This window comes from Sceloporus occidentalis, unplaced genomic scaffold (assembly GCF_023333645.1).
Source record: "Sceloporus occidentalis isolate IW3139 unplaced genomic scaffold, rSceOcc1.0.p SCAF_5, whole genome shotgun sequence".
In the NCBI taxonomy this organism is placed as follows: Eukaryota; Metazoa; Chordata; class Lepidosauria; order Squamata; family Phrynosomatidae; genus Sceloporus; species Sceloporus occidentalis.
Genome location: NW_028316985.1, coordinates 80,566,540 through 80,638,628, shown reverse-complemented (window position 1 = coordinate 80,638,628; position 72,089 = coordinate 80,566,540). Strand labels below are relative to the sequence as shown.

At 40.8% G+C, this 72,089-nt stretch overlaps 1 pseudogene; it reads left to right on the top strand.

Annotated features, from left to right (window-relative positions):
• The first annotated feature begins 27,186 nt into the window (after positions 1-27,186).
• LOC149312369 (lysosomal alpha-glucosidase-like) lies at positions 27,187-64,288 on the top strand (annotated as a pseudogene).
• The last annotated feature ends 7,801 nt before the right edge of the window (positions 64,289-72,089 follow it).

The window sequence follows — 72,089 nt, the reverse complement described above, 5'->3', positions numbered from 1 at the left end:
GGGAGGGCAAAGACCAGTGGCAAAGTGTGTTGCACAGCTTACCCAGTAACCCAGAAATTGGCCTGCTTCCCTCAGATGTGGTCCAGGATGCTACATCATTGACACTGTTGATGTGGGAATCAGATGTCAGTCCAGTTAGTGAACATGTAGGAAAAGGGAAGAGGAGTGTGTGCAATCTTCCAGATACCCAAATGTCTTGGGATGGTCCCCCTTTTGGAAAATCATAGGAGATAAGCGGTATCCATAGAAGGTCATTGGATGGTGGCTCTCACAAAGAGATGTCTGCCCCCTTCCTCTGCTTTTCCTCCACTGACTTTGTACAATGGCTTTGTACAATTTTCAGCAGGAATTTGATGTATGGAGTGGGGAATTCCTTTGTGGCTAATGCTTGCTCTGCTTATGCTTTATTTTTATTTTCTTTGATGCACCTGTCTGTTTTTAACTGCTTTTATTTTGTTATTGCTGCTTGTTTAACTTAGCTTTTGATGTCCTGGGTATGGCAAATGCAATGGTAGACAGGATCAAGATATTATCTATGTATCTTTTGGTGTAGTTGTTTATCTCTGTCTGCTTATCTGTCTGTCTCCTAAATCAAAATTGAATATAACAAAATACCTGTTATAGTACTTTGTTCTTGTCTCTTTTAAAAAATGTTAACTTTTTGTTTTGTTTAGTTTCCTCTGCCTTCCATTGACTTGACCTAGCTTGGTCTTTTAGTACAGAGTCCTTTATCATTGTAAAGTCTAAAAATGAGTAGAAGGCATATTGTAATAAAGTACATCTCACAAACGCAATGATGATACACGATGTCTTCAACCAAGCATATGTGCTTATTGTTAGTGACATTCTAAATGTCACCATGTGGTGTGCATTTTTGTATATATAAAGAAACTGGTGAATGACCTCACTAAGCATGATAAGAAATGACAGGAAGATCAAGGCATTTCTTTTCTCAAAATTTTGCATATCTTCTTTGTCTGTAATATATATATATATACATTTACAATGCATCTTTTTTACTATCTCTTTAATCCTAAAGTGTCCTCATTTAAATAAATTACTGTAAAAGACTGTAGATTTTATGAGGCTTAATGAAATTCATTTCAAATCAAAGAAAGTGAATGGCATCTGTGCTTTCTCTGCTTTTCATATAGGTGGAACACTATTCTTGCAAAGCTATTTTCTGACCAGGATTTTCAAATTGCCACTAACGTCCTATTATGTGTATGGTTTTGGGGAGCATCAGCACTCATTCTTTAAGCACAATATGAACCATGTAACCTGTGGGATCTGTTCTAGGTCTAGTCTCCAAAGGTAAGCCATTTAATTTTTCATTTTTTTACTTTCTCCTAGGTTTATCTTTATCTTCTCATAGACTTTTATTTTTATTTATTTTATCTTATCTCCTAAGCTTATCTACATCATTTTTACTAGTGATGTGTGGCCATTTTGGCTGAATCCTAGACCAAATTGGGCTGATTTGGCCCAATTTGATCCAAGTCCAGAGCAGATCAAATGGACCTAATTCGGTTTTGAAGAAACTTGGCAGTGTCCCTTCAACATGAGGATATGGGGAAGTCCAAGGTGGTAGGAAGCATCTGTGGAATGAGGGCAGCTAGGCTTTCCTCTTTGATATCTCTTGCCTAATGTCCCCTATGGCACAGTGTAGTGTATTAGTTCTGCATGCAGATCTGTGCTAAAACTGGCCATTCAACACCTCTTGGACTTACCATTGAGGCATTTCAGCCCCTCCTCGCAGACACTCTGTTGCTAATGGATAAAGAGGAAGAATCAGAAAAATGTCTGGCTAAGTACCAATAGTCATAGAATCATAGAATCATAGAATCGTAGAGTTGGAAGAGACCACTAGGGCCATCCAGTCCAACCCCCTGCCATGCAGGAAATCCAAATCAAAGCATCCCTGACAGATGGTCATCCAGCCTCTGTTTAAAGACCTCCAAGGAAGGAGACTCTATCACCTTCCGAGGAAGTGCATTCCACTGCCGAACAGCCCTTACTGTCAGGAAGTTCCTCCTAATGTTCAGGTGGAATCTCTTTTCCTGTAGCTTGCATCCATTGTTCCGGGTCCTGTTCTCTGGAGCAGCAGAAAACAAGCTTGCTCCCTCCTCAATATGACATCCTTTCAAATATTTAAACAGGGCTATCATATCACCTCTTAACCTTCTTTTCTCCAGGCTAAACATCCCCAGCTCCCTAAGTCGTTCCTCACAGGGCATGGTCTCCAGACCCTTCACCATTTTTGTCGCCCTCCTTTGGACACGCTCCAGTTTCTCAATGTCCTTTTTGAATTGTGGCGCCCAGAACTGGACACAATATTCTAGGTGGGGTCTGACCAAAGCAGAATACAGTGGCACTATTACTTCTCTTGATCTAGACACTATACTTCTATTGATGCAGCCTAAAATAGCATTGGCCTTTTTAGCTGCCGCATCACACTGTTCACTCATGTTCAACTTGTGGTCTACTTGGACTCCTAGATCCCTTTCACACGTAGTTTCATTCAGCCAGGTGTCACCCATCAGGTGCAGAATGATTGTATCATCCACTGAGAGCTGCCACAGCCCTCTGGAGCTCTTGCTGGGTGATGCAGTCAGTTTGCATCTGACTATGCGAACATAGCCAGATATTCATCTGATCTTCTTTGCCCTTCACCAGCCATGGAATGTCCTTAGGGCAGTGGTTCCCAACCTGTGGGTCGGGACCCCTTTGGGGGTCGAACGACCCTTTCACAGAGGTTGCCTAAGACCATCGGAAAACACATATTTGCATGTAGCAATGAAAATAATTGTATGGTTGGGGGTCACCACAATATGAGGAACTATATGAAAGGGTTGCGGCATTACTAAGGTTGAGAACCACTGCCTTAGTGGGAGCTACAGAGGTGAAACAATTACTCTGGGTGGAGGATTTGGTTGTTGTAGAGACAGGAAGAAAATACCAACCTCTGCAATGACAAAAAGGGTGATTTAAGGCCTGAACAGACTGGCCAGAAAAGCCAGCTTCTGGGTGGCTTGAAGGTGTAGCATTTTTTCAACACACACACACACTCAAGACACCTGGAAGCGACCCTGGCCGATCAGATGGGATCAGCTTCAAGCTGCTTCAGGGGTGTGGCATCTTGATGACACATGTCCCTGAAGAGCCAGGAAGCCTCCTGGGGTTGCACCAGGGCTGCCCAAAATGGCCACCCAAAAACCAGATCTTTTTCACTTCTATTTGGGCCAGCAATGGAGGGTGCTTGGTGGGTGTCTGCCCCAGTCCCGAAGCATCTTCAGCATCTTAGTATTCCTTCCTGCAAATAAAGGCCTAAATGAACAACAGAACTGGAAAGATTTCATTAAAAATATGTTACAACTACACCCTAATAGGCATCAGATTCTGTCTGATCTTAGAATCTAAACAGGGTCAGTCCTGCCCAGTACTTGGATGAGAGACCAGCAATGAATATGAGGCGCTACAGGCTGCATTTCAGAAAAAGAAACTGGCAAAACCACATCTGAGTATTCCTTGCCTGAGAATGTCCTATGAAATTTGCAGTCTCCATAAGCTCACAAGTGACTTGAAGGCACATACACACAAACTAAAGTGAGGATAGTCCAAGGCATTGTACTCCCATCACAATGTATGGATGAGACACCTAAACAGTAAAAAAAAAAAAAAAAGCCAAAGAAAGAAAATCCTCACTTGAAATGTAGTGCTGGAGAAGAGTGTTGATGATACTGTGGATGGCCAACAAGACAAATGGGTGCTAGGATAGATCAAACCCAAACTATCCTGGAAGCCAGAAGACTAAACTGAGTCTGTCTTACTTTGGCTACATCATGAGGAAAAATGAATCATTAGAAAAGGTAATGATGCTAGGAAAGGTGGAGGGAGAGGACGTTCACACGCCAGATGGCTAGTCCTGATCAGGGAAGACACAGGCCTGGTCCTGTAGAATATGAGCAGAGAAGTTGCTAACAGCGGATCTTGGAGATGTCTCATCCACATGAGTCAAAGCCGTCTCAAGAACAATTAACAACAACAAGCAACACAGAGAAACAATATGTTAAAAATATTCAATAATAATTTTAAAATAATTTATTTCAATTGTTAAGTACCAACAGTGTTTAATGTTGGAGTAGAAACTGATGTTCTGTGTTAATATGTTCCTTTTGTGGATATTTTTGTGCAGGGTTGACCCCTTTTGGCTATTTTTAGTCATTTACATGAATGTTTTTAAGATTAAAACAAATGCATCAATGTAACACATTTGTACTATGAATTCCTGATTGGTTTAGCATGAATTAATTGATTGCCTCATCCAATGTTACTATACTAGGTTCAATGCTAGTATTTACAAGTTCTGATAGTATTTACAAGTTCTATGGGGAATGTGCTGAAATTACATTTGCTGCCTGTAAATAGGCTTCTTTGTTTGAGATCTGATAGAAAGCAGTAGAATGAGCTCCACATAATCATTTGTTTTTGATATTCCAGATGTATGCAAATCTATATGGCATCCATCCCTTTTACATGTGCATAGAGAGTGATCCAAACACTCATGGTGTCCTCTTCCTCAATTCAAGTGCACAAGGTAATCAAAACTTGGCCATTAATTGTAAAGAATTAAAATAATTGTTTTTGATGCTAATTGAAAAGAAATAATTGTACATATATCAACTACATTTATCCAAAGCTGTGATACAGTTCATATCAAACAACCATATCAATGTAAGCAGCTATGCTAGCAGTCACATGGCATACTCTTCCTTCCTGGAACTGAGTTAAATTTAACTGAGTAGTTCATAACTAACTGCTGAGTGAATGCACTTAAGTCACAACCTTAGAACATTTTTGAACATTAGAAAACATATTGTGTAATTGTATATAGATCTTGGTGGGGGGATTATTCACGAGTGTGGAGGAGTAAACTGCATGAAAGCATTTCTTACTTCTAAATGGCCCCTGCCATCCAGAGCCTACCTCTACTGAACCCATGCAGGCTAGCTTGGCTTTGGCTACATGGCTCACACAACTGTGTCTTTCAATACTTTACTGCTATACCCACCTCCCAATCTGTTTATTTAGGTGACAACCTCTACCTAATGGATGTGGTAGTCTATATATGAAAGAGTGTTGTATGTGCACTGTGGCTCACCTGGAGTGTGCTATTGTAAGCTCTTCGATCATATTATAAAACATTGTTCATTTATCACACTGTATGTAATTTTAAAATATATGGCTAGATACAATCTAAGTCAATCATGTGTTAGTCCAATTCTAACAAACTGGACAAGGTGGCTAACTAATCTGAATTCTGGTCCTAGCCCTTTGAACCTTTCTGATTACATATAAACATTTAATGATTACAAAAGCACTTCCAACCTATATTCATAAACATTGCAAGAAAGCCACAAGATAGCCACCTTGAATCCCACCTTGAAAGGCAGGACATAAATCCAATAAATAACATAGCTTTATTTGCAAATAAACAGATCCAGAATTGAAGCTCCAGTCCTATACATACTTAGGGATATAAATCTTCACTAATTTTGTTTAACCACTAATTCTACCCATTTCCTCCCTGCTGCTAGAAAGTGTTTTATAAAGCACACAGTTCTTCAAGCCTATGTGCAATTTGAGAATTATTTTGTGCACAATTCACATGTGCACATAAAATGTTGCACATAAAATATTTTGCACATAAAATTGCATTTTCTGTGAAGGAAGCAGCATTTTCTGTGCAGAAAAACCTCTTTCCTATCCAGAAAAATTCTGTTTTCTGTGCAAATCAACCAGATGCAAATATTGTTGTGTAAATATATAAGCAGAATAACTCTTGAACTGTGAAGGTTCCAATCAGGCCAAATTTTTTCTTGTTGGGGTTTCTCGACACTCAGGTAACATGTTTTATTTTGGTTTTTTAAATCATTTTCTGAAAACCTTTTGTGTATTCTTTTGATTCTATACATACACAGGGAGTAAATTTCATTGGATGGTGTGACGGTTATTTCTCTGTAGTTATGTTTGCACCATCATAGCATAATCTTATTAACACCTTGTAGGATTGGATGTATTTGTCAGATTAATCTAACTTGTGTTTGCCACGTTAAAAAAAATATTTCATTATAGAGAAAAGCATCAGAGCTAAAATTGTATCATGGAATTCCAAAAATATCATTCTCGGATTCCCAGAAACTGTAATAAGCTTTTCATTAAGCCTTGCCTCTTGTAATAGTTAAGTGAAACAAGATGTGTCTGTTTCATCATCAGTATGTCTGACTGTTAAAAATAGATGCTTGTGATGGGGAAAAAATGAAGTTGATTTTTTTTTAATCCCCAGGGATCTGTACAATTGAAATAAGCCAATTTAAATTTATCCTGCATTCTGTTGATGAAGACTAACTTTGCCTGTTGTCATGGTCACCTTATTGTGTTAATCTCATTCTGTAGTTTTTGAAAAGAAGAATATTTCTTAAAGTAATGAAATGCACTTCTTATCTATGCAGAGGCTACCAGCAAAACACATTTTGTAATAAGATATATGTTCATGCATTGCTAACAATGTGCTAGGAAGGGGAGAAAAAGAACCACTGACCAGGCCGGGGGAGGGGGGAATCTGTGAGTTGTAGTCCAAAAAAGTAACTTTTCCAAACTCTGTTTCAGAATTACCAGTTCCACCTTATCATTTCACAATCCATAGCTCTCTTGCTTCCATTCACAATGGTTTCAGGGTGTGCCAGTTTTAGGAGTATATCACATTGCTAAAAAAAAAGCGATTTACCACCACTGAATTCAATTCTAATTCGAGATACATCCAGGAGTTATTGCATGAATTTTGGCACTGATTCCACTAGCCAAGTGCAGCCCGGCTAACCTCTGGCTTGAATCTGAGCTCAGCCAGCTGATTTGTAAAGCCGGGAGCTTCCCAGTTTTGAAAAAAGGCTGGCTGAGCTTGGATTTTATCCGGAAGTTAGCTGGGCTGCACATGGCTGGCAGCATTGGTGGCAAAATGCATGTGATAACATCTGGATGTATCCTGAATTAGAATTGAATTCGGCAGTGGTAAGTTGCTTTTTTTTTTAGCAATGCGACAAACTCATTAGTTTCAAGGAGTGTCTGCTTCAAGTTTGTTTGCTTGTTGAATTTATATCCCACCTTTCTCCCAAGATGTGATCAAGGCGGCCCAGAAAGTTAGTGGAATGTTAGTTCTGGCAGTGATAATATTTCACTCTTGCTTGACGGATTGTGTGGGTGTAGTTACATGAAAAGCTCAGATGCCCTACTTAGCCATTATGTGCGAAAGAGTCAAGGGGAGGGGATGGCCCCGAGGCAATTTATGCCAAATGCCACATGTCTTTTCTCTTTCTTCAGATGTCATTTTGAATTCAAAACCATCTCTGACCATTGGAGGAATTCTCGATTTCTATGGCCTGTTACAGACTGCCAAAATAAAGCTGCTTCAGGTCTCTTTGGAGGTATGCTGTTTAAATGATGCATACACCCTAAGAATCCAGAAGCTGCACCAAAGCTGCACTCCAGTGCTTAGGAATGGAGTGTGGCTTTGGCACAACCTCCGGACTCTTAGGACCCATGCATCATTTAAATAGCATACCTCCAAAGAGACCCGAAGCAGCTTTATTTTGGCAGTCTGTAACAGGCCTCAGTCTTCTTGGGCCCAATGCTTGAAAATGTAGTCTAGCAATACAAAGAGGGTAGTTGAAAAAACAGTTTTTGTTGAGAAATCTGTTTAGGCACAAGAAATGCTTACTTGTTGCCACTGAATCCAGTCATGTTTTTGCATTTAGGAAGAATTAAATTACACTAATAGAAATGAGGTTCAGCAGATGGCACAAGGTCAGGAAGATTATTAAAACCATCTTCTTTGCCCCCTCCAAAAAGATGTAATTGCACTATTTCAGTGAGATAACTTTCCTATTAGCCTCACAAATCCTATACATTTTGATACAAAGAAGACAGATGGAAAATGTGAAAGGCAGGATAGCATGCAGAATGTGACATCATCTAGGAACCTGCAGTAGGAACGGAAGTTGGTATAAAATGATTATACAAACAGTTATCATGCTACAAAATATTACTGTTCATTCATCTCACATTTGGGAGGCTTCCAAGGAGTAATAACTGGAATAAATTGTAGAATATTGGGATAATATATATTTGTTCCCAATTTTTCTCTTCTCTATGACACATTATTCCCCCCCCCCCCACACACACACACGCATAATAGCCATCAATTTTCACAGTCCAAAAGCTTTTGCTGTATGAAAGTTGGAGGTGATCACAGCTCCTTTAATGCTACCTGTGTATCCTTGCATTCCTGAAAAGTGGCAAATTCCACAAAAACGTGTTACTGTCACTGCAATTCTTTCTGCATCTGTAATGCATTTGAACTTCCACAGATGGCAAGTCCCATTGATTTTAATGGGAGTGCGTGTACACGGACCCAATAGAGTGGCCACATGCATGGGCGCCACCAATGAAAACCATGGGACTTAAGGTCCTGGTTTTTTTTAACCATCCAAGGGGGTGGGGGTGGTAAAGCACACCCCTGGATAAGAAGGGTCAACTATACCTTGTCTGTTTCTTAAGGGAGGTTATACTTTCTTGTCCTGCACTTTTTCCTTTCCTTTCCCCCTCTCCCTCCCTCCTCCTCCTGTTGCTATTATCATTTTCCTCCTCTTTCTCCTCTTTTATTTCTTTTTTTTAAAAATGGCCAACTAACAATCCTTCCCCATAGTTGACAAAGAGTCCTGTGATGCAGCTCACTTTGTGATGTGGACATATGGAGGTCACCACTTTGGGGGATGCTTTGTCAGAGGGCCAGAAGTGCAAAGGTGAGGGCTCAGCTCCTGCTGTGCAGAGCACCAAACATCCTATAATTCCACTTAAAAGAGAAGATTCTCCAGTAAGATTCTCCACTCTGTATCTGTCGGAATGGTCCAAATGCAAGATCTGGCAAAAGAACATTAGAGAACATAAACTTCCAAAGCAGGGAGACTATTTTCTGTAGTAAAAACTCCCAGTCCCTGTTTGCTCTTGTCTGTCTTCAAGTTGCTTTTGACATATGGTGACCCTAAGGCGAACCTATCACAGTTTTTCTTGGCAAGATATGTTCAGAGGAGGTTTGCCATTGCTTTTCTCTATTTAGCTCAAGTTAAATACAGCTATGAATTCCTATAACCTGAGAAGCTTCACTCTCCTGGAAGCTTTCTTTTGATATTTTCCTGCTAAAATCTCTTACCAAAGGCTAAAACTGGATTTGCCTCTGTTGGTTAAATTATTGTTCAGCTATAAAACAAGGGTGTGGGAATACTTCTCTAACACTTAAAAAATAACAGTGTGTGAGAAGGGAGCGAAGCACTTCAGAACCATATATTGCTGCACTCAGATGCCTGAAGGAAAGGGCAAGAAGAATGTAGATGAACTTCTTCTGATAGATCTCTGGGTAATTGCCATCCATCAGCGAGGATTTCTGACTGTCAAGTTGTTTAGCAGCAAGAGCATCCCTCCTTCCTAGCTCACCTAGAAGGCTGAAAGGAAAAAAGCTTGAAGAGAAGAAACAGGGGTAATTGTGTGTGTATATGCTTGTGTGAAAGGATTGTGATCTCAGTTCTGATTCAGAAATTAAACAGCTGAGATGAAATGCCCTCAAGAGGCCTATTCCTTAATGTATGTACATCTGCCTCACTTTCTCAGCCATTGTTTTGTATTTGGCTCTAGCACATGTAGCTCCAGGCTTTGAGAGATAAATAAAGTAGATTGCAGAAGGATGATGTATGCCCATCCCTGCTTGATAGCATTTCTACACAGCTGAAAACTGAAGGGAGGAAGAAGCGGCTTAAGGCTGTTACGTGCCTCTCTTTTCTTTACAGCTGAAAGAGTAAAACCTCATCCAATAAACACATGCATGGCTGGCTTGGCCATGAGTTCTCAGGGAGACTGAAATGATCATCACAGTTCCTGGGAATGTCATTTCCCCCCTCTCTTGCATGGAGACAGACTGCTTTAGACAGTGAAAATGACAAAAGGCCAACGCTGGCTCATGATGGGGAATATATCCCTTGAGAAGAGGTACCCTGCTCTTCATGGCATGGTTTACATTGTTTGATTCTGTGATAAAGCTGCAAGCTTATTCATGCTTACCTTAGATTAAGGACCAACTGAATGAAGTGGGGCTCACTTCTGAACTCTCTCTCTCTCTCTCTCTCTCACACACACACACACACACTTAATGAGACACAAGTGGTGTAAGCAGAATCATAGAATCATGGAGTTGGAAGAGACCACAAGGGCCATCCAGTCCAACCCCCTGCCATATATATTAAAATGTTATCAATACATTCTAAAACAAAACATGACAACAAACAGTACACCAAATCAACAATAAATACAGGCAATAACCCAGGTAAGGCCCTGAAAGTTATAGATAAAAGGTGTGTTCAGGGATCCTGAAAGACATCTTTCCATAAAAATTTCGCTAAAATTGGGGGATGTCTAGAGACTAAATCTTGTTGGATGTATTCAATAAATGGGTGCCAAATCTTACAAAAGGTCAATCCAGAGTGTAAGCCTCTCACTCTGTTGTTATTATCTGCCATTTTCTCCATTAACCACAAGTCCCAGAGTCTAGTCCACCATCCTGCAATATTCAACTTTCCAGTTTTCCAGTTCTTGGCTTTCTCAAGCCTGGCAACAGCCGGAAGCTAATTAATAAGTTCTTTATGCTGCAGGGCTTTATTTTCATTCATAAAAATGGAGAACAGGAGCAGGAGTGGGGATAATTGTATACTTTGTTTAGTGATCTTGGAGATCAGTTGTAAAATTTCTGTCCCGTACTCATGCACTAAGGGACAATCCAGCCACATATGTACAAAGGTTCCCCTACCTTCACAACCCCTCCAGCATTTTGGATTAGCATTAGTAGATATATGAGCCAGTTTGACTGGGGTGAGGTAGCATTGATGGACCAACTTGAGAGTATTCTCTTTAATGGCGATGGACCTAGTTTTAAAGGGTAAATGAGCCCATATATTTTCCCAGGTCTTACTATCAATTGAAAGGGAACGTTCTGCTTCCCATCCTGCCTTATAAAGCATTGAGTTCCCAAATGTTTCTTCTAGTAGACAATTATATATGCATGCTATTTGGCCTTTAGAATGTATAGCCGGAGACACACACAAAGGGGAAGTGTGTGTGTGTGTGTGTGTGTATAGCCTCTTTTCCAATAGAACTCTGTCATTTTCATTTCATGTCATTCTTATATATAATGATGTCAGTTTTCTATGTTAGCTCTGCATCAGTTGTAGCATAATGGAAAATTCCTTTAGAAATTGCCAGTATATACCTTCCAACTAAATCCAATTGCTAGTCTCAGCTAGAATGGATTCACTGGATCAGTTGCTGAATGCAAGTCAACACTTATATTGAGTCAATGGTCTACTGGGGTTGGGGCTAGCAAACAACCCGATTTAGGCCTAAGGCAATAGGTATTCAACTGCAAACCTCATACAGAGTCAGTGAATCAATGAATGAACAGTTATTAAAAACATAGGTAATTAATTGGAATAACAACTGGAGCTCTTAGAGTTCCTTTTACATATGCTGATTTTTTTTCTTTGAAGAAGGTTTTTGAATTTTATACCAGGATTAACTAAAAGTTTCTGTGTACAGCGCTGTGTAAATTGACAGTGCTTTATAAATAAAGGTTAATAATAATAATAATAATAAGGATTATGACCAACAATCATAATTAAACAGCAATGCTTTGGGGAGTCCTTCCATGCCCTCAGCCCCACTATGTCTGAATTTATTATTTTTCCAGCCCAGGGGAGGGATGGACAGCAACCGAAAATAGTATGTTATAGTTGTTTTCAGTTGGCAACCACCAGCAGTTTAAATTTCACCGTTGTGTCTGTGGAAATATAGGGTGGAGCTTTAAAAATAGCATAAGCACTACCTCCTCTTTCCTGAATAAAGGTGTGAAAGGTGCACCGTAATGGATATTCACCCCATGTTCTGTGCTTCTGTGCGGCTCACAGTGGGAAAGCAGAGAATGGGTACTGAGGTAATTTCACACTGAAATTATTTCTGAAGCCAGCTTTCTAGAAAGCTTTACAATGCCTGGTTCTATTATTGGAACATTATTAAACTAGTGAGTGTTGATCGGGGGTAGCATATGCAAGTGGTTTGCCTGTAAGGAAATAATTTATTTTGACCAGCTCTTTAACCCACCAAAATTGTTAGCCATCAGTTGCTCTCTGTTTTTATTCTCAGTATCCACAGTTTCTGGTTAGGAAGTTAAGAAAAGATAATTCCTGCCAAAAATAAATATAGAGTCAATTATGTTAGGCATGGGTCATCAAAGACCAAAATTTAATAAAGTGAGCTTATCAGAATATTTTTTGCAACATCATTAGCCCAGAGAAAATGTTTGGGTATCACACTAAACTGTAATTCAGGGCAACATTTATCAACCTTTGGTCCTTTAGATATTTTGGACTTCAAGTACCAGAATCATTAATCATTTTGGTCATTATGTAGACAGATCTTGTATCACCTTTGAGACTAACTGAAAGAAAGAGGTTGGCAGCATGAGCTTTCTTAAACTTCAATCTACTTCCTAAGTTGCATTTAAGGTATTCCCCATTGACAAGGTTGTCAAGTTGTGTCCGTCCATAGGGGGTGGTGCTCATCTTCATTACTAAGTTAAAGAGCCAGCACTATCAAAGACGATTCTGTGATCATGTGGCCAGCATGACTGCACAGAATGCTGTTTACCTTCCCACTGGAGTGGTACCTATTTATCTACTTGCCTGTGCATGCTTTCAAACTGCTACGTTAATGGAAGCTGGGACTAGTGATGGGAGCTCACCCCATCATGTGGCACTCTTTGAGTTTTACCATTCTGGTCATGCTGAGCTGGAGCTTTTTGCAAGCTGAAGTCCAAATTATCTAGAGGGCAACAGACTGAGAACCACTGGCTTAGTGTTCTGAAAATAACTTGCAGCAAGCATTGAACTCACATGGATACTCCTCTCTCCTACTTTCATACACCTGTAAGGAAAAAATCAGAACCTTTTGATTCATATTTTTAAAAACCCCACAGTTTATCGTTATATCTTAGTTCAAAACTACAGTTACAATGTTAAGTATCATTTGTTTAAATCATACTTCAGGTCCTATGCTTTGAAATTGGCTGATTTTAAACAAACTGTTATTAAGATTAAACATGGGTGTGTGGTGGTAGTGGTAGATGACACAACAAGCTGCATTTAAAAAACAAACAAAAGGGAAATCTTTGAGACACAGAGAGCAGGGGGAATACACAACTAAAGGATTGTTGGGGCTTGATCTCATGAACTAGTTTAGAGCCAGGTCATTCAAAGGTTCAGTAGGTGGAATAATCTTTCTGGGACTGTACTGCCTTTAATCTAATGGAATTCCTTGTCACAAAGCACTTACCAGGACATCATCTTGTGCATAGGAAAGTTAACATATTTGACATGCAAATGTGTTCTGTAACATTTGTAAGCTTCATTCTGAGGCACTTTGAGACTGCCGTGTGAAAACTATGCCTCTGAAAAAGAGAGGTCAGCAAGCTGTGGCATCTATGATGGTGCCCACCACTCTGCCTTGGATCTCAATCTAAATTACACTCATTGAGCAAAGCATTTATATGTGTGTGAAGAACCGGGGGGGGGGGGGTGCTGATGTTAAGACCGATAATAAATTCCCAGATCTATTAATTATCTGTAATTCCTCTAAACCAACGATTTGTCTAAAAATCTTGTCTAGCCTTATAGGCAGTCCTAACTAAATAACTGTCAGCATCCACAGGAAACACTAGGGTGTTTCACACAAAACCCCATCACAGGATGAACTGGATTGTGGTATAGCATGGCATATCTCTATTTTTGGCCATCAAGGTGTGCCCAGTCATGCCCTCACTGGAAATCCCCACCACAGCTGCCTACATCTAGGTACATGAGGAAATGTGGGGAACCCTTTCCCATGTCATCCCATGTACTGACACTAGGGAAACATTTCTGCTGCAAGTGATAACAGTAGCTAGTGATCTAGCCCATACAGCCACACAACCCCCTTGTATTCCTTTTTATTCTAACAGGGGAAAGGTTTCATGGGAACCATTTGCTGTTAGCATGGAGAGCATATGCATATTTCCCCTCGCTTTGAGCTTGCCTCATTATTTTGCTCCTTATTAGTCATCATGGTTCTTCCCATTTTCCAACCATTTTCCAATTATTTTTCTTTGCCATCTAGTTTAAAGCCCCAACTATGCAGTTTTACAAAGCATATCAAAAGGGTGAGGCAAAAGCCACTCTTTCGATAAAGTCAAATCAAACACAATTCTGGGTCTACCAAATATTGTGTCTGCTTCAGATCTATCTGGCAAAAACCACCATATGTCATTTGCTTTATTGGGATGCTTCAGGGGAATCCATTAGAGAGACCATCTAAGGCATAATTAGATTAAGGAACATTTGTTTGCCCAGCTGTCTTAAATTTTTCTTTTAGATATTCTGCTGGATTGAATTAAGCTCACTTTGCATGCTTCAGCCTAATGAACCCAGAGAATGAATTGTTTAAGAAGACCACCTTGCAAGCAAAGTTTTCTCAGATTTGTTCAACCTTAAATTCAATTTCCTCAGGGGGGCTCTAGCAAAATCTTGCCTTAGGTTACACCTGATGTTTACAAGCTCAAGAGAACAGTTATGCAACTAAATCTATAACAGGTATGTGTAGGGTCACAGTGCTGAGAAAAGGACAATCACAGCACAAACCAGGATGCTTCCAAAGGCTAGTTATTAGGCAGGAAAAAAATTGCATGTAGAAGGACACACCTTTGTGCTCTAATGTCATCATAAAGGCACCTTAGTTTGCCAAAGGGTAACATAGACATTTGTCTTGCAAGCAGAAAACAAACATTTCCTGCAGAATGAGACCTCTCTCAATATCCCATTTTTAAAACCTTGCCCAGGATCCCCCAAACCAGGATGACCTTTAGACTTTTTTTTATACCATCAACTCTATTTCTGCCATGTGAGATGAAAAGGTGCTTGTAAAATGTAGAGGATCTAAAACAATTGGGAATATGGCATATGGATCACTTGTTTGAAGAGCTGTAAGCCTTTTGTATGAGTGAAAGCATCCCAGTTGTTAAGCTAAACCGAAATCTTCTGAATTTGTGTGTGTGTGTGTGCTTTCCTTATGGCTCCAAACAGACGCTATACTCTCGGCAACCATAATCTCTGAGGCAAGTGGTCACACTACCCCATATCAAACAGAATAGTTTGGGAGTTGCAAATGAGAAACGTTAACACCTCTAAAGTCAGGAAGATAGATCATTTAGGCAGGATGTTATGCTAGACAAGCCTGATAAGGCTGATTTACAACTTCATTCTCAACCCAGATATTGCCAGACCAAGCAATCCTTTACAATGTAGATTTGATTTCCTTTGATGCAGAACAAACACCTTTGCCTTCAGGCTGGTTTTTGCCTATAAAAGATCCCCCAAATCCTTTGTTAGTGGGCTAGTTAGAAGGCATGGGGACACGCTGTCACTGTGAACTCTGACCGGTCCTGATACATCAGTTCCCCCCTCTGCTCACCCAAACAGCCGTATCCCACGCCATCCCCCTCACAACTGGATCTGGAGATAAGCCTCGTCTTGTGTAAGTACCATCATCAGTTCAGCCTCCAGCTATTTCAAGCTGATTTCCTTAAATAATAATAATAAATAAATAATTTATTTATATACTGCCCTTCTTCAAATCAGGGCGGTGTACAACAAGATTATACAGTACAATAAACACCAAAAATTATTACAATATAGAAAAGCCATATCACAATAAAAGGGTAGACATATTAAAAACATTACAAACTCATGCCAGTCTATTGTGCTGGCAGAGGAAGGGTGGAGATGTATAGACATTCTAAGGGGGGAATATTCAGGGGTAAGCCTGCTCAAATAAATAGGTTTTCAACCCCTTCTTGAATTGGGGTAGGGAGGTGGCTGCGCGGAGCTCTGTGTCCTAGTATGTATGTGTAAGTGAATGTTGTGTGATTTTCCCCCTTAATAAAAGAAACACTTCACTCAGAGATTTCTGCCTCTGCAATATTCCTTTGATCTCTTTTCTCCCAGTATACAGGTGGGAAACTTTCCCATAAAGGCTGCTTATAGTACAACTGATTAATTAATTGAGCTAATTAAAATTCCCCTAGAGAGACTCATTGCTATAGTTTATATGTGGCTAGTATGCACTTCATCTCTTGTTGTTGTGGCATGATTAATTTTGAGTTCAGTTATATAATAATTTCCTGAAAGTAATATGTATCGCCAGTGTATGTAACATTTTGTAGAAAGCTGTCTTGAAGACGGTCATGTGTGTGGCTATTACTTAATAGTTCCTGAATTAAGTAAATGGCTGGTATGCCCAGACTCGGAGTCCCTTTCACATTATACAGATATAGTGTTATGATTTCACGTTAACTTACATGGGTCCATCCTATGGGATTTGCAGTGTAGGAATGAGGATTTAGAATTCTCAGCTGGAAAATCCCAGTGCCTCACCAAACTACAATCCCCAGGATTCTGTAGGATGCAGCCATGGCAGAGAAAGAGAAGCCCTTGGTGACAGGGTTCCACACTCTGGCTATAATTGTCAATGACAGTCATTCAGTTTTAAAGGGATGATCAATTCCTGACTTGCTTCTCCATCTCCTTCACAGAAGCTGCCTCTGGATTATATTTCAATATTTCAAGGCTCTGAGCCTGGGAGAGTGGCTGGGGGACACAGAGCCCTCACATAACTAGAGATACCACTTCTAGATTGGAAATGATCACTCTGATAAGGCGTGGTTCCATATCCCCCAACATTTCACAGAAGCAAACTGTAAAATATAGAACCAAGCAACATCAGAATGTGGTTAAGACAGCCAAAGTTATTAATAAGAAAAAACACACAAACTAGGAAGTGCAGAAGTTGGTTTTTCCCCCAGCCTACTCCAAAGGTCAAGACTCTGACCCCTCCACCTTTCTCTCCCCTATGCTGAATTAACTGCATGAAAACTATGGCACGGTACAGACCGCCCCAAAGGGGCAGCCTGCACCTCCCCCTTTTAGCACTGGATTGGGGCCAGGGCAGCCTCACAGGCAGCCCTGCGGCCTCAATCCACTGTTTTTCCAGGCCAAAGCGAAGCGGCAAAATGCCCTTGTGCCTTAGGTGCCAACGGCACCCTGGCGCTAAAGAGGAGAAAGGGGTGGCTGCTGCGGCCCCTTTCTCCTCTGCATTGTCGATGTGGCCACTTGGTTGCCACGCCAATGATGTGCGGGCCAAAAAGGAACTCCGTTTCGGAGCTGCTTTCTGCACCTCCACCAGGCTGCTGTAAGCAGCCTAGAGTGGCGCGGACATGTCAAGCATGCACCGCACCATTTGGATGCATTGCAGGCGTGACATCGTCATTATGCGCGCCGTGTGGATGGCACCGCATAATGATGGCACCTCCCACACATACTAGGGTTAGGGACGATGCGGTTGGTGCGCGGTCCCTAACCCTAATATCATTGGGAGTATGCCACATTTGGGTGGTCTGTACCGCGCCTATGTTTTCAGTTTGAACTCAGATTGCCGCAATTGAAGTAAGCTGAAGAGAAAAGGGGAAAGTGTGGGGAAGTGTAGAGAGAAACTGGGACATTTTAAAATGTGCTGGAAAAGTGGGATATTAAAATAATAAGGGCCACATTGGAGGGTATGTGGCTAACATATACAACAATGGGCTTATTGTGACATACATAGGAAAATCATGTTTTATACAATGCCATCCAGAATCCCCCTTTTCCTTGGGACAGAAGTAAGGGCCAACACTCACTAAGACAGAGGCCCTGCACTGTGAACTGCTGCTCACTTAGATGACTAAAAAATTGTTGTGTTTTAATGAAATCCCATGAAAATTGATTAAGCCTGTATCAAAGAATTGTGAGATTTTGGTCATAGATATTATAGTCCATTTATTCATATACCATATTTTCACAATACCTTATGTTCAAAGCACCACTCACTCACACAAACACTAACTGTAATTACAGTCTTAATACATCATAATATTAATTCAGTAACAACTCATTTAAACACTTCAAATGTTTACGTAAGACTGGCACATACTAATACATCAGATGACTGACCTAGTGAAAACATATAAAAGGTTTCTTCTCATGGGATCCAGCCTGAATCTGTGGAGAGCTGCCACCCGGTCAGGTGTTTCATAGACTGGCCTAGCTGGATGGTGTAGGGCTCAGAGCATCTGGCTGAGAAACAGCTGCTGATGATTCCCTTTTCTTTCTATTTGGAGCACAGCAGCTGCTGCACTTCAGTCCAAAGAGAAGTCAGCCCATCAGATGCACTTTACAGCCTGGCCTGCAGGGTGCCAAAGGCAAGGTCTTGAATGGCATGGGAGTTGTGCCACATAGCTGAGCAAATGCCTGACCAGGGAGATACTGCTGTTGCTGGGAATTTGCGTGGCTTCCTGGCAGAGGAAATATTTGAAGTAAACAGCAAGCAGGCAGCAAAGGGGGGCAGGGATTCAGAAATGCAGTGAAAGAGAGATCCTTTTTTGGGGGCTTTTTCCCCGTGGAAAAATACCTTTATCAATCTGTCACCTGAGACAAATAGCTCAGTATGGTTCAGTCAAGGTTTGGTACTGAGGCCCCCAATGTTTTCAAACTCCTCATGCTCTTGTATGAGAGAGTACAGTGTTCACTGAAAGGTAGGGATTAATTTCCCTGAAAGGCAGGATTATTTTCTCCATTCTGGGTGGGTAGCTGTCTGTATTTTTATGGGGGAAAACTGTGTGCTGCCCAATAGTAAGCAGTCCAGCCAGCTTCTTTCCTGTGGGCAAATCGGAAATAGCATTGGGCAAGCCAAGCCTGTATTTGAACATTATTATTTTAAGTCATCAAGTCAGTCATATAAGGAAGCTGTAGGAAAATGGCCCGCCTCTGGGATATTCTAGGCTCCCTTCCTGGAATAACATTTTAAAAAATAAGTAAATTACAAGAGAAAGCATTGCAAACTGTATTCCAGTCAAATATTCACAAAGCAATAAATCTGTTTCGGTCAGTCACAATTGTAGCCAAAGACACGGAAACAATTAGCAAATGCTAGGTATATTTTAACTTCTATTAAGATTACTTTGTAGCTTTATTTTACTATTTAGCTTATTCACAGTTGGTGTTTTTTTTTAAATAAAAAAAAATTGCAATATGTGCTTAATGTGTTTTTAATTAATGTTTGCCTTGGATTTATTATTTAATACTTTTTAAACTTCCATAACAAATATTGTGTTAGCTATTTTTTTTAAAAAAATTTTACACTGTAATATAATATTTAGCTATTTTGTAACTCATATTGTAACCTGATTTGGGTCTCATATTGGGAGAAATGAGGGGCCTAAATAAAATAAAGAAATAATACATATTCAGAACAATTAACTCATTTTTTAGTTTACTTGAGTTTTATCTTCTGGCTGTTTTGCATAGATCTTCTTTCACTCCAGGTATTCTGAAGCTCACAGAATCTCTGGCTGTAGGACTGCAGAGTTGTTTCAGTGTGGAATTCTGGGATTTGTTGCTTTAGCTGCTGTGGTATAATCACACTCTCTGTAGGAGAAAAGACAAACATAGTGAAAGGTTAGAGTCAATAGGAAGGGAAAGAGGAAGAAAGAGGCAGTGGGAAAAGAATGCCATCAGCTCTGTAACTTCTATTTTTCAAATGCCCTTTTGGGAAGGGGGAACTGCTGCCTCAAAATAGTGTTCTGTTCCATATTTCAACTTCCATAAGGTCTAGAAACTCTCCTTTTTTTAAATGAAAGCTTGGAATCTGGACCAGCTGGGTGCTATGCTTAGATTCCATATAAAACCCAGCCAACTGGGTAATATGGCAACCCTACACATTTAGGAAATGAAACTGCTATTGCAACAGACTGTTATGCTAGCACAGTGTCCCTAGATCAAGGGTGAGAATCATGTGGTCCTCCAGACATTGTTGGCCTCAAATCCCAGCACATCTAGCCAGCTTAGCCCAATGGTGAGGGATGCTGGGACTTGCAGTCTAAAACCATCTGGGAGAAGACATCATTCCTCCCCCTGCCCTAAAGAATATCAGTCCCAGCGTGTAGATCTGGCAGAAATGGAGGGGGGTATTGATTTATCTTTTGGCCACACCTAACAAAACACCTTATAGGGTGCGCTTTCCTAACAATCTTTGGTTACATCTGCACTGCAGAATTAAAGCAGTTTGACACTGCTTTAGCTGCTTTGTCTCAATGCTATGGAATTCTGGGCTTTGTAGTTTTGTGAGATATTTAGCCTTCTCTTTTGGAGAGTAATGGTGCTGCAACAATCTACAAATCCCAGGATTCCATAGGATGGAGCCATGACAGTTTAAGCAGTGTTATATTGCATTAATTCTGCAGTATGGCAGCAGCCTTCTTCTGAAAGCTCATATTCCTGTTGTTTTTCCTTTGCCACATCAAGTATACATTTCTCATCTTGGATTGTAACTGTAAGTGCCTTCAGTAACATTCCAGTATCCAATTCCATTTGCATTGGCCTCCACAGGGCAATAGTATAAAAACGTACATGAGTGGTTTGGCATTTGCCAGCCTTGGAGATTTGCCTCCATCCATCAATCCCCATAGGTGGCAAGAGTATCAGATGTGAGGATTTCAAAGATCACACTGTTGGATTTTGTCATTCGGTGATTTCCAAATGCTTAGCTGTACATGAAACCGAGTTCCTGCTGTCTTATGAGTAGTCAGTGATTGCAATTAGCAGCGTTTCCAGGGGGAGACTGACCTGAGGAGGTGTGTGCAAATAATTAAAGCATAGAGCACTCGGCATAAATACTCAGCCTCTTGATGTTGTAGTTTAGCAGACTGTCGCAATAAAAATAGCATAATTCTAGCTGGAAAGTTCAGAATGTTGTATGGATTTAATTAAAGGTTCATTATTTTTACAAGCTGGACTAATTGGCAACAAGTGAAGAAACTGGAGACTGGCTCAAGCCAGCTACAGGGAAGAAAGTTTGGCTAAGACAGTTTCTCAACACTTAACGATTAGAACAATATTAGCATCTAACGTAGCTTTCCTCAGACCTTGTTACTTTTGCTTGGAATCCCAAGCTAGCATAGCCAGGGACCCTCTAACAAGCTCTGGACTTTACCAGTCCAACACCCTGGAGATGCCTTGACTGGCCTCTTTTTGCATCCCTCTTTCCCCAGCATAAGACTGGCTAGGGATGCTGTGAGTTGCATTCCAGTATATCTGGGGGATACCAGATTGTACAAGACTAGTCTAAAGTGCTGGCAGTTGGTGCCAAACATGGAGGAAAGCTAAAGCAGTTTCCAAAATGTGCACTTTAGATCTGAGTTATAGATGGAATGAAAAGAAAAACAACTGGAGCACAGACTATCCAATCCAAGGAAGATGGGTTTAGAAAGTCCCAGGTACAAATTAATTGGTTGTATAGGTAAGAATAGGGCATGAATACCCTAAAGGCACCTGGTCCCATCTGATCTGGGAAGTTAAGCAGGGTCAGCCCTGGCTAATTATTTATATGGGAGACCAATGAATACCAGGTACTGTGGGATATGTTTCAGAGGAAGGCACTGGCCAAACCACTGCTGATTATTCCTTGCCTAAGAAAAACCTATGCCATAAGTCAACTGGCAACTGAAATACACACACACACACATGCTCACACAGAAAGGTAAGAATAAGATCCTCCCATTTGCTGTCTACCTTATTTTCATTAAGCTGTAGGATTTTTTTTTAAAAAGTAATACTGAGTTGAAAAAAAATGATGACACTCCATCACAAATATAATTTTTTAAAACAAAAACTTTGATTTCCTTCTGTATGAGTGGGGTAATATGCTTCTTCGGGAATGATCAACTGTCTTTATACATTAGATAAAACCATCTTCCATTGTCTGAGGAGAGAAGACAATTGTTGTTGTTTTTGTATCACTTTCTGTATTCTGTGCTCCAACTATAATTAAATATTGCAAATACAATTGCGATTTATGTTCCAGCATGTTTTTAACAGCAATACATCAAGTTATATATTACATTTAATACATTTCAACTCTCCCAAAAAACATATGCGTCCAATGAGGTTCCGGCCCAGAACTTGATTGCAGGATTTTTCTGCCTGAAGTGCTCAGTAGTTTTTGAGATTTCTGGATGCAACCTTAAAGCCCTAAATAAAAAATGCAAAATAGATACAAATGGAGTATACAGGCAGCTTTCTGTATCCACTGACTTTTTATCCACAGCTTGAAAATATTTCAAAGAATAAAGATAAATGCCACAAAGAAAACAGTGTTTTTCACATTGAAACATTTTTATAGAGATTATCACATGTGAAATCTGCACTGGTTTACGCGCCGGCTATAACCATCGATGACGGATCGCATTGTTCCATGCCCAGGCAGTAGGCACCCCATAAATATCCAACACAACCTTCTCCTGCAGCTTTTCATGAATGAAAAGCTGTGGGACAAGCCCAGGTTGGATACAGACTGCCTATTATCTGGGCATAGAGGATTGCAATAAGATCCATCCCTGATGGTTACAAACCACATGTAACCCAGCACAGATTTTACGTGTGATAATCTCCTATATCATGGACATCATTTTGCTATGCCATTGTACTTAATGGCATTTGAGATTTTGGTATCCATGGGTGAGAGTCCTGGAGTCAAATTCCAGAAGATGCTAAGAGTCCACTGTAGAGGTTCCACTACAAAATTCTCCTTTTTGTTCTCTCCTAAATATATACCTGAAAATGTTGTTGCTGTTTGCCTTCAAATTGTTTCTGACTTATGGCAACCTTAAGGTGAACCTATTGCAGGTTTTCTTGGAAAGATTTATTCTCAGGAGGTTTGCCATTGCCTTCTTCTGAGACTGTGAGATTGTGAGTTGCCCAAGATCAGCCAGTGGGTCTCCATGACCCAGCAGGGATTTGAACCCAGTTCTCTAGAGTTGAATCCCAATGCTCAAAGCACTATGCCATGCTGGTTGATGCCTGAAAATACCAATGCCTTATTCAAGGTAAAAATTGCCTGCTCCTTAATCCTGAGAACTGCAGCTCCTTTCCAGCTTTCCCTCTGTTTCTGAACTCAGGTAGTAAGTACAGCCCTTTCCTTCAGGTTTCCCACTCACTGGGCCAGTTTTTAATTGCAGCTTCCATGATCCCCTACTATTGGGATTGATAGGAGCTGTAAGCCAAAATCATCTGGAGGGCCTAAGTGCCCACACTGGTTCCTTAATAAAGTGCTACAGGATAAAAAATTTGCCAGTCTTTCCCAAGCCCATTCTTGAGGTTAGGCAACCTTTTAGGAAAGTATGGAATACAGCATGGGAGATATGGTAGGTAATCAGGGTAAATTAGGGAAAATTTTGCACCATGATCTTTATGAACAGAAGTCCTTTTTACTTAGGCATTAGTGGCTTTATACTTTTATCGGGTGTCCTGGACTGCAGCCAGCACACACAGACACACGCCAATAAGGAAGGCAATTAACTATGAGGCTAGCAGTAGTCCACAAACCTTGCAGGGAGAAAGAGAACAAGCAAACCGAAAGCCAAGCCAAAGTCAGGATAACAGAGGTCACAGTAATCAGTCCAGTCCAGGGTCAGGTCAGCCAGAAGGTAGCAAGAGTCCAGTCCATTCTGAGGTCAAGGCAACAAAGAGCCAGTGCAGGCAGCAGTCACACCAAAGAATCATGCAATAAACTCTGGCCCGGAGTTGATGTCTCTCTGCTCATCAAGTAAGGGAAACTCTCCCCCGTGCCACCTGAGGCTGATTTGCTAATTGCCTCTCTGCAATCCTCCTGGATCTACGCCTGTAAGCACTCTCAGCCCTTCTTTGCTTGAAGGAAGGCATGTCCAGGCATGATTTCTCCCCAGCGTCACCACTAGGCTGTTGCACCTCAAGAGGAATCCCACCAGCACTAGGACCTGGATGATCTTCCTCCTCTAGGGCTGGGAGATCAGGGCTGGATTCTAGCAAAGCAAGATTAACACCTGGTGTAGCCTCAACTACCTCTTGCACTGGAGCAGGACCAGCACCTGGTGTAGTCTCAATTACCTCTTGCTCTGGAGAAGCCCCATCCTCCTCCACCTCATCCTCCAAGACCTGATCTCAGCTGGCCATGACATCGGGTCATCTAGAAAGATTACCAAGTCTTTATGGCACAGAAAATTCTGCTCGTCAACCAGAATACATTCAACAGCTGAAGAAAGATGATTTCACTATGTTATTATTCTGGTAATTTAGCAACATAAATTAACAGACTCCCCCTAACATTACGTTTGTAATATGTAGGATTTACTATGAATTGTGGCATTAAAGTTTTTTTCTTTTATTAATACAGGATGGCTTTGTTTGTGTAAGCTCAAACGCAGATGTGTTCTGAGCATTTTCTATACACGATTTTAGGAAGAAGGGAAGGAACTGATATAGAATAAAGGGGGGGGGGGGGAGAGCATAAACAGCCTTAGGAAAATACAACATTAAGAAAAATTATCTACCGAAATATATTTATTGTGTTCAGTGCATCATTCTGTGATTGGCTGTTTGTATTTGGAAAAGGAAATTTCCCTTTATTTAGTAAGAAAAATGATATGTTCACAAGTAATAATAATAATAATAATAACAATTATTATTATAAATTTATTTATGTTTCCTGCCTCTCCCTGCGGATTGAGGTGGGATTACAACCAATAAAATGCATACAAAGTACAAATATAAAAACACAGTCAACAACAATAATACAGTGCGCCCGTGTTTTACGTGGGTGTGCCATACATGGCTTTCAGCATACCCTGAAAGCTGCACTGGAAGAACCCGTTGTGAGCTCTGGAAGAACTAATGGGGCGTGCGCCCATGGCATGTGTGTGCCACCATGTCGCCGCACACCACGGGAGCGAGCCCCATTACTTCCTATGGGGCTTATGCATATGCTGATTTCTATTAATTTTATATCCTGCAACTTTACCAAATTTCTTAAAAATCTTCAACATAATTGCACTGCTTTCTAATGGGTTATCGTCAAAATAAAATCATCGGCATAGGCTCTCAATTTATATTCCTCCTTTTCCAGTTTAAATCCTTCTAGACTTTTATTATCTCTTATATTATTTAACAAAATTTCCATACTTAAAATAAATAAGAGAGGGGAAAGCATCTGATTTCAATAGCTCATGGCACCTTCTTGTCTTTCTTTCTACCATGAGCTTTAAAAAAAAACCATTTCATTTGGCTCAGAATGTCAAGACTTACTCATCATCCATTGCTGCCGTCCATGAACAATAGCCCCATTTTTGCCTGTGACTTATTCTGAGTCAGAGCAAATACATTGTTTGGATACAAAGAGAGATGTTCTAAAAGTAACAATGGTTATCAAGCAGGATGATAAACATCTATTAGCACAGAATAACTTGAATGAATAAGGTTGTCTACTGTTCATTAGCACTCAGTAAAAAGAGATTTCATTCCAACAGCTAGTGAACGGAATTTAAACTCTTCTAGAAGCAAGGAGCTGTGATTAAAAACAGCATTCTGGAACTTTGGCATATTAAGAAAAAAACCTTACAAAGCCTTATTGCCTTGCATGTGCTTGTCAAAATAACCACAGAACACCAACATGGGAGAGAAGCCACAACTTTATTAAACCATTGGTAGGGTTGGCACAAAGCATAAGGTCAGGATCTGTGCAATCAAACAACCACCCTGTTGTTTGATTATCCAAAGCCGGGTCCCAACCCAGTGCTTGGGATGACCTAGGGGCTAAGGAACACCGCTTGAGCGCAAACCATGCCTTGCGTTCCCCAATTCACAAAGCCCCTAGTCACCGGGAGGCGCACCTGCGTTCTGGCCCCCGCAATGGCCAGACGCCTTCGCTCATCGCCCCCGGGTACCTTGTGACTCCCAAACCAGAACTCCATAGCCCTGGTACCACCAACGTTCAGATCCTGGCCTATGCTGCCGAACAGTTGTGACAAAAAACCACCTGAAACAGCGGTGGGCGGGTGGGAGAAGCTCGAAGCTCACTCCCTTCCAAGCTTGGCTCCGAGCAGCTCGAAGCCAAGCGCCGACTGAAGGGGAGAGGCCTCCGAGCAGCAATATATACTGCTCGGCCCTTCCCCTCTGCGTCCTATGCGGGGCCCCGCCCCCAAGGCCGAGCCCACCAATGGGCAGCCTTGGAGGACCGGAAGCCCCGCACCAGCAAGCCCGGCTCCCAGAGCGTCCTCGGGCCGGAAGGGCCGCCCCTTCCGGCCCTCCTAGCCAATCGAGAGCCGGGGCAAGCCCCAGAGCACACTGGGGCTTGTAGTTTTGCCGCGCTGCAGCGGCAAAGCAGTCTGCCCCGCGATCGGGGCGACTGCATTTTATATGATGAATTCTGAAATGATGTGCTAAAACATGAGGACTAGAAAATTCATAATCTGTAGACTACAATCCTATGCATACTTGCTTAAGAGCTGATTTGATACAGTAAGGTTAACTGTGAACAAGCTTGGTTTGGCTATTCAGCACCAATATGAATGTAATCTAGCTTTGTCAAGTGCTACTCCACTGCGTGACCTGAGAAAATCCCCATTATTAAATATGTAGTTGTCACAGTTTTATCCCACAAATTTAGACCAGTTGAAACATATTTCATAAAAGAGCTTGGAAATGTTATTTCCTATCATACAGCTCCCCAAATCCCCCAGCAAACATGGCCAGTGGCCATGCTGCTGGGTAAATCTGGAAACTGTGGTCCCAAAAGCATTTTCCCCCCTAAACTCTGGTCGCCCTAAAAATGCCTCCCAACTGGCCAGGTCCACACATCTTCAACTACAGAACTGCATCATTTTGATGTGCCCTTCAGGCTGTTCTATGGGCCGTGGTCTCAGCCTCTCCTATGTCCCCATTCCCAGTGAGAAAACTGTGAAAAATAATCAGAATTTGTTTGTAATGCAAAAGCCATTTTGTTCTTGGGATGAGGGGAGAGCTGCATTGCGCATTACATTCATGCGCCACAATAACCCATTTCAATAAGAGACAGCAGAGGTTCACATGAGGTGTGGCTGATTAAATGGTTGCTGGGAATTGGCATTTAAAAGGAGATCTAGATAAGGAGGTAAGGTAAAATGCCATTTTTTCCTGTTTGTAATCCTTTAAGTGTGAAGGCACAAGGCCTTTTTTTAACATTTAAAAGTGCTATGCAGCCTGCCAAAGGCAGAGTTATTTTGAAAGAACCAAGAAAGAACCAGCTTATTTTCAAAAGGTCGAAATGATTTTTGAAACAAATTAAGTGGCTGTTTAACTATTAGGAAAGGAATGAAATGAAATTGCAGTTCTAAGACCCACTTATACTGTATGTTTAGCAGTGCCTGAGGTGCCAGAACTATCTCATACGTAGGTATGGTGCTAATATAATGAACCACCCCAAGATACTGTTTTGAGGAGTGGTGAGGATCAGAGCAGGGCTGGTCCTACCATTAGACAGAGGGAGGCAACTGTCCCCATTAGCATATGCTATGGAGCAACAGTGGCAGACCCCACCCAGCTATTCCACCTGAATTATTCCCTTGGTATTCCATGTCTGGGTGAACAAAGTTGTGTGGGCCTCTGCTGCACCCTGTGAAGTACCCTGGTAGTATGGCATTTCAGTAGGAGAACAGTGAGCAGGCTATGTAGAAGGGTAGAAAGGACATGTGACCCAGTTAGAGTAAATTAGGGCCCAAACCGACAGGCCAAAATAAAGCTGCTTCAGGTCACTTTGAAGGTATGCTGTTTAAATAACGCACTCCTTAAGAGGCCAGAAGCTGCACCAAAGCTGTATTCCAGTCCTTAGAACTGGAGCATGGCTTTGGTGCAGCTCCCGGCCTCATAGGACGCATGTGTCATTTAAACAGCATACCTCCAAAGTGACCCAAAGCAGCTTTATTTTGGCCTGTCTGTTCGGGCCCTTAGTTTATACAAAACATGCTGTATCAACTGATTTATTGAAGGATGCATCAACAGCAAATGGGGACTCATGACAAAATTGTTCAAACCTGGTGGCGCAGTGGTTAAATGCCTGTACTGCAGCCACTCACTCAAAACCACAAGGTTGCAAGTTCAAAACCAGCAAAAGGGCTCAAGCTCGACTCAGGCTTGCATCCTTCCGAGGTTGCTAAAATGAATACCCAGACTGTTGGGGGCAAATTAGCTTACAGTTGTAAACTGCTTAGACACTGCTTAGGCAGTATGAAGCGGTATATAAATGAAGCTTATTTATTTCATGGGTGGGTGGGTGGAGGAACCAGCCTGAACATGAGATTTTTTCATGCTAATGATGGGGAGTCTTTGGTGGAATGGCTTGGAAAAGCTGTCAGCTATCCCAGTCCACACCTTCAAAGATATCACTCCTCAAATACAGAGCTGTCCAGTCTAGGTAGCCTGTCTGAGAGATGAAGAAGTACTTTAGGTGGGAAGATTGTATTTGAAAGTTGGTGAGTTTGTAATGAAAGGTTAATACAATAGATTTAAAGGCTATTGTCATTCACAGACATCAGCCCTATTTCACTTAGTAACAGTTTTCTGTGGGTTTTTTGGGCTATGTGGCTGTGTTCTGGAAGAATTTATTCCTGAGTCTGGGCTACAGATAGCCCCTGGACACCAATTTGGAACCTCAAAGCCCCCATCCCCACTATTTAAAAATTAAATTGTCACTATTTACAGATGATTTTTCATCCAAATGCTACACAAAAAGTCCTCCAAGTGCGTGAAGATGCATAAATTCTCCCCCACTCACCTCTACCCACCATCCCCAAATACCTCTCTTTTCATTGGAGGCTCTCTCAAAATGGTGATAGGAAGTGAGGCAACATCACTTCCAGTTACTATTTTGAGAGGGATTCTTATGAAAAATAGTTATTTTGGCATACTAGTAGATGTGACCTTTTCAAGATTTCGAGGATCTAGCCCCTACACAGTTGCCCAGCCTCATCTTAAATTAATCAGTTTAATAAAATTAAATTAATCAAAAATATCTCACTCTCATTTCCAGGCCTTGCCTCCAGGAGAATCAGTATATCCTGACTAACTGAACCCTCAGCTGACTGGTGGACCCAGATGTGTGTTGAGATCCACATCATCCTTCCTTATAACAGAATTTGGATTGTATGTTTTATTGTACCTCCTTTTTACTTCCATTTCATCAATTGCTTCTGCCATCCAGAGTTTATAACAAAACCTAACAGTGTCCTTTCTTTTCTTCTTTTATTATACTTAGGATATGAATCAACCATCTAATTTTCTAAATGGCCAACACTGAGGCTGTCTCAACTATCCTCCATATAGACCCAGTAAGTGACCTTGGAGCAAGGGCTCAGGAGAAGGGCATTATCTGACTCTGATGAATACTTGCATCATATTCATTATCAGCCTTCACTTACATAGGATGTAGCAACCCAGGATTAGAGAGTCAAATTGCCAAGAGTTTTTTGTTGTCTTTTGCCACTCCACCCACCCCTGAATACTTTCTCTGTTCACTGTAAGCTTAGCTGCAATCCTCATAGTAGCTTAGGGGAAACTGCATTTTTCCAAGTAACAATGGATAGCTGTGGCCCATTCCTGTGGTAATCAAAGCTATTTGGAATGGCTTAGTCTTGAAGGGACTTGTTAGGTTTACAGAAGACATATTACAGGTGGAAATGAAATCTGCTAAAAATGTTGATATGGATCAACATAGGGGTGATGCAGACTGGCAGCTTGGAGTGGCCTGAGGCTGCTCCAGCCCCAGTTGCCCCCCAACCAGCGTGGGAGCATGGTGACTACATGGCCTGGTCCTGATCCAGGTCACGGTGGTGATTCCACTGTCAGGACCATGTGGCACACTTGATCTGGAAATGACATGGATGTGGCCACTAGGTGTGGAACTGGAGCAGAGGTAACTACAGTTCAAGTGTCAGGTGTGTATAAGTCAGTATTTGGACATCTGATGCAACATGCACATTAGATGAAGTCAGTCAAGGGATGCATCATGGGATACAGTATGTTGCAATATGTAATGGGGATGAAACCAGCCAGGTTTCATTGGTGGCATGGCTGTCACATGACTTCACAGAAGACCACATATAAAAGGGAGAAGGTGACTATCTCCATTGTTGGTTGTTCGTTGGGTTGTTGTGGTCAGAGATTGGCAAACCACTTTGTTTGTATATAGAGCTGTGAGTATCCAAGACGGCTGTCTGGTACTCTATGAGATCTTGTATATACAGTTGGCTCTTCTTATACACAGATTTTTTATACACAGATTCAAGCATCCAAGGTTTGAAAATGTTCCAAAAAAAGTATAAATTTCAAATATCAAACCTTGATTTTCCATTTTTTATAAGGGACACCATTTTGCTATGTCATTATATTTAATGGGACTTAAGCATCCACAGATTTTGTTACACATGGAGAATCTTCTAGCTTGCAACAAGTGATTAAAGCCTTCATGTTTGAGAAAGCCTTGCTGTCCAGCAGTGTTATTTCTTCAAGCCAGGAGCTCAAGGCAGAAGCCTGTGTAGGAGGATTTTTTCCTTGCAACCCGAAGCCTTTGCCGACATCGCTCCAAGAGCCTTTTCATGGCATCCTGCCTGTGTGGATCAACTCTGCACATGGTCATAGTGGACACAGCACGTCTCTCTATGCCCCAACAGGTATGCCATGAAAGAATGGACTTTTCTTGCTCCTTTTAGTCCCAGCTTTTCCCAGCGGGGCATGCTCTCTGTGCAGCATTTGGCCACTCTGGGGGCATGCATTGTCTGCATGTCCTGCCCCCAAAGCAGCTGAAAGGTGTTCTTTCCTTGCCATCTGTTTCTGGCTATAGTTGCCTGTATTTTTTGAACTCCAGTTCTATCAGCATTCCATGGATTGTCATAATGAATGTCAAGACTTCAAACTTTACCGCTATAACACTGGGACTTCATGTTCAGTTGTTCCCAGCTCAGGAAGGGAGAAGATGAGGAGTTCATGAGTTTATCTGTTTCAAGATAAATATGGGCTCTGACATGATCCTGGCAATTGCATTCATCTGTTGGTACTGTTATTACATGATCGTATAATCCATGCTTTCCTCTGTGGAGAAGATATACATCTCACATTGCATGAAATTCCAGCCCACAAGCATGTAGGAACTGGGTGGAGGAGAACAAAAAAGACAGACGTTGGGTTTTCTCTGTTTTCCCTCACTTTTCTATCCTCTTGCATCTTTACAACCAGCAGAGACGGGATAAGTTCAGGGAGTCAATGTCATTTGCCCTGCATATGGGGACCACTTTCTCCATTCCAATGCAAAAATGTCAGAAGCCATCTGGACAACAGTCAGGTACTGTGGCAAAGTTTCTTACTTTCTTTTTACTATATCCCCCAGAATCCCAGCTCCCATAGCAATATCAGTTCTGTTGGATGTACTCCAAATAACTTTGCAAGGTCTGCCAGTTCTCTTTGTAGCTGTTCCAAATGGAAAATCACCACAGATGGAGTTGGGCTCATCATCTTGGACAATATAGCACTCTCATGCTCTGGATTGGCCTTACTTTCCCAGGCTGCCCTTTAGTCCTCTTAGACAAGGCTGAAGGGCTTCCTCTGTCCCCTAGGACTTGGACAAAAAAGGACATTTCCTTCTTTGGCATGTGTTCCTCAATTCTGTCTCACACCTTGGTTCCTCAGCTCAAATTCTGCTGATACCAGCACTATTTCTGGTTCATGGCTCCTGGGCCATCTCTGGCAGCTGCCCATGGCTCAGACTCCTGACTGACAAAGAGATGCAACCAAGAGAAAGTGCAGTGCTTTAAAGCATAATTGATTTCACTCTTCCCTGCCAAGAGTTCCCTTGCCCTAATTGTGTTTCTGGAAAATCATCTGAATCATGAACAGGAAAAAAATGAGAAAACACAGGAATCCAAAATGTCAGAGCTGCCTGTGAATCTGAATATTTCAGTGCTTTATTGACTCTGACAAGGTTTCAATTATTTTACATTCAGCCTTGTTTCAAAGGGGAAATGACACAGGGAACTCTTTGAGATATTTCTTTAAAAATGTTTTCCTTAATAACCTGAGAGTACAGTGTTTCTGTAGCAGTTGTATAATATGTTCTGTGCATGAAAGAGTTCAGAATGTCTGAGGTTCATGCTCCAGAAAACAAAATGCCCCATAGGTACCATTTTAAAAATCCAAGAATTTGTCCAGTAAACATCTTTTCAACAATTCTCTTGTTAATTTAGCAAATTTAATCAATAAAAGGCGATTGATACCATTGCCCTTGTTAATAAAATACCAGTAGGAAAACAAAAAAAATGGAAATCAGCTTTATTGGGCTTTCTCAGCCCTCTGGAACGTGGAGGTTTTGTAACTGTAAACTGTTATTTTATTGGGAATTTCTTTCCTTTGTTCAAGGTAGTGAACAAAATTCATGGCTGAGAACATGATAATATTATAACATTATACAGACATTAATTATAACACTATACAGAGACTGACCGCTTACAGAAATAACTAGACGAAGAATTTATCACACACATTGGGGAGGATTTGCCAGGAAAAGTGGTATAAAAATATTTAAATAAAAATAAATGAATAAGCTAAAATCTGCATTTCATAATCTTGCTGTGAAAGGACCTTCATGCAGAACACAAACCACTGATATTCCTTCCCAAATGGCTGTCATATAAGGCAATGCCAATGCGCCAACTTTAAACAACATAGGGCACAATTCAGTCCAAATGAAGTGCTTTTATACTGCTTTCAGCTAGATTGATATAAAGTGCTTCCAGACAGTACTTTTATTATGCAATCAATCTGCTTCATTCATAAAAATGAGTTACAGGGGTTCTAGATGTTGCTGTCTTCCATTTATTAACTACTTCTGTTTTCCAACTTTTTTTTCTTTTTCTTACTGGAACAGCATAATCCATTAAGGAGGGAAAGAATAGCTGTTCAGTAGATTTTGAGTGGTAGCACTCCACCAGAAACATTTTTGTGCATTTGCTTAACAATTAAAACTAAGCCAATAGGACTGAAAGAGTCTGATGTTGTGGCGAGTGTGTGTGTGTTTGTATATAATGAACTACTGTTGAATAACAGCTCCCCAAATGAGTTTTGAGACAGAAGGAACTGGGAAATGTACCAGCCCAGTTCCTTTTGCATTCTTTGTGGACACCATGAACAGTTTGGAAAAGTCATTTTCAAAATGATAGGGACCATATTGGCTGGGTGATTCTAGACGTTATAGTCCAAAGCAGTAATTTTTTCCAAACTGTGGCATCCTGTCTGGTATTGTTCATGTGTATTGTAGTGTGTGGTATGATTATGATTACTAAGTGTATTGATTTCAGTGACAATTTCAAAATGGTATGTTGCCCAAGGCACTGAAGGCCAAGGTATTAACATAGAAAAGAGTTGTTTGAAATGAACGCATCATTTAAAGTGAATATATGTGGAGGAAATCAACACAGACACCTTAATATTTTGTTCCTTCTGACAATAATTTGAGAATTGGGCTGACTGAAGCAATAGATGTCAAATGTAGATAGATGGAATCTATGGCTAAGATTCTGTATTGGGAGATATACAGGTATCATGTAGCTACATCTCAATAGCTATGTATCTCCATACTATCCCCCAAAACTCACCTTGCAACTGGTTCAGCTCCTACCCAACATGACCATTTCCTTGTTTTCAGAGAGCAGGGGGGATGAATGGGAACATGTCAAATCATTTTTTCTGTTGCTGGACATGTTGCAACAAGCATCTGGAAAGAGACCTCCAGGGGTTCTTGTAAGCTCTGCAGATGACATCCTTGCAGTCTGTCTAGCTATCAGAAAACAGCTGGATGTATTCCTTTCTGTTTCTTCTCCTGTATTTTTTAACAGTGGTGCCAATGCGTTGTAGTGGTTTGGACACTGGACTATGACATGGGAGACCAGGGTTTGAAACCCGGCTCAGCCATGGAAACCCATTGAATGACCTTGGGCAAATCACACTCTCTAAGCCTCAGAGGATGGTAATAGCAAACCCCCTCTGAAGAAACTTGCCAAGAAAACCCCATGGTAGGTTCACCTTAGGGTCACTGTAAGTCGGAAAAAACTTAGAGGCACACAACATCTTTTTTTTAAATATCCTTGCTTGATGAAGAAGCCAGTGGAGCTTCAGAAGCATGCAATATATATTTTGTGCATTTTGGTTGACCAATAAAGGTATCACTGTTTTGTGGACTTTGGATGTTGGCTGACATGGCTACCCCTGGATATGCTCACACCCTGATTTCTTACAACATGAACATGGCCATGTTGATGGGTAGGCGAATGATACACCACTTATAGGGTGAATTAAAGGGGACTTAGGTTGTTCCATAGGACTTTATTAAACGGGAGGAATTTCTCTTAATTTCGAATGAAAAGAAAGTGGGGCCAGAACGCATTTACGTGAATTCGCTAGTTCAGCGAATTTACGTGAATGCGAATTGCGTTCGAACTGGCTTCCCATTGCCCAAAAATAGCATACCATTGCCCAAATTTGCGTGTGGTAGTCTATCATACAATAACGTGAAACCCCATGATTGTGTTCGGATTGCCATTGGATTATACTTCCATTTTCCCTTGTCTGATAACGTCCATAGTCAGAACAGAATTCCAATCTGCTCAACAACTATAAAAGTGAGTTGTAATGGTGCAAATCAAACATAGATCATAATAATTCACTCACAAGGTGACAGTCATATATCATCAAACTGTCTACATTGTGGGGGAGGGTGATATTTGACTCTCTGGAATAAAATGAAAGTCTTTTGTAACAGCTTTTTGATCTGGTAATAAGAGAAAACTAACATAAAAAGAATTCTTGATAATGCTGAAGGTTTTGTGTGGTTATAGAAATAAGCAGTGCATGGGCAGAAGTGAAGGTCATTAATGGGGCACTTAAAATCACAATATTTGAAATAATTCATAGCAGTTTTTAACTTTATATGCTACATATATTATCTGGGCAATAATTATGCATCACTAGAAGTATCACTTTGCTTTGCAAGTGAATGCAGAAGCTTTCACCCAACTGCAATTGAACTGCCCATCAAAGTCATATGGAAACACATGATGAATGGATTTTTCCCACATGCAAATGATTTTCTTTCAAATGTTTGCCACTCACTATGTCTGTTTCCTATAAGAAACATTCCTATGGTGGCAAGATAGTCATATAGATTGTTCAGTATGTATTCATCTTGTATTGCTGGCCAACTGATTTCCTAGTTCTGAATTTCAAGCTTGCAGTAATGTGCGTATTAAAGAAATGTAGCTACACACACATTCTTAATTTATGAGCTATTGTTTGGTTGGTTAGTTCAATTTTAGGCCACCTAATAATATATGTGGCATATGACACATTAAATATATAAAGTGAAATAATGGCTAGAGACAGTAGATAATAAAATCAAGACCAGAGTTGTATCAAAGACTATAAAACACTGCAGCATGGAAATCCTAAGTAAAACCACTAACAAACGAGAAGAATACAATGATCTAAAAACACTAAAAGCAATTCTTTAAAATATTGAAAAGTGGGGGAATGTACATTCTGTTCTCTCTCTCTCTTTCTTGATGGGTGAACTAGAAAATAAAATCTTGATTCCAACTGAAAAGGAGAACATGCAAGATAATCCTTGTATGGCCTGACGTCACCCACTTTCTCCAACATTTTACATAGTGATCTTTGTGAAGATAAAAGGAGAGGAAAAGATCTCAGACCCTCACATTTTGCCCACTTCTCTTTTTAATTTTTCATTTGGTGACTCTCTCACTGAACTGGAGAAACAAAATGCTCTCTCCTAAACTAGGATGGAACTAAGGCTGCATCTATGCTGCTGAATTATGGCAGTTTGATGCCACTACCATTGCTCAATGCTATGTAATCCTGGAATGTGCAGTTTGTTCTGGCACCAGAGCATTCTAACAGAGAAGGCTAAATATCTCACAAAACTACAAATCCCAGATTTTGTAGCACATCAATATGTTATAAGAAGCACTGTAATTACATATGAACCATGAATAACCTGTGCCAGATAACTGCCACCTAAGCCACTTATTGCTCAACAAGCAGCATCTGGAAAAAGTAGGGCATAAGAATGTTTAAATAACCAAATTTCTCAGGTGACCCAGTATATTTATGTGTTATGAACACAATATTTTATATGAAATGGAAAGGCAAATGGATAAACAATTTCCTTAGGCCAGCAGACTCAAGAGACTGCTAATGAGGACAAAAGCGAGCAAGCCTTCCCCAGAGCACCCAAATCAAACAGCCTTGCCCCAACAGACCAACAGCCTTGACCGTCAAAACTCTCCCAATAGATGCTCTCTGGGGCTGGGAGGTTTAACCCAACAGATCCAAACTCACCTTATGATGTCCCTTCCACAACACCCCTGTTGACCTCCCCTGTTATTTGATCTCTGTTCACTGAGGTCTAGGGACTGGGGCTGCAGCTATATAGAGTGCTACTGGCTGCATTGAGGTGCTGTCATTGCCATAAATGCTTCTTACATTTGTAGAGAGGTGGGATTTGAACCCAGGGTGCTGGTGAGACATTAATCCAAGCAGCTTGCTGTTTGCAGACTGAGGAGCTCTCAAGGCAGCTCCTCAGTGCTGCTTCAGATTCAAGGCACCCTTTGCTCTGAAGCTAAAAGGGCCAGGTAGGCCAGAGTTGGCATTTAAGGTCTCAAAGTAAGGGGGGGAATCAAATAAAAACTGAAGCTGGATAAAGGAGTGTTAAGCTGAATTAACAAAAGAATGAATCCTGAACTACTTGTGCTGTGACTTTGCAGTTCTCATTATTGGGCATGCACATATCCCAGGGAGATTTAAAGGAAAGTATAGGTGAGTAGTTTTATAACAAGTAGACTGTCATGTAGAGTGGAAATCAACTGGAGTTCTTTTTAACAAAGAGCAGTCAAAACCAAATTGGGTTTTCTTTATTTTTTTGGTCTTATCGTGGCTAGCTAAGTGCTTTCATAACATCAGAAGATTCCCAGGATGGGTCCAACTCCACTTTTGAGCTCTTTCTCTAGGTTGGTAGTAACCAAACATTTTACTGCCCAGGAGGAAGTCTGGTTTAAATCGGAGACCAGCATGCCTGCTGTGTCTGTTGTACAGAACTAAACCAACGAGTAAAGGTCAATTTTGGTTTTTTTCCTTCTGTGGATGTCATTCTAGCTCTGCAGAAAACCTGCTAGACAAAAGCATCTCTCAGTGATTCCCTTCCCCCTCAGGGAGAGAACAGTTACACTCATACACAAAGGCTTTGTTTAGCTAAATAAAAAGACGCTTGGAAGTTATGGAGAAATGTTCTGAAAACACAGAAGGTGTACAAAACTACATCTAAAAGTGGAGGGCCACTGGATTATAGCAGAAGCATCAATAGCGGGGTGCATGAGATGTGGACCACACCAGGTGACAGCCCAGAGAGATGTGTCACCTGGTGGGGTGATAACAATAGCAATAGCAGCTTCATTTATATACCGCTTCATACGGAACTAAGTAGTCTCTAAGCTGTTTACAACTGTAAGCTAATTCCTCCAACAAGCTGGATACTCATTTTAATGATATCCGAAGGATGCAAGCCTGAGTCGAGATTGAGCCTTGGCTAGCATTAAACTCACAACCTTATGGTTTTGACTGAGTGGCTGCAATGCAGGCATTTAACCACTGCTCCACCAGGGCTCCTTGGTACACCCAGAGGGACTGGCATGGCTACTGGGTGAGCAAGATAAGCCTCTTTCTCATTCATCTAGCATCTGCACTGAACCCTAAACAGGCTCTCTGGAGGCTGCATTGCTGCCCCCCTCAATAGTGGCGGCCTTTGGGGTGGGGGGCTGCCTTCCTTAAGGGTCCAGCACAGCTGCTCTCTGAACAACCCCACCAAACTCTGAAGGCCTTTTTTGGACCCTGGATGGGCACTCCAGAGGCTGTAGTGGTCTTGGCTGCCGGGGTGGTGGTGGGGTGAGAGCAAGACAATTCTGGGCGGTTTGGAGGGGGGGGGGAAGCCTGGTGACATAAATCCAGTGATGACATTGCATAATATTACTTGGTTAATATATTGTTGTGGTAAGAGGTAAAATTCTTCTAGCACATTTACAAAAAGATATGTATGCATACATATGAATGCATGTGTCTTTACATATAGATACACATAGTGCAGAACATGCATCCCTCCACATGTCATTGGACTGCAGTTCCCATCATTTTTCACCACTGGCTAGGGTCAATCATGGTTGCAGGCCAGCAATATTTGGATGTATGTACATGTTCCATCTCTGATCACAGCTTGGAATGGTAGGAATTTTTTTAAAGTAACATTTACTTTATGTATTTATCTATCACAATTATATCTCACCCTTTAGCCAAAAAGTCTCCCCTAGCACTTTACAAGATGGAAAATGAGAGAATTCCTGCCCTCAGGCTTACAGTCTAAATAAAACACAAGGGAAATGCTTAGGGACGGAGGAGGAGGAGAGAGAGAGCAAAGTAAAGACAGCATTTAGAGTGAACCAGCTAAATGGAAACGGCTCAAGCAGCCTGCTGGAAGAGATGCTGCCAATTGACAGCTGAGGGAGGAAAACAGAGGTATCTTTTCCCATCACTTTTGTTAGCTATTATCAAGTCAATATCAACCTATGGCAACCCTAAGAATGAGAAACCTCCAGGTAACCTTATCTTCAACAGACCTGCTCATATCTTGTAGGTTCAGAGCTGTGGCTTCCTTGATTGGATCAATTCATAGTCTTTCCCTCACTACTTCCTCCTATCTTACCAAGCATTATTGTCTTTTCACATGAGTCATGATATCTCATGATATGTCTAAAGTATGACAATCTCAATTTAGTCCTGTTGCCTTCTAGGAAGAGTTCAGGCTTGATTTGCTCTAGGACCTGTTTATTTGCCTTTTTAGCAGTCCATGGTATCCACAGAACTCTTTCCCACACCTTATCTCAAGGAGATTATCACACACACTTCCCTCCCAATGCCTTTGCAGCTTTTTAAACACCCATAACAGCAATGATTCTTATAACATTACCATGTAAATCGTCAATTGATAACAGGTTGCCATGAATCTTATCACACTTCTGTTCTATTTACTCGTTAGCTATCACAGCTTAATCAGAAAAGTAGTCTTGCCTTTGCCAGTGGGGTGTGCGTGTGTGCAGTGAAAGCCTTTTAAATCCTGCTTTTACTGCCCCAGATGAAATGGTTGCCATGTCAGCACTAAAAATTCTTGCTTTCAATAGGAATGGTGTGTGTGTATGTGTCCTTGCAATGAAAGCCCTTTAAATTCCCTTTCTTCTGAGGGTTGCCTCAGAAGAAGTCTTGCATTCATTAGGAATGGGGAGGGGTGCAGTGAAACTTGTTTAAATCTCCTTCTCACTGAAATTACCCTGGAATGACCTATCACACATACTTCAATAATGGGCTAACTGCGGGATTGACAGCTATTCACAGGATTTTCCCATTCATTAAAAGCAGTGGCAGAAGCACAGATTGACTACAGGATACCTACTGCTTGGCCACAGTGTGGTGTGATAACATCCGTGGATTACAGTGTCTATCCCACTATTGAAGAACCATGAGATAATCTCCCGATTGAGTTCATTTTCTTCACTTTATAGACAATGTAGTTACTTACATTATTGCAAGCTCTGCCTCTACTGGTACTTTATGGTAGTCAGAAAGTAGACTGTGTTTTATTGGGGTTTTTTAAATAAAAAAATACATGTATTATTTAAGGAATTCTTCTGACACCCAATACTTTAATAATTCCAGCAATAAAAAGGTATGCCTCTCCTTCCTTAAACTATGCCAATGAAAATAGAAAAATCAGGGGATGATTTGGATATGGAAGGCCTACAAACTACTTTTGGAAAGTAGGAGAAACTTCTATGGCTTAGTACATATACTGAGACACCCTTTCCCTTAATTTTAGATTAGAGAAGAGGCATCTGATGTCTACTAGATTTTGTTGGACTACACCCTTCCTGACCATCTGCTGTTCTCTCTGGGGCTAATGGGATTTAAAGTCCACCAACATTTGAAGGGTTGCTAGTTTTCCATCTAGAGGAAGATAGATCAACTGATGGCTACTAAAGATGGCTGCATGTAGTGCAGTAACTAAGGAGTAACCCCCTCATGACCTCCTCCCATGCCACACTATACAGAATCCTTAGTAATTTTTTTTGTACTAATGTTACTCATAAATAATAATTTCTGTATACTTTCATTATTTATTTATATTTCGCATTTCTCCTTGGAGGGACCCAAGGCAGCTCACAGATAAAACCTATAAAATTATTATAAAATTCAAAAAATTAAAACATCTATCCATAAAATCACATAAAATAGATCCAATAAAATATAAAAGAAAACCACATAAAATATAGTTAAGTTAAAAACAGACTAAAAACCCAGTAGATCACTGAATATTATGGTCATAGTTGTTATGGTAATAGACATAGGAACTTATTGCGAGGGCCTTTGGGAATGGTCCTGGCGTATAATGAAAGTGGGCAGGATGGGAATGGAATGGGGCTATCACCTGTTTTATCACATGCAGGGTACCGCCGATGCCACCGGAAGTGCCCGTTCCATTCCAAATCCATCCCAGAGAGGGCAATTTTCAGGAACTCTTCTGATCAGTTCCTGAAAATTGCCCCCTCTGGGACGGATCGGGAATGGAACAGGAACCTCCAGCAGTGTTGGTGGCGTTCCTGTGTGCGATAAAACAAGTGATTGCTCCGTTCCGTTCTCATGCTGCCCACTTTCATTACACGCCGGGTTGGGCCAGTTGGAGGATGTGATGTCATCATTTATATAAACCCCATTGATTCTGTGGGTATGTTCCAGTTGAGTCTAGTGACTGGCTTTAGGCCTTTGGGCTCTTAATATAAAGGACTATAAAAATATGCTATCAGCTTTAATCATCTGGTGGAGCAGGTGTGTGATTCCTTTACTCTCTCACTTCAAGCCATGCTGTGTGTTAATTAAACCCAGCATTGGCAGCCCTTCACTGGCATGGTAGCTATGCAATGGGTTGCAAGCAGAATGTTTACTGAGTTATTCTGTGATGATTTTAGACAGTGCCAGCCTCCTGAGCAGGAGCAAGATGCAGTCAGGATTAGAGGCAGGCAGTTGAGGTCTGAAGGAATGAAAGGTAAAAAACATGGCCTGAGAAACATAGCAAACTTCTGTGCAATGTGTTGGACCTCTGCCACCAGGCACAGAAGATTGGGCAAACATAGTTGTGAACAGAGAATCCATAGAACTGGGAGTGAAGAACAGAAACAGCTGGGAAGTAGAAAGCATTTCTGGTAGAATCCAAATATTTCTGGATTTAAAATGTATTCATGAAGTGTTCATGTATAATGTTGTTATAATGAAGTCTCCCGTATGAGTGCTGTGCTACCATCATATTTTTTTTAACAAAAACACTCCAGTTATGTTATATAAATGGAAGAACTCATGAATAGACAGCACTGAAGTTGAATCAATCTAATCAGGAAAATAAATTAGTGATGCTCCGGAGATAGTGGTTTCAGAAAGCTTAAAGCCTGAAAATCCTCCAACAAATTCAGCAGAAGCCAGATGCCTACAGTCATCTGAATTCCGAAACTTAGTTATTCATACACTGTATTTGGTTAATGAAATCACACAGAAGAGTAAAAGAAAATACATTTTATTGTATAGATTAGATTGGCTCTCAATCTAGTAACGCTGGAGTTTTGTTGTTGCTGCTGTTCAGCAAGTAGCAGTATCTAAATTATTTGATACTTTCTGCAAATTTAAGGAACTATATATTCTTTGAAGTTCAAAAGAGGAGTGAAGCATTCATCTGGTAAAGAAATCTTTATTGAGAAGAAACCAATACGCTGTGCCAAGAGAGGAAATCCAGAGTCAAAGAAGGATTACATTAAAAACAACTACAGATATTTCAAAGTCTTATTTGAAGCTTGGTTTGTGTTTAGGTTTTATTTCCAACTTCCAAACCCAAGGATGAAAACGGTTTTGTAAAAGTCGGATTTTACTGATATGGCTGCATTTTCCCCACTACCAGGGCTATGCAGGAAGCCACAGGAAAAATACCCTTTGTCCTGAGTCGCTCTACATTTGTTGGAAGTGGAAAATACACAGTCCATTGGCTAAGAGACAGCCATGTGCTCTGGGAAGATATGCACTTGTCCATTGTCTGAATATTGGAGTTCAACTTCTTTGGAATTCTACAAGTAGGTTATTTTGATAGAACCCATTTTGAAGTGTGCCATTTATTTATCTCAAAACATTGTAATAACACTTTTCATTTTTAAAATGGCACATTACAGTCAGGCCTCCATATCCACAGATTTTGCATCCATGTTTGTTTCATTTATATCCTGCATTTTCTCCAGGTGGCTGAGGCTGGCGTACACAGTCCTCCTCTCCTTGTTATCCTCTTAATAACCCTATGAGATAGGTTAGGCTGAGAGATTAAGCAGAAGATGTACCAGAAAGTTTCAGGGCTGAATGGAGAGTTTAGCTTGGATGTCCCCAGTCTTGGTCCAACACTAGACATTATACCACACAGATTTAGCACACACAAGTACGACCAAATCTTTTATGCCATTGCAAACAAAAAACAATTGCCTTTGTAGATGTCCCACATAATTTTGGGATAATTTTAATTATGCCACGGAAACCCTTAGAAGAAGAATATGGCTATTTTTGTCATCATCTCACAAACACATTCAGACAACGCCAGTTAAAGTTTACCAGTCATCAAATCTGTCATGTATTGCTTGCCACCACCCAAAACAGGCTTCTGTTTCTGCTTTTTAGGTACATTGGAAATTCTTGGTATAGCTAAGCTTTTAAGAATAAATAACCATCAACAATTGGAAAACATAAATCCATTACACAATGGGATGGATTCAGAGGAACATTTGGCATAATGTAAGGGAACTCTCTTTATCTTCGCTGTGGCCCCTGCCAATCACTCTGGAGAGTTGGAGCCATTGGGATGCCATGCTCAGTTTGTACCCATTTCCCTTCCCAACATCTTTTGGGAGGCAGGGGAAATAGTGAGAGAAAGAGAAGTTCTCCTTAACAGATGTGGTCACACTCTGGATCCAGTCGATGAACAGTAAATATATTCATTAGAAATTCAGAATCATTAGGCATTGAAAGATGAAAGAGAAGGAGAGGTTTTTATTTTGGACTGAGTATCAAACAAGGTATATTATTCATAGTTACAGAACTGTAATTGAAATGTTTCTTTCCAAATGTGTTTTCTGAAGCCTGCGAGAGAGGCAAACAAGAAACCTGCATAAGGTCAACTGAGCAAACAGAAATGAGCCTAGACTGATGTGGGGTTGTGAAAAATCGAAGCTTATGCAAATGTAGATTGAGAAAGATAATTACAGTTGTTGCCTAGAAACAAACTTATTTAGCATTTCAGTAGGATATTCTAGGTTTTCTACTTGATACTACTGTGGGGCAGACTCTTCTGAAAGCTGGAGAATTCCTCAAATAAATTAGGAATGGAGGTGGGGAGGGAAAATGAGATCTTTGCTGTCAATCTGGCTGGTGAAGGAATCCATATATAAAACAGACTATCAGCTCTGATACCTTTTACAGGTTGGTGCTGGTATTTGTGGCTTTTACTTTGAGATTATGTTTGAACTCTGTCTGCGTTGGACACAGCTTGGTGTATTCTATCCATTATCCAGGAACCATAATGCCATTGGTCAGAAGTAGGGATGCCATATCCCGCCTGGGGGCGGGACTTTCCCGTTTTTTGGCCCCCTGGCACGGTCCCGCCCTGTTTTTGCCCCTCCCCCAGGTTTGTCCCGGGTTGAGTGGTTCCCTGCCTCAGCAGCAGCAGCTGCAGCCGCTTTGCAGCTCTTGCTGCCGACTGCCAGTCTGCCACCAACGTGGCCACTCTTGCAGCCGCTCCTGCTGCGGCCTTTGCAGCCCTCCGATGCTTCTATTTTGCACCCTGGGCTGCCCTGCGATCTCTTGCGCCCTGTCTGGCTGGACAGCCCGCCCCTGCTGCAGGAGCCTGTGAAAGCTAGCAGGGGGCGGGGCTGTTCCAGCTCCACTCTCCCATTGGCCAGCCAGCCTCCAGAGGAGGAGCTTCTCTTCCTCCCGCGCGGGGCCAAGGCTGAGCAGCATGGAGAAGACTTTACCAACAAGGTACTTCCTCTTCTTTTTTTGCCCCCTTTCTCTTGTTCTGTCTTTTCCTCCTCCTCTTCGTTTTTCCCCCTCTTTCTCTTGTTCTTTCTCCTCCTCCTATTCTTTTTCATCTCCTCTTCCTCTTTCACCCCCTCCTCCTCCTCTTTTTATCTTTTTTCCTATTCTTCTTTCTCCTCCTTTCCTTCTTTCTCCTTCCTTTCTTTTTTCTCCTCCTCCCCCCTTCCGCCTCTGCTGCTGCTGCTGTTGTTGTTGTTGTGTGTGCCCAACTCCCTCCTTGGCCAGACCTGTATTTCCCAACAAGAGGGAAGCCAGGACTCGTGGGGGCCATGGGGGGGCTGAGGGGGAGGCACCAGGCAAAAGGGAGCCCAGGAGGGAGGAAGGGATGGGAGTGGCTCCATCAAGCTGCATCCACACTGGAGAATAACCCAGTTTGGTTGGCAATGCTTTAACTCTTTTCTGACTCAAGGTTGTGGGATTCTGGGAGCCGGAGTGTACTGTGGGGACCAGAACCCAAGCCCTGACTCTTTTATAGCTCAGGCTGTGGGATTCTGGGAGCTGGAGTGTATTGTGAGGACCAAAACTCAAGGCCTTCATCACTTTTAACAATGATAATGATGATGATGATTACAGATGGTGATATTGATATCAGCCAGCTTCTGAGTCATGCGCTCACTGTTTCTGAAGCCGAGATAGTGTGACTTTCCAAAGTGCCTTTTCTGTGTTTTTTTGGTGCTTTGAATGCTAACAAGTCTCCCTTGTTTTGACAATGATAGTAATGATGATGATGGTGATATTGATATCAGCAAGCCTCTGAGGCATGGCCAATGTAATTTGCTCTGATTTTTACAAACTCATGTGCAGTGAAGAAAAACCAAAGTCCCTTGACCATGTACACACTTCTGAGAAGTATAGTTGATGCAAGAAACCTGAAACGGCAAATCCACTTCTTGTGAAACCACCTTGATATCATGTTCAATAGGCATAGCCATGTTAAATCATGCTAAGTGTTAAACCCAAGGGGTTTGATTATGGAATAAGCTTCTGAAATATGCAAGAGGCAATGTTAAATAAAGCCATGTTCAATGCCCACATGTGTGTCGTGTGTGTTTTGGAATGGAGAGGGGGGGGTTGGGCAGAAAGGAAGTACATTTCTGCCATCTGTCTAAGAATAATGCCAAAATGTCCTCCATTTTGATCATGCCTAAGAAACATGCATTTATATTAACATTTTTTAAAAAATATCAAATTTTTTCACGTATCCTACATTTTAAAAAAACGTGTCCTACATTTGAAAATGTTGTCCTACATTTGCCCTGGTTTGGAGGTCCTGACTTATGGCAACCCTAGTCAGAAGGTATGGAGGCAGGTATTGGAAATGCTATTCTCTGACCCTCTGATTGGAAGATGCTGGGTTTACAAGACGTTGTATTAAAACATAATTTTCTGAGTTTGGGGCAAATTTCCCCCTCATATACCTCTACTACAACAGTTTCTGTTTTGAAAAAATTAAGATTGAGCCACTCCAATGGTAAACCTGGACTACCAATGAACACTTTGAATATTTAGTTAATAAGATTAATCACCTTCAAGTTTGGAAACAGTTCATTTTATCTGGCAGGACACAAGCCTTGCGGGGCCAATCCTTTTTTATACTCCAAAGAAATCAGCATGTCATGCTCATAAAAAAGAAAGCAATTTGGAGGTTATACTCTAACTCATTTGGTATCCCTTCACAGCATGAAACCATACACATCTATTTGCTTTGAAGTGGGCTCTAGTCAACAAAAGCTGATACTGTAATAAATGTGTGAATAGCGATAGCAACAGCATGTACATTTCTATACTGCCTATCAGTGAACTCAGCACTCTCTAAGCAGTTTACAAATCTGTAAGCTCATTGCCCCCAACAAGTTGGGGGCTCATTTTACCAACTTACGAAAGGATGCAAGGCTGAGCCCAGGCTGGGATTGAACTCACAACCTTGTGGTTGCAGGTACCGGCATTTAACTACTAAGCCATCAGGGCTTCCAGAGATAGGCAGGGGTTTCCAAAATCCAACTCCCATAAACCTTCACCACTGGTTATATTGGCTAGGGATAATTGGGAACTGTAGGGCAGATAACTTCTGGAGTGTCACAAATGCCCAGTCTTGCTATGAACAAGAGTAGCATTAAAATTATGGATCCTCCAACTATCTAACTCATAAACCAGTTTAAAAAATAAAATGAAGAGGATAAGACTACTGCCTTCTTCCCAGATGTAATTAATATGATACATGTGCTTTGGCCCAAAGTCTATCATAAATGAACAGTGATGATCTTAAATCTTTCCAGTCTAGGTCCAACCCTTTATCCACCATAGCAATTTCCTTTATTTAACTCACAAATGATAATGTGAAACTTATCATATAAGATCCTCTTTCCCAGCTTTAAGACTTTCAGAAAAGCATCTTTATTGGATCAGTTGCTATTTAGCTGGTTAATGGCAAGGCAGTTAATTGAATAAAAATCCTCTTTAATGGATCGTGAAGCCTCAAATTATTATCTTTCTCTAACCTTTCAAAATGTGAGCAGGAGACAATATAAATTTGAATGCATAAATATAAATAAATGGATCGTGTTGAATATAAGTTTAAAACGCTGCTTTCCTTTACACGAGCAAGATCCTGGAGTCTTTGGCGTGAATTCACCAAGACTCTGCATGATCAGCTCTCCAGATTAAATACCATACCATACCATACCATACCATAAAACCTTTATTAGGCATCACAAAAAACAAAAAAACAAAAAAAACATCATACAAAATTTAAAATTTTAACTAAAATTATTAACATAGTTATTTTAAAATTCTATCCTTCTAACATGTAATTCTGTGCACTACAGTTATTCAGTTTATGCCAGATTTTTGTTGCCTCCATTAGAAAATTTGCCATCAATCGTGTAATCTGCTCATTACAATCTTCCAATAAGTGCACTAAAGTTATATCCATTACATAATAGTTCATTTCCATTAGTTTCCTTATCAGTTTCTTTCTGGGTTGTTGATATAATGGACAAAGAAAAACAATATGTTGGAGGGTATCTGGGGCTGCCTCACATATACAAAGACGATTAGCAAATGGAATTTTCATATATCTCCCCTTAGTAACACCTGACGGATGGATGTTCAGCCTTGCAAAAAGGAAGGCTTTCCTCGCAGCCTGAAGAGACAGTGATTGAAAATACTTTGGTATCACACCACAACTGGGGGGAATGCCAAACACAAAAGGGGAGCAAACTCTGGGAGAGGTAGAATAAATTTCTTTATGTTCCCATCTCAGAAAACAATCTTTAATTGTCTTAAAGCACTCCTGCTCCGTCAGTAAGAGTAGGGAGTCCAAATTTAAACCCTTTAATTTTAGGTTATCTTCAAAGGTTTTTGACCAATTAGTATAATAGTTATCGGATAAAAGAAACCAGGTTAAACTAGATCTATTTGGTCTATAATGGATTTTAAGCCAATACTTATACGCCATCAACCAGGCAGAGGTCTCGAGTGTATCCAAACCAAGCTCGTCATATAGCGTTAAATAATGCACACATGGTGGAATAGATAACAATTTCCTGCAAAACCGAGATTGTAAGTTTTCAACCTCCTTATTAAAAGCTGTTACCCATACAGATGTACTATATAGTATTTGGGGCCTAATTTTGGTTTTATATATTTTCAAGGCTGCAAGGACATCTTGGTTTCCCTTCTTATAGTAAAAGGATTGTAGTGTTGCCAAAGCTCTTTTCCCAGAATGAACAACCTTTTCCCTCTGCTTTACCCAAAGACCATTGTAATGGAATAGAACACCCAGATATGTATACATTTTTACCTGTTCTATAGATTGATTTTTCACCATCCATTTCCTTGGAGTGAAACCTTTTGAAAATACCAAGACTTTTGATTTGTTGACATTAATCTGTAGGTGGAACCTAACACAATATTCACTAAATCTATTCAGGGCTCTCTTTAAGCCCACCTGAGTCTGCGACAATACTATTAAATACTATTTCCTGCCATACTTATACCTCTTGTTCTTTGAATCCCATGCCTTTGGAAATACAGTGGCCTGATGGTTAATTCATGAATAAGTTCTTGTTCCTCTCTACCTTTGTCTATTTGTCTGACCTTCTCCATCTCCCTTTCTCACATAACCTGCTCTAGGTGCATTATTGGGCATTTATTGGGTTAATTATAATCATGACTATGAAACAGAATGTGGTCTTAAGTGGTGCCACAGCAAGAGCACAGGAAAGGTGCCATATTTAGAGGGGTTTGTCTAAAGCCAGTTATTCACCAGTTTACAATTTCTTTGTTAATGCAAGCCTTGCTAAATTAAGAAAAGGCTTCTCTGAAGATGCCAATCACAGATGCTGGTGAAGTGGAATAAACTCTTCTAGAACATGGCCACATAGCCTGAAAACCCCACAAAAGTCTAACAAAAAGTTGTTTGGAAGTATAGTACAGTATCATTCAAAATCCACAAACTATTGATACCTTTATTGGACCAACCAAAATGCACATTATACATGTTGCAAGCTTTCGAAGCTCCACTGGTTTCTTCATCAAGCAAAGGTACTAAAATTATATATATATATGTGTGTGTGTGTGTGTGTGTGTGTGTGGCAATGTTAGTCATAGCACTGAATTTGTGTGTGTGTGTGGCTTTTCCACTATAGAGTTATGTGCTATGATCCCACTTGTCATGGCTGCATCCTATGAAATACTGGGATTGTAATTTGGTGTTGCAGTAGAGCTTTCTGGCAGAGAATTTTAAACCCCTTCCTTAAACTGCAATTCCCAGAATTCCATAGAAATCATAGCATAATTGTGTAAAGTGAAAAGGCTCTTGGTATTCCCCTTTTACCTCATGACAGGTAATATAATACCGTATAAATGTCATGGTTACCCTTTGAAACAAGCCTGATACTATTAGGTCATTCTCATCAGACTTGCATTGAAGGAATATTTCACAAACACCCTTTCTTTTCTTTATCTAAAATTCTAAACTCTCATCTGTTGCTGGGGAGGTGGAACAGAGAAGGATTGGTTTCTTTTTTCCAACAGAAAAGCTTCCACCTCTGTTTTTGTTTTAACTTTTCTGTTTGAACCTTTTCAGATAGGTTTGTTTCTGAAGCTTGTTTTGCTATACTGTTAAACAGAGAAGAATGCCTGAAGGAAGCCCAGGAGCATATTTACCCTTTTCTCAGTACAGAGTGTCAGTCAGTTTAGAAAATATAATGCTTTTTAGTTTCCTTTTGCTACCCCCCCCCCCCCCATTTGATTGCCACCGCTGTCCAGAATTCAATGGTAAGATCCTGAGTAAGACTTCAGAACCTTTTTGAAACCGAGAGAGAATAGCAGTAGTAAGCAATAGCAAGTACATTTGTATACCGCTTATCAGTGAGGAAGGAAATGATCAACCTCTGATGAATAAATCTTGACAAGAAAATCCTCATAATAGATTCACCTTGTTGTTAACTGCAGTCGAATTGACTTTGACTTATGGCAACCCTATGAATGAGAGACCTCCAAGCCACCCATCAACAGCCTTGCTGAGGTCTTGCAGATTCAGAACTGTGGCTTCCTTGATTGAGCCAATCCATCTTTAATGTGGTCTTCTTCTCCTATGACTTTTACCTTACCAATCATTATTGTATTTTCTAGCGGCTCATGCCTTCTCATAATATAACCAAACTACGACTGTCTCAGTTTAGTCATCTTGGCTTCTAGGCAGAGTCCAGACTCAATCTGCTCCCATACCCATTTATTTGCCTTTTTAACAGTCCACAATATTCCTAGAATGGTTCTCAAGTAAATGAGTTGATTTTCTTCTTATCAGCTTTCTTCACGGTTCACTTTTTGCAACCAAACATAGACATTCTATAGGATGCAGGCATTACAATTAACATGATATCACAGTGTTGTACTTTTGTTCTGTGAAAGAAACCTAAATCTGGATCCATTTCTGTTTACATATGCATGTATTTTGCTTTAGAAACATAGGAAGCTGCCTTATGTTAAGTCAAGCTACTGCTGTACCGGTTTTCTTTGCACTGTCTGACAGTGGCTCTCCAGGTTTCCAAAGGTTAATAATATTGTGTCACTTGTGTCAATATAACTTCGGTTCCTACTGACAAAACAAACAAAGAAGAAAACCACCTTGGGATGTAGATGGAAAAAAACAAATGCCTAGCCTCACTGCAAGGATCTTTATCTTTGCTTATTTTATTCTTGCAAGAAAAAACTGATTTAAAAGTTTTCATCCCCAGTAAAGGAGGTTATGAGAGTTTTTACACCATTTTTTGAAAATAAACAAGAGGCTGAATGGCCATTTTGATTGTGTGTTTCTGTACGGCAGGGAGGTTGGACTTCATGGTCCTTGTGGTCTCTTCCAACTCTATGATTCTAATTTCCAAACAGGAAAATATGTTGTATCTCTGTATTTGACTAACTACCTGTGAGCAATTGTGGTTGGTATTCAATGCGCATAATAAGATTGCCAGGGATCATCTCAGTCTCAGGTTTTGGCCCATACATCTCAGGTCCTGGGATGATCCTGAAGAGGCAATCCTAATGTTGAGTGAAAGATTCTCAGTGCTCTGATTAAAAAAATAAAATTCCCATGTTCAATATAGAAACACAAGACACTATATTTCTATCAAGTCAGACTGTTGATCCAACCAGTCTAGTATTTTAAATACTGATGGGCAACAATTTATTTTTCTAGCCTAACCAGGAGATGCTACCAACTGAACCCGAAATATATTCTAGATCTAGAGTACCCTCTAAAATGACTACTGTACTTTTGGTACTCATGATATTGTGAAAACCTGAAAATAATAAGTGATGACCATAAGCAGGTTCGTTATAAGTCATAAGTAGGCAGATAAAATATTCATATGGACAATCTAGTAACTGAGTTTGAAATTATTTTATTTGCAAAAAGTGTCCTTAATACATTGAGAAAAAAGTATGTGCTTCCCCATAGTGTGTAGAAACTATTAATGGCTATCTTAAATGAAAGTTCTTAATTGAAAAAGGTCAAATAGTGACTTGTGCTGGAAAGAATGTTAAGATGGTACATGGTGAATAATGCATGTTGGCTTATTAATATTTATCACTGGCATTGCACTTGTCTTCAGAAGTGCTTTAGAGTTCAGCTCTTATTTTTCATATAAGTGTTTATCATATACAAGACAATGTTATTAAGTGAGCACATGTCAATCCAGAAGAGAGCTAATGAATGCATAAGGAATGGGTAAAAAAAGGAAAAAAGAAGGAAAGCTACCTCTAAAATATGTGGACTATCATTAATGTATTTTTGCCATGTGAGGCAATGGCTGATAAAAGATGGGATAACTAACAACTAAAAGCTTATTAAAGCTTATTATTATTAAAGGCTCCAACAAACTAGGCTCAAATGTGGCAATAGAAGTGGCTGCCAGATTCAAAATGTCTTTGGGCACTCGTGTGGATTTTCAAGATGAAACATTCAGTTAACTTTATGTCATGAGGAATACACACATGTCAATGAATCATGAATTATTCCCAAGGTGGCAAGGGAAGCTAGGAGAGATGCCCATAAGATCCTTGAATGACTCACTTGACAAGTGCTTCACGCAGCAGAATGGTTGCCAAAGTATAAATATGGCCAGATTGGAAATGTACATTCAAGCCTGAACTCATGGGGAATGTTTCTTTCCAGTACCAGAAAAGGATGACCCATGCCAACCCATAATAATGGTGTGTGTGTGTGTGTGTGTGTGTGTGTGTGTGTGTGTGTGTGAAAAACAGCATTTCCTACTATAAGATAAACATTGGCAGAACTTGGAAAATTAGTTTCTTGAACTATAATTCTCAGAAGTCTCCAGCCAGTGGGAATATTAGTCAAACTGCCTGAAGGATTCTTGGAGCTATTGCCTAGCCCCCCTCCCCACTGTTTCCCAAGCTTTGCCTATCAGGGGTTGAAATCTGCACTAGGCATGACCACATCTTTTTTTCTCTCTCTCTGTAAGGCTACAAGTTGCTCATCTTGCACTAGAGCATTAAAATGTAATCTTTGCACAAATGAGAACATCCAGATTGTCAGAAAATTGTAGGTTTCGCCATATTAAGCAAATTATACAACTCTGAATTCCAGGTTTACAGATGACCCTGAGATCCTGAGATTCTTTGGGGATCTGCTCTTATGATAACTCCAGTTCTTCATGAGGCAAGTATTGTGCCAGTAAAATATGTTACGATATTGGAAATAAAAGACATGTTGTTCACAGTGCTTAACTGGGTACAGGAGTGGGTGCATGGTCACGGTCAATTATTTAAAAAGAGATTGCATTGTAGAGCTAGTCAGTTATAAGCTGATCCTGTTTTTAAAAAGAGATTGGCTCTAAGTAAAAGCAAAGCGATGAATACCAAGCCCTCACTGAGATGTTTGCAAATTTTCCTACACCTTTTACCTCCTTCTGGAACTGTGCATTTCTGTTTATAGTAATCAAATTGTTGTGACTGAGCAAGAGGAGGTAAAAGATGGAAAAACACGCAAAATGACAAAGCGGGTTGAAAATCTTTCAGCGGATAAATAAATAAGTAAATGGTAACTGACTGCCAGATACTGTACTGAAAAAAGAGTTGAATCACAATGAATACTGATGCATGCATAATTTATGCCTTGTGTATGAATTTAATACTTTAAGGACACCACAAGATGTATAGGATACAGTAATGAAATGAATGTTCTGGTGCAATGGGTTTTGCATTTATTTCCCCCTCTTTGCCAGCTGTGCAACAGATAGAAAGATTGGATTACAAACCTGCCCTGCTTAAAATAAAATAGCTACAAGTCTAGAGGAGTAACAGAAAGCATGAAAGTTGGAACATACAGTCTGAGCTCCAGTCAATGCTGAGCAACACATTGCTTTGAGGCATCCAGCCTTAGACAGTAGCAGTACAGTATGGAGCTAGGTGAAACCCAATTAGTCCTTAGTGTCACATGACATCTTCCAACTGCTATACCGGTTGTGTATCCCTTATCTGGAATTCCCAAATCCAAAATAGTCCAAAATCCAAAAATGTCCACATGGTTGGTTGAGACAGTGACATCTTTGCTTTCTGATGGTTCAACGTACACAAACTTTGTTTCATGCACAAAATTATTTAAAATATTACATATAAAATTATCCTCAGGGTATGTTTATAAGGTGTATATGGATCATACATGAATTTCATGTTTAGACTTGGGTCCCCTCACCAAGATACCTCATTATGTATATGGCAGTATTCCAAAACTTGAAAAAAATCCAAAATCCCAAACCCTTCTGGTCCTAAGCATTTAAGATAAGGGAGACTCAACCTGCACTACATTTCCTAGCTGTACTGCCACTGTGATAATGACACTGGATTCCAGGCCAGTTAAAATGGGGCAGGTACAGCCCACTCTGTGGGTCCTAAATACCCTAAAGGCACCAGATACTGTCTGATCTTGAAAGCTAAGCTGGATCAGCCCTGTCTAACACTTCGATTGGAGACTGGCAATGAATACCAGATGCTGTACGCTATATTTCAGAGGAAGGGACTGGCAAAACCACATCTGAGTATTCCTTGCCGAAGAAAACTCTTTGAAATTCATGGGAACAGCATAAGTTGACAGGCAACTTTAAGGCACATACACACATACACAGCCCACTGTGTCTGTCCACCATGCCATACGTGATTTGAAAATTTAGTCAAGATCACACATAATTATTCCTATCAGCATGAAAAGGAAACAGCAGCAAGGGTGAGGAAGTTGGCTTTCAAGAATCATGTGTAAAATAAAATAAAGTATCCCCAGCATCCCCTAAGTTTTCAAGGAACCTAAATATTCCAGGAACAGAGTCTGAAAACTGCTTCATGAGTTTAATGCAGGTTTTCATTTAAATTGCGCATACAGAAGGAAGAAAAAAATGTTTTAACTGCCACTTGTGAAATGGCTTTATGCTTTATATAGCCAAAAATCTTGACCAGATTGCTTTGAAAAGAGTGCTTCAGCTATATCCAGTTTTTTGGCAGGGTGATAAACTACTAGCTTCAGTGCACAACAAATATATCAGTGTTCATGCCCCACTGGAAAAGATACTCCTGTTTATCCAAGGAGAATACATTTTGCCAACACAAGCACCAGGCACTAGGACTGCTAAAAGGTAACCAAAACATTCTTTTACTTTTGAAACATGATTGAATTTAAAACCAGGCTGAAACAATTGCCTTCTGGAAATTTGTCTGTGTAATGCCCAAAGCTTCAATTACTTAATAAATCACCATGGCCGATTTGAAAGCCTTTCACGTTCCTCACCCTTCTATATGGCAGGACTGGATTGCTTCCTAATGAACTAGATAAATTGCTCCTTCCACCATGCTGTGGCAGAAACAAAATGCTTTCTGAAGAAATAAATGCATTTGTGATATTACAGAAGTGGATCTAGAGTGGTGGTGGACCCACTTACTCTGTGTCTTAGTCTGGAATTGTTTTGCGAGGTCTCTCTCCATCCCTAGTGTACACTTCTAAGCAGAAGGATTCTCATTGTATCTTACTGAGAACCAGTTGTTCTAGGATTGGTAAATCCAACAGTAGAACAGTTGGTTGATAGTGGAGAGCAGTCTACTCTCTTTAAGCAGAAAACAGAAAATAGAGATAATTTGGGATGCTGTAATAATGGTTTCCTGCACTGGTGGACTAGGAAAACTTTGAGGTCCTTTCCAGCTGTATGATTTTATGTAATTCTTTTAAATTCCTTTCTTTACATTAGTATTTGTCAGTTTTGCTTCAGGAGAACATGCTCAACATTTGCCTGCTTTCACTTCAATACTTCTGCAAAGTGATGGTTATTTGTCCTGGTATTTTGGTTGGCAGAGACTTATTTTGCCAAAACACCTTTGTGTCTGCAATATCACATAATCTGTGAAAATCTAGCAAATGTTTTAATGCTGCAAAGCAACTAGTTTGGCAAATTTGTTATTAGTAAAATAGACAGACCCCAATGGTCATGTAGTCCAACTCCCTGTCAGTGCAAGAATCTACAAGGGAGTTGGTCATCTAACCTTTGCTTAAATATCCCCACTGTAGAAAAATTTACCATCTTCTGAGGCAGTCATCCACTATTGGAAGTTTTCCTCCAGATATTTAGTTAAAATCTCTTTTCTTGTAATTTGATATAATGTATAGATAAATACATGCTAAATAATAGGTTAGTCAGTAGTGGTCTTTAGATACTTCTTAGAGATGGTGAAGTGTTTCTAGGTTACATTTTTGCTATAATGATGTGACAAATATCGCATCTAGTATAATTATCAATTGACTTTATAATTTTAAGTTGCTGTTGAATTCATTCTAATGTCCTGCAAGCACAGGGGATTCCAACTGTTGCCTCTGACAGATGGAAATTTCCTCTCCATTGCTGGTACTTGAACAGCTTCTGCTTGCTCCCAGGTCTACACCACTGGATCATGCCTCTTCTTATTCCATGATAAACTTCTCATCCAAATTATCTTAATTATTTTTACTTATGCATTTAGTCAACAGCTGCTTGAATCCATTTGGACTCATTGTTGCTCTCGATGAACATGGCAAAGCCTCTGGCTCTCTCTTCTGGGATGATTTGTTATTATTTATTTACTGTTATTTATACCCTGTTCTTGGTAAATCTGTTGGTGAGTGTTCAGAACTGCTGTAGTGACACTAATTTGGCCTATGACCACAGCACCCAGAACACACCTGGAGATTTTGTCTGATTTCAGAACCTAAGCAGAGTCATGCCTAGTTAGTACTTACACGGGAAACTGCCTGGAAATACCAAGTGCTGTAGTTATGGGATAATGCTGAATCTACTGCTGAATGTTCAGAATTGTGCTAGTACAGTCAGTAGCACCACTTAGACTTATGTATGGTATTTGTAGCAGTGGCAGAACTAGGGGCCCTCTCACACTACACATTTACAGTGCTATGATTCCACTGTAGCTCCCATGGCTACATCTTATGGAATCCTGAGATCTAAAGTTTGTTGAGGCACTAGAGCTCTCTGGTTGAGAGTTCTAAATACCTCTCTCTAAATGACAAATCCCAGGATTTTATTAATCATCCCATGGCAGTTAAAGTGAAATCACAGTGCCATAATCGCACCGTGTGAAGGGACCTTAGAACTGATTTTGTCATACTGATGGTAAAAATTAGAAACAACTCTGGATAAAATATAAAATCTATGTGTGAAATAGAGTTTCATATTATGGAGTATAAATGATGGAGTAAAAATTCTGTGCCCATTTAAATTTAATGCATAAAAAATAGGAGCTTGCATATGCATTCTTTGAATGGGCCAGCACATGTGTCTCAGTGTGTCCTTTGTTACAGATTTGTTTAGAATCAAGCTATTTCTCTTCCTTGTTTACTGACCTAATTTTAACATCAGCCTTGTGGCTTCTGTTTTGGCAGACACTGCCAGGAACGGAAACTATTTCTTGGCCAAATAGAGAAGTAAGTATAAACAATGGTTAGAAACCCAGTAAGTAAAGAGTGTGTTTAATAGTTGAGGGGAGAGGTGAAGAAGAGAAAATAAGGAAATAAAAGTAAAGTGAGAAAAGGGAATGAGTAATAATGAGTTAGTTGAATCTTCTAGGGCCAGCTGGATAGAACAAAAGCACAAGGGAGGTCAAAAGGTAGATTATCAATATAACTCCCTGAATATATCTAATTCCATCTAATTGCAGAAGCTAGGTAGGGTTGGGTTAGTGTCAAGAAAGGAGGTGAGCAGGGATCTCCAGGTGGGGTTAGGAAAGAATCATGTCTGAAACTTTGTGGAGACACTGCAAATTGGAGTTGCAATAATGGACTGGTGATTGGGTTCAGTATAAAGCAAATTCCTGTGTTCTCCCCTGTTGAGTCTGTAGACAGTACAGTTGCCCCTCCATTTTTGCAGACTTGAAGTCTGCATCCCTCGCCCATTCATGGGTGGCAAATGGAAGGGAACAAAATGGGGCGTGTGCCTGTGGCGCCTACCCACGGGTGCCAACAGGTACTCACGGTTATTCAAGCCTATGGGGCTTGAATATAGCTGAATTTCCATTTTTGCAGAGAGGTCCGGAACGGATCCCTCGCAAAAATGGACGGGCAACTGTAGATTTCATTAGGATGAGAAAAAATGGGCTATATATTTAAAAGGATCCCAGTGAGTCCTCTTCCTCTAGGATTGGGCAACATGTGATCCCTCAAGTGTTGTTGGACCACAACTCCACCAACTGTAGCCAACATAAGGTGAGGGATGATGTGAGTTGTAATCCAACATATTCTAGAGCAGTGATTCCCAAACTTTGGTCCTCCAGATGTTTTGGACTTCAGCTCCCAGAATTCCCAGATGCAGCCTGAGAGCATTTTGAATAGGGAAGTAATTTGACTCTAATAATTACAGCTTGAGGATAATGAAATTGCCACCACCAGTTAGCAAGGGGCTAACTAAATATGAAAAAATAGAGGAGGCTGAAGGAGTGAAATCACTGCTGAGTTAGCTCATTGTTATTATGGACAGTACTTTTTCACACGCTAAAAATTGGAAGCTTAAACTGATCTCAATCCAGGGGCATCGAATGGGGTTGAGCATTATTTCACATGAGATTATCAAACAACATTGGAGAAAACGCAAACGCAATCTGAACTCAATCACTAGTCATCCAGCGTTAGGCAAATTTGGTGAACAACCGAATTTACAAATCCTGTTCCCCTCCAAATCCACAGTCAATTCACAATTGCCAGGTGTGGTATGCATTTGTAGATTGCCATGGGACTGTGTTTGATAGAAACACACTACAATCCCTATGATGCTTTGCTGCTATTTCCCCTCCCTGCCTGACGAGGAAAAAGCAGCTGTTGTGGAGGAAAGATAGGGGGGAGTGCAGGCAAATCCCCTCTGCAGAAATCTTGCCCACAAAAACCCCATGTTAGGGTCTGGCATGAGTCTTAAACGACTTGAAGGCACACAACAACAACAACAACAACAACAACAACAACAGTACAGCTCATTATAATGCTCTGCCAAGAAGTGCTAGACACAGACTACAACTCTCATGATCCTTTGCTGCAATTTCCCAAGACACAATCCTGTCCTCTCTGTAGAGACACAAACACATTAATTTGCAATAGAAAGCCAATCGGTAAGTACTCATGTGATCAATTCTTTCGTATTGGCACTGAATTCTCTTTTGTATGGATGCTGTTCTCATCTTGTGTGTGATGAGGTGGCACATAAGATAACGTGCATTTCCGAATTGGCCCCACTTTCTTCTTCTTTCAGAATGGTGATGCATTCCTCCATGTGAAAAAGTCCTACGTGCCTTCAAGTCATTTCCGAAACTTATCGCAACTCTAATGTGAACCCATCATGGTGTTTTCTTGGCACGATTTGTTCAGAGAAGATTCTCCATTGCCTTCCCTTGAGGCTGAGAGCATGTGACTTGCCCAAAGTCACCCGATGGTTGCTGGTGGGCAAATTCCAAAGGTCCCAGGGCCTTCACTAGAACTTTGAGGACCACACTTGCTTCCACACTTTTTATTGACCTTTTTATTTTTATTGACTTCCCCTGCCATCATTTGGGGAGCAGGGGGGCATTCCCCCCCCAATCCCCATAATGTGTTTTGAGAAAAGCCCCCCTGGGACTGAAACATCCTTATGGGGTGGGGGTCGGAGGATGAGGAAACATAGTAAAATTGCTCCAGTGCCCTCTAGAGAGGCCCTTTTCAGGAAAAAAAATGTGTGGAGGAGGGCACAGGAGTGTGTTAAGAAGCCTGAGAGGTTACATTTGGCCTTCAGGCTGCTTTTTGCCCACCTTGGAGCTAGCTGGAAGAACTTGACATTGAGCTGTAGGGCCCCTACTCTGGGTATCTGATGTGTGTAAAGAAGAGCTTTATGGATGTGTGTTAATTACGTCTTGGGACTCCAACTCCCTGAATCCCCCCAATCAGCCTGGGCTCTTGGGCCTGTAAAGAGCTCCAGAGCACACACTGGTTAGGAGAGTCTGGAAGTTGTAGTCCAAAAGGGTAACATTTCCAAGCTGTGGCATTAACAGATCTGCAGCCTACTAGGAACGTACCCATTGTCTGTCTCTGCTTACATTTCACATTGGTATTTGTAAATAAAGCATTCTTTACACATAGCAGTCTCTCGTGTGTTCGCACCCAAGGGAACCAAATGCAGGTAGGATTTTTTTTCACAGTTCAAGGGAGGCACACAAAATAATAAGCATGAGTATTGCTATTTGCCAGCATGTATAATTATCACATATTACCCTCTGAAGAAAAATCAGAGTGTTAAGAGATGACTGAATCAGGTACTGATTGCTAGAAAAGAAAAAGACCAAACCACGGAGCTCCCTTCCCCTTCAAATCCACTCCCCAGAGTCCCTTATGGATTACATCAGGGAGGTTGTCAGCTCCAGAAGTACACAGTTGGCATTCAGTCTCAGAAATATGCAATTAATAGGAGTCATTTAGCAGAACAAAATGACATTAATATTCCTGCAGTGCTGTTCCTAGACCTCCTGCTTCCAGCCCTGATGGTGAACTGGAGAAGAGTGATGACTACTTTTCAGCATGATTATTATCTCTACAGAAGCTAGTCTCAGATACGCATTGCAAAACAGCAGATGCTTTCCAGTGTTTTAAAGCTCTTCTACTGCATTTTCTTCTTCTGAGTGCTTTTATCTTGTTGTCCTGGAGGAAGCTGTCATAGTCTGAACAGAAATGTAGGGTAAAGATTATCCCAGGTTTCTGTTTGGTGCAGAGCAAATTGCTGAAGGCAGAATGCAGGAGGTCCTTAGCTATTTTCATATTCCACAGGAAATCAGTTTGTATTTGATTGCCAGCTCAGTAGCATTTCCATTTCTCTTTGCTGAAATTAGATTTTTTCCCCTCTGTTGTACATTCTTGCCTAAAACCTCTATCTACATTTAAGCCAAATTTAACTATGAAATCAATATTGCAGACATGAGGTAGTAAAAATTGTTTTTTTTTATTACAGGAGAGGTTGGTAATAGATGTGGTCTCATATATTTCCTTCTGTTCCTAAATTAACCCATACTCCATATTGCTAAATTACATTTTTAAGATAATCAATGTCATCTCTTGTGTGGTTATTTTAAAAATCTTTATTGATTTTAAGCTTCTGGTGTTCTTGTTCATTAAGCTTTGGGTGTGATATATATACATTCTTTTTTTACAAGTGCTACTGAATGTGCCATAATTTTAGTCTGACTGAAAAACCCTGGTGTGTTTTTCTTTTCTTTTATGTCTTCAAAGGCCTGATTGAAATAAGAAATACTTACATGTATTTATTCCACCTCCATTTTCAAAGGGAAAAAGATAGCAAGTAATAACAATACAATCAAATAAACAATAAAACTGTCGCATAATACAGATGTTGAGAAGACTGCTGTATTTGGGGCAACCTAGGGGCCATTCAGACTACCTTTTGTACCGAATTGTAGCCTGGATTAAAAGTGGGAAGTTCCCATTGGCACTGGTTTTAACACATCAGGATCAGGGTCTTGCACACCAGGTCAAGGGCAAATCCCCCTTAGAGCAGATTTTCCGAAAGTGGATTATTTCCACTTTCTTTTTGGAAAACCCATTTCTTCCCTGCTGCTGGCCGATGTGAACCTGGCCCCGGTCATGATTGGGTCAAGTTCAGGGGAGGGATTTAGGCCAGAAGGAGGGCAGAGGGTGGAACATGCCTCCCCTCTCACACCGGTCGCTTTGCAAGCAGCATTTTTTAAAAATTATTTTTGTGTGTGTTTGTGACAGAATATGCGAATGCTTGTGCTACATATGTTTCCCTTTCAATTTGGCAAATTGTTACAATGTGTGAATGCTTGTGCTACATATGTGTGGGAAACAGAGGGAAAGCAGAGGATGCCAAGGAGGAGAGAAGGAGAGATTAAATATGGGATGGAAAATGGAGGGAAAGCAGAGGATGCCAAGCGGAGGGAATCTGAAACTACCTGGAGGCACACAACACATGCACATACAAGTTGACAGAATATGTGAATGCTGTCGCCAGGTTGTTGTTTTTTTAAAAAAGAGGGGGCATTCCGTTGCCCAATGGTTGTAGGACACGTCACCTTTGACAAAAGAGGAAGTGAATTTGATTGACAAAAAGGAGGCTCCATTTTAAAGCGCTACTCTGCAAATGTGAACTTCAGTGGGGCAAATTCCATCGGGGAGCTTCAATCAAGGTAAAGGGTAGTGGGAACTTCTTTCCGGGGAGATTTGGTACTGGCTCAGGGAATCCAGACCAGATCTACCCAGGGCAAATGAGCTAGTGGGAATGGGGCCTAGAGCGTGTCTACAGTGGCAGGAAAATCCAGTATACCTTAAGGCTACCCTGATCTGCAGCAACCATAGGCTTGTCTACACATACCAAGGCAGGTTTGCAGTATGTATGGCTGCATTGCTGTGTGCACTCTAGTTATTTTTCCTCTGCCCCCTTATGCATACGAATATACATATTTCTGAACTCCTCTTCCTAGTGTCACTCCAACATCACTATCAAGCACAGTCCACACAGACAAATATCTGGATTTTCTGCTCAAAACTGGGATCAATCCTCACTTTTATTCCTCAGGAATAAAGGCCTGAAGCAATGAGAAGACCTGGATTTGGCCCCAGTCATCCTGTATTTTGTTTGGAAAGCTCACTGTGAACATTAGGTGAGATTATTTTATTTGGTCCATGTAGACACACATGTAGACAGCTGTTGCCAGAACCTCATGGATGCGTGTCTGATTTGGAAAAGCAGTTCATATGTTTTTCTTACTGCTGTTAAAATCAGTGTCATAGTGCAATCAGGACATGCAGGGTAAAAGAGCCAGGACATTTTGATAGGTGCAGATGATAATGGCGTGTTACAGACCGCCCAGAAGGGGCGGTCTGCTGCCGCCGCCATTTGCAACACGGAGGAGCTCCAGCGTCCAAACCATGAGGCTCCTCCGCGCTGCAAATAAGGAGCGCCAAAATGGCGTTTCTCTTTGCAGCGCGGATATGATGCTGCGAGGCACCAATGGCACACTTGCAGCGTCATATGCACCACGCGACATGTGGACACAGCGTGTCCGCTAGGTAAAGATGGCAGCCCCCATGTGGAACGGGTGCTGCCACTTTGTACGGACTCGGTCCGTATTAGGGTTAAGGACATCCGGAAGGGACGCTCCTTTCTAACCCTAATATGGACCCAGTCCGTACTTTATGCCCGTCTGTAACGGGCCAATGTAATCCTCCATCTCCTTCAGGTTTTTGTTTATTCTTAGTTTTGCTATATTTCTCACAATGGTGTGTTTGTACATATCTGTACGTGTATATGATAGATTTTGCCAGCAATACAATATTATAGTGAGCTATAACTCCTATTATAATCTAAAGCTTTGGGATTAGCTTGGTCTTGAATGGGCCATAAAGTCCCAGGAGATTTCCAAGAGGCCAATTCCTGGTGGTGCTGATGAAAGTTGCTACAACAGTTGGTTGCTATGGATTCACACAACTCCCTGCCCTTTGGGTCTCTTTGTGGGGGGACATTGCAATGTGAACTGTCAGGACAAGTGTTTGTATTTCAACATTTACTACCACTGTTTAAGAACTGCTTGCAATTTCCCCATTGTCAGTTATTCCCTAAGGTTCATTTCTTCAGGGCTGAGGTTATCATTCTGTGAATGAGAATAATAAAATATAGCATGGGACCATCTTGTGGGAACTCAGGAGCTGTGCAGAAATTTGCCTATATCAAAGTAGAATAAACCCACTCAATGAATGGGAGCTTGGTAATAAGCACTTAAGTAAGTTCCATTGATTCTATGAGTCTACTCTACTTGGGACTAGCAACTGGATTTAAGTTTGTGTTTGTAATGCACTCTGTGTGTGACTGTCACCCTGCGTGCAAAGGTAAGAGCTGGAATCAAATGCGCTGTGAGCAGTAAGCATGTAAAGTGCAGCAGCAGATGGGCATGCAAATCCCACAAGGGGATTATCCAGAGGTGCCTCAATTGGCTTTCTGATGCTAATTTCCCCCCTAGAATTCAAGTCTTTTTTGTTTTTGTTTTTTGTCCAGATCATCATCTGTGAACTTCAATACTTCCTCAGAATTAAATCTTCTCTGCTTAATCTGCAGTGCCTTTGTAAAGATGGTAAATGCAAACTAAGTAGCAAATCTGAAGTGATGTATATAACTAAGCTATCAAACCACAGCTGTGCTAGCAAGTGGCTTGTGAAAGGAAAAGAAGTCTCTCTTGTAGAAACATGCTTTAATGTATATACCAGCTGGTCTGTTCTTCTTGTGCCAAATCTGATGTAATGTTTGTGCATGTGTACCTTTGTGATGTACCAACAAACTAGTAGTCCAGCAGAAGCCTATAATGTTGTTGTATCACCAAAAATAGTCATAACTGCATTAATTCATAGTATTCTTTTGTTTTAATTACATATTTCATCTGAATTATTTTAGGGCCACTTGAAGACAAGAATTATAACAACAATTACTGTGGTATAGATTCTCTGGCATATGACACAGTTGTGATCCTTGGTGTAACTTGTAAGACCTAAAGTTGTTCTTCTGAATGGAAAAATCATCCAAAATGACATAGGCAGGGTACACACCACCAGAAAGAGGCACATCCCTAGCACCTCTCTTTGCTCCTCAGGAACACCGCAGCAACTAAATTGCGCAGCGCTCCTGCGCAGCAAAAAAGAAGTGCCTAGAAGCAGCTCCTTTTTATGGTGCACTTCCACCACCCCAAAGCACCAGCAACGGCGTAGAGATGTCACAGCTGCGCTGCCCCATTTGGAGGCGGTGCAGCTGCGACATCACCATTACGCGCTGCATCTGGTGGGCGCACTGCAGCTGCGGTGCCCTTGTCACGTGTGAGGGTTGCCAGCAGTGTGGGCGCACCGCCTACAAGGCAACCCTCACACGTGACGAGGGCTCCTCAAAGGCCCATCTGGATTGGGCCATACACTACCAGGAAAATGGGGTAAGAGTTGTTCATGTCAGTTAACTGAAAATTTATACAGATATTGCAACTATTTTTTGTGTAGGGGAACTACAGCTCCCAGATTCCTCCAGCCAGCATCGCCATGTCCAAGCTCTGCAATTTTGCTAATATTATTGACAAGGTATGGAATTTAAAAACAGACTAAAAATGAGTAACTTTATGCTTGAAGTCTAACATGATATTTCTTGAAAGGATATTCTGGAGCTATCCAAAACTGATTACCATGTAAAGGTTCTGGAGTAAGAATTGCATACATTTCTGGAATTTACTTATCTAAATGAGTGAGAGTAAAATATAAATATATAAATAATAATAATTTATTTATATCCCACCTCTCCCTACAGACTGAGTCTGGTTACAGAATACAGTTCAATACATAATACAATGAGATGCACGATAAAAACAAAATCAACAAAGCATAATCACCTATTTTCCTCCCACCAAGAGGAACACAAAATTGAATAAAAACGTGGATTAAAATAGTTTAAAAGAGGGCTGAAGAGAGATAGTTTGAGGTAAGGGGGGCAGTTGATGTCAGGGTAAGGGGAGGTCAGTCTGGGAAGGCTTGCTAGAAGAGGTCCATCATTACAGGCTTTTAAAAGGCATTTAGAGTGGTAATGTGACAGATCTCCTCCGGCAGGTCATTCCATACTTTAGGAGTGACAGATGAGAAGGCCCTCTGGGAAGCAGCCGCCAACCTGGTCTTCATTGGCTGTAATAGATGCCTCCCAGAGCACCTGAGTGTGTGGGGCAGAATATAAGGAGGAAGGCGCTCCTGCAAGTAAGCTGGCTGAGTTAAATATGTGGAAACTTTAGGAGACTAGTACAGGGCTGACTCATAACATTTTAAAGGAGTCACCCAAGAACAAGCAAGAACTTGATGGCTGCATTGGAAGCCATCAAGGAATGAAATAAATCCTATTTTTGACGCTGCTGATAGGATAGCATTCTTCACTGCATCTGACAGCAAAAGGCTAATTTTGATAGCCTTGGACAAGCTGTGTGACATAAACAGAGAAAAAGACTTCTCCAGAAGAGGAAAACAGTTGGGGAACTCAGAAGAAATCATTGTGAAGTTGTGAGGAGGCCTTTCTGTTCCATTTGACAGAATGTGCTGTTAGCATTTCAAACAAACAAAATATCCGAGCCACAAATAGCAAAAATCTAATAACATCTACAGCAGGGAAACAGGAAGATTTCATATGTTGCCTGGTTTTTGTTTTCATTTAATTCTAACTCATCTAAACTCATTATTACGTGTTTTCCTAGTGGTTATGAAACAGCAAGCCTCTACAATTCATTAGGCCATTGTGTTAGAACACCGTAGTTAAGGCTGGTGGGAGGTACGAACCATGACTGGGTGGGTTCGATATAATTCTTGCACAATATTGATGGGTGGAGGGGGGAGTCCTGCCAAAAGGCATTTTAGCAGCTGGCTTAAGAAACCACAGCACAAATTCTATACATATCTATTCAAAAGCAAGTCAGTTCCAAGTCAGTTTTTCTATGTTTATGACTGGAGAGGAGTAAGTGGGACAAATATAAAATAAAAAGGAATATAATTTGGAGGCAGTGAGCTGTCTATTCCTATAACTTCACATTGAAGCTTGCATACAGTTAAAGAGGATTTTTTCCCATTTAAATAATGGTGATTCATTTTAATAGCAAACAGCAAGTGAACAGTCACACCATTCACCTAGCTTGAATTACGTCCCCAAAGTGATCCGTACTGGGACAGCAAAAGGGGAGTGTGTGAGTGCTCTTGGCCCCATTAAAATGTAACTTAACCTCATCAGATCATTAAACCTTCGTTACCTGGAAATACTATTACTTGCGTTGCCCAGATAACAGGAGAAGCCTCATTATCACAGAGTGAAAGCTGAAAATTACAGGCAGAAAAGATTGGTCACTGGACAGGAGTGAGCCTCCAGATGTTGTGGAAATACAGTTCCTGCCAGCAATAGCCAACCTGGCTGATGGTGAGGCATAACTGGGGCTGAGTATATGGCATTGCTTCCTCCTTCTCCTCCTCTCCACTGCCACTATTACTATTAACTTTATTTGTGCCTCCTCCTTTTCCCCAAAGCTGGGACTCAAATCATATTACAAATTAAAATAATAACAATATAGTTAAAAAAAATACAAAAAGTAATCATTGGTACGGTACAGACAGCCCAAAAAGAGCGACCTGCTGGCTTCTGGTTTTCCGCTGGAGGGAAGCCTCAGCCGCCAAATGGTGTGGCTTCCCGCCGGCAGAAAAAGAACCTGCAAAAAGCGGGTTCTTTTTACACCACAGTGGCAGTGTAACAAGTGCACCATTGGCGCACTCATTACGTAAGTGCCGTGTGGTGCCGTGCGGATGCCGCATGGCTCTTACGTAACAATGGCGATGCCCACATGCGAGGGTTGTGGGGCATGTGGGCGCTCCGCCCCCCCCAGGCAATCCTCGCACATGACAAGGGCGCCTGAAAGGCTGGTATGTACTGGGCCATTAAGAATTACACTCTTAACAATATTAAAACAACTTAAGACATATACTTAAAAGGATTTTTAAAAAGCAGTTTTAAAAGAGTACAATTAAAATAAAATACCCTCCTATAAACCCTTCCCTTAAGAATCTACATTCTAAAAGCCATGTGGAATAATAGTACTAAAATGTCTTTGCCTGCCAATGAAAGGATACCACAGAGGGGGGCATTCTAGCCTCTTTTGGAAGGCAGTTTTAGGACTTGGAAGATGCCACCAAGAAGGACCTCTCTCAAGTCCTCACTGGCTGTACTTGTGAAGGTGGTGGGACAAAAAGAAAGGCCTCTCCTGCAGACCTCACAACCTGGGAGGCTCATACAGGAAGATATGGCCTGTCAGATGGTCTGGACCTATCTGTCAAAAAATAGCCTCAACTACCAATCAGCATATTTTCTGCACATTTTATGGCTTCTATGACATTTTAAGGCCAGAATTTTTTTTCCTAACAGCAAGAGAGGGAAGTCTCTCCTGTTAGATCTCTCCTGAGTATAAAATGTCACAAGGAGAGCAAAAACATGGAGCAATTTGCTCCATGCAATTTCCAGCTGGGAGAAAATGTTAAAAATGGCTCTTGGGGACCACAAAAACAGACCTGGAAGACAGCATGCTGCCCAGAGGCTGCACTTTCCCCACCTTGATGTAAAGTAATACCGACGAATAGAATAGAGTACAATAAGCACATTCAGAGCTTTCCACTTCTGTGTATACATTGCCCTCATACAGGATTGTTGATTACAGTTTCCAGGCTGGCTTGACTCCAGAGTCTTTCATTTTAGAAAGTTGAGTCAGGATGTGAAGAAAGGAGCTTGCATTTCTTCTCATGGAGACTTTTTCATTCCCAGTTCCCCATAAGGGGAAATTCCATTTCAAACTTTTCCTATTATAAAGGGGAGTCTCTTAAGATGCAATCCTGTATAGCTCTTAATTGCTTTGTCCTCAAATAGTTCTCACAGCAAGTCAGTTGTAACTATAAGAGTTCTCTCCCAAGCACACCATGATATTTTATTGGAGACAAATCACCATAGATACAAGCAATAAATAACCATTTTTGCTGTGCTTTCCAGCTGGGAAATATAGTCAGGCTAAAAAGCTCCACTGCCCAGCACTGTTTCTATTGTTTACCTTATTGAACAAATTGGTTAAGCAAAATAAATAAAGGAAAAAGCTATTCTGCCTGGAAGAGAAATGGGCAGAAAATTTCTTCTAAAATGTTTCACCCCATCATTCATATTAGTTTAAAAGAAATGTTGCTGCTCCTCCTTCATGAAATAAAAGTAAGAAAGATGGAAAACTAGGATGCTATATCTGTAGGTGGGGAAAAAAAACCCAAGAATCTGAGTAGTTGTATTCATCAACTTCTTTTCTCTTGAATTGCTAGTCTCTCCAGGCTTGATTTCTTCAATTCACCTAACATTTCCTGAAACAATTTGGAAATGGATGTTAGTGAGAGCTCCACTTAAACTGAATCAGAATAAAATGAAAACTCTTACTTTTTATGAATTGAATTCAGAGCTTGGAAAAGTTCCCTTTTTTGGACTACAGCTCTCAGAATCCCCATGGCAGTGCTGGCTGAGGGACTCTGGAAGTTGTAAAGTAAAAAAAGAATCCCATGCTCTGGCTGAATTTACTAATACAGAATGATTATTATTTTTAGAAATGGTGGATACTCCCATGATCTATCCTCAAATTTTCTGTTGAAAATAAGAACAATGTTTAGATATTTAAATTTATACTGTCCTAGATTTTAGAGTATGCTAGCTTTCCTCAACTTCCCATACTCCAGATGTTATGGACTGCAAGTCTCCTTGTCACTGGTCACAATGGCATGATCCTGTCAAAATGAAGAATTCATTGTTTTCATGGGAATGAAGCACCTCCTTTACAGCACAATCTAATGCATGTTTACTCAGAACAATCTAATGTATGTTTACTCAGAACTTGGTTCCATGCTTTCAGTGGGGTCTATTATTCCCTGTGGGAGTTAAAGAGTGTAACTTAAACCTTTCCCAATAAAATAAATGGCTTTCTAAAGTGTTTAACTTTGGACGGATTGTTCCTGGACTGTTTTGTGTTCTTTATCACTAACATGGAATTGTGGTTTTCTTGTATTACCCTTATTTGTATTCTTTCTTTCTTTTTCTCAACAAAAACTCATCATACATATGTTTGCACCACTTGCTGAAGACTTTGACATCATAATTCAATAGAAGATTTTTAAAAAATCAAAAGGTAACATGATTCAAACTGCAATTTTGTGTTTCTTTATCTCATTCTGATAGAGAATCGTAGAATCATAGAGTTGGAAGAGACCACAAGGGCCATCCAGTCCAACCCCCTGCCATATAGATGAATTTATAAAAAAACTGTTGCATATGTTGTGGGTGATCTTGCTTCTGGAGAATTATATGGTGGGTTATATTGACATGTGGAAACAAACAAGCTGTTTTCAATTTTGATACATGTCTGAATTTCAGGAAAGCCAAATAGGCAAAAAGTCATTTAATATCACTACGCTGGTACCATTAAGCCTTTTAGATAAGTAGTGTAATGGCCAGATCTACTTTCATCTAATATCCTAGAATGGCTGTCTGCCCAAGAAGATCAGAAACATCCATTTAAATAGGTTCACTTCACCATTAGCATGCAGGATCTGATGAAGTACACAAAAGCTTATGCTACCAATTTCTTTCTCTTGGTCTCTATGAAGATTAGTGCACTGGTCTTTATTCCTGTGCTAGGTGCGGGATGTAAACGCACAGGGATCAATTCTATTGCACAGCTCCATCCCTGCGCAGTACTCATCCTGTACCCAACCCAGGCTTCTTCTGGGCCTTTTAAAGAATGGGAAAATCCTGTTCTTTAAAAGGCCAGGAGAAACCCAGGTTGGGTATGAGATGAGTAATGCCCGGGAATGGGGAGGTGCAATAGAATCCATCCCTATGTGTTTACATCCCGCACCTAGCACAGGAATAAAAGCCTGTGTGCTAATCTCCAAAGGTGCTACAAGATCCCTTTGCATACTGATCAGGCTAACACTGCTTTGTTTTTGAATTTAGACAGGATTCTGTTTAGGAAGACACAGTCTGGCTTGGGATTCATCCTCTAACATTGTAGTTGACAAATTGTGAACATATTCCTGGTGCAAACAAATCTTAAATGTTAAGGTAGTCTGAAATCAGTCATCTTTTTGAGAACAGTGAAATAACATTGTTTCACAGACCTGTCCAGCTCTCACATCGATACATGGTAATAGGGAATACAATGGCTTGTATGATTCTAAATTTTGTGCTCAGTTGTATATCTTTGCATTTCAGAATCGTTTCTAGTTCTTTCATAGCCACCCTCCCCATTCTTAATCTTCTTCTGATTTCCTGACTGCAGCCCCATTTCTATCATGTTTGATCCCAGGTACGGGAATTCCTTTACTATTTCTATTTCTTCATTGTCTTGGCTGAACTTGTGAAGATCCTTCGTGATCATCAGACTGTTTTTAAAAGGCAGATTTATCTATGCTTGTATGCATAGAAAAACCTTAGAGGAAGAACTGTAGCCAGCTTCTTAACACAAATGTAAGTGCCATATATTTTGAAATGTTTAATTTAGATTGTAGCTTGAATTGTTTACTTGGCTTCTGGATCAGCTGGTAAGTTTTAATGTGCCTACTTTATTTCTTCTCTGTAATGATTCATAGGTTTTTCTCCTCTCATGTAATGCAGTACACAGGAAGCTCATATATGAAGCCCTAGAGAGAACTCAGCAAGTAGTTGGGCCAGCTTATGCTCACTCAATATATCTGAGCACTCTTACTGATGTTCATTTGGCCCACTTCTTGTACCCAGATACACATATGTGTGTGATGTGTATGTGCCTTCAAATCGCTTGCTAGTGTATGGCAGCCCCTTGTATTTCACAGGATTTTCTTAGACAAGAAGTACTCAGAGTTGGTTTTGCCTGTTCGTTCCTCTGAAATATAGCCTACAGGACCTTATATTTGTTGGTGGTCTTCCATTCAAATATTAACTAGGGCTGACTCTGCTTAGCAGCCAAGATCAGACAGGATCTGTGCCTTTAGGGTATTTAGGCCACAGATAAAGGTAAAGGTATTCCCCCTTGACAAGGTTGTCAAGTTGTATCTGACCATAGGGGGCAGTGCTCATCTCCATTACTAAACCGAAGAGCCAGAGTTGTCAGAGACTATTCTGTGATCATGTGGCCAGCATGGTTGCACAGAAGGCTGTTTACCTTCCCACCAGAGTGATACCTATTTATTTACTTGCATTTGCATGCTTTCGAACAGCTAGGTTGGCAGAAGCTGGGACTAGTGATGGGAGCTCACCTCGTCATGCGGCACCTGGGCCTCGAACTGCCAACCTGCTGATCTTGCAATCAACAGAGTCAGTGTCTTAATCACTTGAGCCACAGAAACTTCAACATAACCACTTGACCACTTGAGCCACAGATACGTCAACATAAAATACATGTGGCTGACATCAACTGTGAGAGGGTTGTGTGCCTTTAAACACAGCTTTTCTTGCTATAGAACATGGCACACTCATGAAAAGATTAGAGCTCTTCTTCTGTGTATTTTGGAACTGCTTCCACTGTGGAAATGGGAGAGGAGGTGATTATCCTGTGTCCCCACCATTATCACACACACAATCAACTAGGGGAGAAGGAAAAGACTTCCAGGAAGAAAGAAAGTTGCACACAGTACAATCAAGCATCTGCTACTGCAGTGTTGGATGTAGGCCATTGTGTATGTAGAAGCATTTTGTCACTTCCATGCAAACAAACAGAAAACAGCAACAAAAGATCTAGGCAGTTGGCAGATATTTCCCTTTATAAAGATCTGTGCTTCCTAGATGGGCTGGATTTTTCCTCTTTGTCAATGGATAGCATGGACATTGTGACAGAAAAAATGTCCAAAGAAACAATAAATCTGTCCCAATCCAGTCATTCTTAGGTACTCTTCCCCATCAACTCATAACAGTCACTCTAAACTGCCCTGTTCCGTGTTTAATCTGCTTAGACTGCATTATTCCTAAACATATCTCCTCCTCTCATCCACACAGCCAGTTTCTATCCATATGCAGAAAGGGTACTATTTGTCCATCATCACTCATTCCACATTTGTCAATCATTTCACAC